The following is a 72,089-nucleotide window of genomic DNA, read 5'->3' as shown; positions in this document are numbered from 1 at the left end:
GGCTTCACGCCTCTCCACGTGGCCGCCACGCACGGACACGCCGAGCTGACCTCGCTGCTGCTGCGCCACGGTGCCCGCGTCAACGGGCACAGCAACCAGCAGGCCACGCCCCTTCACCTGGCCTGCCAGAACGGCCACCCGCAGGTGGGACGCGTGCACGTGACCAACGGCGGACGCCGACTTGACCGATGCTGGTGCGTTTAGGTGGCGGTCTCCCTGCTGGAGTGCAACGCCAAGCTCAACAAAAAGGACTGCCACGGCAACACGGCTCTGATCCTGGCGTGTCTCCACGGCAACCTGGACACCGCCAACGTCCTCCTACAGGTGAGCACACGCACGCACGCAGCGCTACAGGGGGCGTGGTCTCCCAACTGTGTGACCCTCAGAGCCAGGCGCTGGTGAACGCCACCAACCATCAGGGGAACACGGCGCTGCACGAGGCGGTGCGGGGCGGACACCCGCCGCTGGTGGAGCTGCTGCTGAGGGGCGGAGCCTGCCCGGAACTCAGGAACAAGAGGCAGAGGACGCCGCTGGACAGCGCCTACGAGCTCGGCGGCAAGGTGACGTTGCACACTCCAAACAGGATGTCACTTCCAGACTTGACGGTGATGTTTAGCAGAAAGTGTTTTCCTGGACAAGGACCCCCAAGCCCATTGGGCGTGGACCCCCGACTTATTTACCTAGCATGAAAGGACTTTGAATTCAAGTCTCAAAGGTACCTTGGTGTTGTGTTAGGAAAGGATAGGATAGGTCTTTATTGTCATTGCTCAAGTACAACGAAGCTTTGTTTTCAGCCCAAACCTGTTCAAGATTAGACAAACAAACAAGTGTACAGGGTTACAGAACAAGAACGCTGATGGGTCGCCATAAGGCGCCCCGTAAAAGATGGGAAAAAGGTAAACGCTGGGGAAGGATGAGTAAAAAAAATACAATCTAGACTGGGCTCCTAAGGGGGCCCAGTCTGGAGTGGGAAAAAACCTCCATAGCAAAGCACAACATACATCTCGAGATATCTAGCAACAGAGGGAATGGAGTTCGGGGTCATGATGGTAGGTCGCAGTTCTCAGGCGCTGACCATCCATTCATCACTCCTGTGGGATTGGCGTCGAGGGCATTGGGTTGGGGTGGTGGGGTGTGTATGTGTGGCGTACATTTTTGTGGATGTGTGTGTGTGTAAGCCCGTAGTGTGTCTCTGTACCGTGGCCTTGATGTATTAGAGTCGCTAGCCCAAAGTCAACAACAACAGGTCTCCCGTCCAAAGACAAAACCCAGTAACTCAATTTTGGTCAAAACTGAGCTGATAATAATTTTGGAGTTCCTAGGTGATATGCTTTACATTAGTGTATGCGATATTGTAATTTGTTCCGTAAGTAAGCTGTTACGCGCATGGCAGGACCTAGCAACTACCACATAACCGCGTAGATACAACCGAAGTGAAGTGAAGTGAATGATATTTATATAGCGCTTTTCTCTAGTGAGTCAAAGCGCTTTACATAGTGAAACCCAATATCTAAGTTACATTCAAACCAGTGTGGGTGGCACTGGGAGCAGGTGGGTAAAGTGTCTTGCCCAAGGACACAACGGCAGTAACTAGGATGGCGGAAGCGGGGATCGAACCTGCAACCCTCAAGTTGCTGGCACGGCCACTCTACCAACCGAGCTATACCGCCCCACCGAAAAACCTAGTATCTCAGGGGACCAATCGGAGCTTCTTTGTCAGTCGCCTTATTGTCTTTAATGAGACATTTGCACGAATGGGGGCCGACGGTCAACCTGATTATGTGATATTATGGCACGAGGGGATAGTTGGAAGATTGGCCCAGGACGTTGCAAGCACCTTCATTAAATGTATTGTTCTTGATTCTTCCCCTTGCATACTCTTTTGGGCAGATAACTGTGGAGGTCAAAATAAAAACTGGACGCTGTACACGGCTCTTGCCCAATGTGCAAACGCAGAATGGGGCCCACCCGAGATTGTGATCAAATATCCGGAGAAAGGGCACACGTTGATGAGAGCAGATTCAATCCATGGCTCAATCGGCAAGAAAATGAAAGCTCAAGAAAACATCTATACGTTTGATGACTTTGTAGATCGTTGTAAGACAGCATCAAGATAGATTGGTTTTCCTTTGTTTTCTCCAAATCAGCTAGAAGTGAGTTACTTGGTTTTGACTTTGGACGGGAGAGACAAGAAGGGCGTTTGTTGTGTCTTCGCCGCACCGTCCTTCGGGAGAGTCTCGAAGCCAGGGAAACAATCCAAGTTAGAACGGTTACGCTAAGATAGTCAAAGAATACAGTATAGCGCCACAGGTAGCTAGCTGGGAACTTGAGCGCTAATTACGAGCTAATTACTAGAAAACTTCTGCCTAAATTTTGATGTGCCCTGAACCTCTGGCCTGGTGTCGATCGAAGCCGGCATACTTCTAAGATGGCGGAAAGTATCCAAGTCCATGATTTTTTGGTTTAAACCAGGGGTCACCAACGCGGTGCCCACGGGCACCAGGTCGCCCGTAAGGACCAGATGAGTCGCCCGCTGGCCTGTTCTAAAAATAGCTCAAATAGCAGCACTTACCAGTGAGCTGCCTCTATTTTTTTAATTTTATTTATTTACTAGCAAGCTGGTCTCGTTTTGCTCGACATTTTTAATTCTAAGAGAGACAAAACTCAAATAGAATTTGAAAATCCAAGAAAATATTTTAAAGATTTGGTCTTCACTTGTTTAAATAAATTCATTAATTTTTTCACTTTGCTTCTTATAACTTTCAGAAAGACAATTTTAGAGAAAAAATACAACCTAAAAAATTATTTTAGGATTTTTAAACAGATATACCTTTTTACCTTTTAAATTCCTTCCTCTTCTTTCCTGACAATTTAAATCAATGTTAAAGTAAATGTATTGTTTTTATTGTTAAGAATAATAAATACATTTTAATTTAATTCTTCATTTTATCTTCTGTTTTTTCGACAAAGAATATTTGTGAAATATTTCTTCAAACTTATTTTGATTAAAATTAAAGAAAAATATTCCAGCAAATCTAGAAAATTTGTAGAATCAAATTTAAATCTTATTTCAAAGTATTTTGAATTTATTTTAAAATTTTTGTTCTGGAAAATAAAGAAGAAATAATGATTTGTCTTTGTTAGAAATATAGCTTGGTCCAATTGGTTATATGTTCTAACAAAGTGCAGATTGGATTTTAACTTATTTAAAACATGTCATCAAAATTCTAAAATTTATTTTAATCAGGAAAAATTACTAATGATGTTCCATAACTTATTTTTTTTATTTTTTCAATAAGATTCGAATGAGATAGTTTTTCTCTTCATTTTTTTCGGTTGAATTTTGAATTTTAAAGTGTCGAAATTGAAGATAAACTATGTTTCAAAAATGTAATTTATATTTTTTTCGTGTTTTCTTCTCTCTTAAACCATTCAATTAAGTGTTTTTTTCATCATTTATTCTCTACAAAAAACCTTCCATAAAAGGAAAAAAAATGTACGACGGAATGACAGACAGAAATACCCATTTTTTTAAATGTATATAGATTTATTTATTAAAGGTAAATTTAGCAAATTGGCTATTTCTGGCAATTTTTTTTAAGTGTGCATCAAACTGGTAGCCCTTCGCATGAATCAGTACCCAAGAAGTAGCTCTTTGTTTCAAAAAGGTTGGTGACCCCTGGTTTAAACACATAAAATTAGCTAAAAAGCTAGCATAAAACATTAGCATGCTAACAATAGCATGTTACTATCAATTGCTACTGTCAAGACAAAATCTTCCTATGGATTTTAATACTCAAAGAAACTGACACCTTCATGTCACTTCGCATCCTACACAGTGAAGTCTTACAAGCCTTTTGCTTGGTAGGATCAGAGACAGCTTTTGTCCTCTCGCCGGGAACTCATGGCAACACAACGTTTTGTGATAACTTCGATACAATTATTCTGACAAGAGACATTAACGTCTTTCTTCATGAAAAAAAAAAAGTTAGCTAAGGTGTTAGCATGTTGATGTCCAGCTAAAGTGCTAAAGCCCTCAAACCATCCGTGATATTTTTCACGAGTGACTATGTGACTCAAATTGTCCTCCTTACCTCCCGAAGAACTCTGAGATCCTGCGAGCACTGCAAAAGGCGTCTGGACTTTCCCCCGACGACGAGCCCATCAAGCTGCTCTCCGTGCCCAAAGGCACTCTGGGTAATGGCGTGCACTTCGAAGGCTGAAACCTTTTTTTTGCAAATGAAACCTTGCGGTTGCCTCCCTGCAGCACACTCCTTCGTGCAGCGCCTCAGGACCAACGACCTCCTCTCTGGACGCAATCACGCCGCCAGCAGGTCGCCACCACGCCCACTTTGCTGGCCACGCCCACTTCGCCGCCGTGCGAGCTGACGCACCTTTTTCTTTCAGGATTGAGAAGGCGAAGAGAAACTCCTGCAGTCCTTCTCGCCCGGCCGCCCGGGTCAGGACAGTCGCCAAGGACCAGGCGGGCAGCCGAGGCCACGCCCCCCGCCTGGCTCGCTGGCACACGCTGGACTCCGAGGAGCGGGCGCCGCCGTCGAACGTGCACACGCTCGGCGCACGAGCGCGGACACGGAGCTTCGACGACGATAGCGCTATGATGTCATCATCGGACAACTCACCTCCGTTGACGCTCGCCTCCGTGACACGCCCCCAAATCTCTTTGAACGGAGCGTGTGATGAGTCACGTGAGCTCAGCTCTGCACCCTCAACCGCACTTGAACTCGACGACCGCATACACGCTCATGACGGTGCTACTGGTGCGCCTCATCAACAAGACACGCCCCTTTCCAGTGACAAACTCCATTTTCAAAACACACCCCTTTCCAGTGATATGCCCCATTGTAGTGACACGCCCCATCGTCAAGACACGCCCCTTTCTAGTGATACACAGATTTGTAGTGACATGCCTCATCGCCAAGACACACCCCTTTCCAGTGACACGCCCTATTGTCAAGACACGCCCCTTTCCAGTGACACACTCCATTGTCAAAACACACCCCTTTCCAGTGATATCCCCCATTGTAGTGACACGCCCCATTGTCAAGACACGCCCCTTTCTAGTGGTACACAGATTTGTAATGACACGCCTCATCGCCAAGACACACCCCTTTCCAGCGACACACCCTATTGTCAAGACACGCCCCTTTCCAGTGATATACACCTTTCCAGTGACACACCCCATTGTCAAAACATGCCTCATTGTAGTGACACGCCCCATTATCAAGACACGCCCCTTTCTAGTGATACACGAATTTGTAGTGTCACGCCCCATTGTCAAGAGACGGCCCTTTCCAGTGATACACACCTTTCCGGTGACACACCTCATTGTCAAGACACGCCCCTTTCCAGTGATACGCCTCATTGTAGTGACACGCCTCATCGCCAAGACACGCCCCTTTCCAGTGATACGCCTCATTGTAGTGACACGCCTCATCGCCAAGACACGCCCCTTTCCAGTGATACACACCTTGGTAGTGACATGTCCTTTTCCAGTGATACACATCTTCCCAGTGACACACCCCATTGTCAAGACACACCCCTTTCCAGTGATACACTCTTTTCCAGTGACACACCCCACTGTCAAGACACGCCCATTTCCAGTGATACACTCTTTTCCAGTGACACGCCCCACTGTCAAGACACGCCCATTTCCAGTGATACACTCTTTTCCAGTGACACGCCCCACTGTCAAGACACGCCCCTTTCCAGTGATACACACCTTTGTAGTGACAAGCCTCATCGCCAAAACACGCCCCTTTCCAGTGTTACACACCTTTGTAGTGACACGCCCCTTTCCACTGAGACACATCTTTCCTGTGAAACACCCCATTGTCAAGACACACCCCATTGTGAAGACACGCCCCTTTCCAGTGACATGCCCCCGTGTCATGACACGCCCCTTTTGAGTGATACACACCTTCGTAGTGACACGCCCATCTCCAGTGACATCCCCCTTTGCCCAGACACGCCCCCATCTAGCAATATGACCCGTAATCAAGACACGCCCATATCTAATGTTCAAGACACGCCCCTTTCTATTGACACGCTCCTTTACAAACACACGACCCACTCCACTGACACATCCATATCTAGTGGCCATGACACGACCATCTCCAGTGAAACGCCCCTTTGTCAAGACACGCCCCTTTCTAGTGACACACCCCTCTCTAGTGACACCCCTCATTGCCAAGACACACCCCTTTCTAGTGAAACACCGCATTGAGAAGATACACCCCTTTCCAGTGACAGCACGCTAACAGTAGCATGATGACATAGCATTATATTGCGCATTATATCTTCTTTGAAAATTTAATACGCTATTTTTAGATGCAACATTAAAAAAATTGCTGAACTGCTAGCATAAAACTTTAGCATGCTAATATAAGAAATATTAGCATGCTTCCAAGATGGCGCCAAGTATCGCCCCATTGGAAGGACACGCCCCTCTCCAGGAATACGCCCCTTTGTCAAGGCATGCCCCTTTCTAGTGACACACCCCATTGATAAAACACGCCCCATTGCCAAGACACACCCCTTTCCAGTGACACACCAATATGCCAAGACACGCCCCTTTCCAGTGATACGCTCCATTGCCAAGACACACCCTTTTCCAGTGTCACACCCATAGCCAAGACACGCCCCTTTCCAGTGATATGCCCCATTTTTAAGACACTCCCCTTTCCAATGATAAACCCGTTTGCCAAGACACGCCCCATTGAAAAGACACGCCCATATCTCGCGTAAAAGACACACCCTTTTCTAGTGACACACCCTTTAGCCAGGACATGCTCCTTTCCAGTGACACACCCTTTTGCCAAGACACGCCTCTTTCCAGTGATACGCCCCATTGCAAAGACACACCCCTATGCCCCTATGCCAATACACACGCCTTTCCAGTGACACACCCTTTTGCCAAGACACGCCTCTTTCCAGTGATACGCCCCATTGCCAAGACACACCCCTTTCCAGTGACACACCCTTTTGCCAAGACACGCCTCTTTCCAATGATACACCCCATTGCCAAGACACACCCCTTTCCAGTGACACACCCTTTTGCCAAGACACACCTCTTCTCAGTGATACGCCCCATTGCCAAGACCCACCCCTTTCTAGTGACACACCCCTATGACAAAACACTCGCCTTTCCAATGATAAACCCTTTTGCCAAGACACGCCCCATTGAAAAGACACCCCCATATCTCGTGTAAAAGACACACCCTTATCTAGTGACACACCCTTTTGCCAGGACATGCTCCTCTCCGGTGACACACCCTTTTGCCAAGACACGCCTCCTTCCAGTGATACGCCCTATTGCCAAGACACACCCCTTTCCAGTGACACACCCTTTTGCCAAGACAGGCCTCTTTCCAGTGATATGCCCCATTGCCAAGACACACCCCTTTCCAGTGACACACCCTTTTGCCAAGACAGGCCTCTTTCCAGTGATATGCCCCATTGCCAAGACCCACCCCTTTCTTGTGACACACCCCTATGACAAGACACTCCCCTTTCCAATCATATGCCCCATTGTTAAGACACTCCCCTTTCCAATGATAAACCCTTTTGCCAAGACACGCCCCATTGAAAAGACACGCCCATACCTCGTGTAAAAGACACACCCTTTCCTAGTGACACACCCTTTTGCCTGGACATGCCCCTCTCCGGTGACACACTCTTTTGCCAAGACACGCCTCTTTCCAGTGATACGCCCCATTGCCAAGACACACCCCTTTCCAGTGACACACCCCTATGCCTAGACACACCCCTTTCCAATGATATGCCCCATTGTAAAGACACTCCCCTTTCCAATGATAAACCCTTTTGCTAAGACACACCCCATTGAAAAGACACGCCCATATGTTCTGTAAAAGACACACCCTTTTTTTGTGACACACCCTTTTGCCAAGACACGCCCCTTTCCAGTGACACACCCCATTGCAAAGACACGCCCCTCTCCAGTGATACGCCCATATCTCCCTTTCAAGACACACCCCTTTTCCTTGACACACCCCTTCCAGTAATATACCCCATTGAGAAGACACGCCCTTTTGTAAAGACATGCCCATATTTGGTGTCCAAGACTCGCCCCTTTTTAGTGATACACCCCTCTCCAGTGACACACTCCATTGCCAAGACACGCCTCTTTCCCACGACACACCCTTTTCTACGCCTGTGAGTGTGAATAAAACGGCACCTTTTGGAGGTCATGTGACCAGCGACTGAAGCAAGTTTGGGATATTTATGTATTTATAGGAGTATTGCAGTATTGGGATAAATGTGCTACTGCAATACTTATCATTGGGAAGATGGATTTTATTTGTACATTAAATGTACAAGAATGCTCAAATACTGTGTTATTATGCTTTGTTACACCCGAGGGAGGTCGGGGGGATTGGGAAAAATGTCACATTTTTGGGGGACCATAAAATGTCATAATGACTTTCAGGCACCCATTTGGCCGAAAAACTGATTGTTCAAAACTAACAATTAAAATAATTACAATTACTAGAAATATTCTGGGGCCATTTTGATGGACCTGCTATCTGTGCCCTGGACCTCTGTCACTTCCAAGATGGTGGCAAGTATCCAAAGCCATGGTTTTTAACTTCAAACATACAACATTAGCCAAAAGGCTAGCAGAAAACATTAGCATGCTGATATAAGAGAGTTGTAAGATGGCGCCAAGTGTCAAAAGCTATGGTTTTTAGGTATAAACATACAAAATTACCTAAAAAAAAATAGCATAAAATATTAGCATGCTAATGTAAGAGTCGTTGACAGACTTCCAAGATGGCACTAAGCATCAAAATCCATGACTTTTAGGTTTTAATATATTGTGGAGGGGGGCGTAGTCTGCGGGCCTGCTGCGGAGCGGGACAACAAAGTATGAATACTCTACCCTGAGCGACTGCTCGAGTCATTGTTTCCTGTCGGTCCTTTCAAGCGACGGACACGTTGATCCAGACAAGAAGCAACAATGGTAGAAATCCCAGCGTTTGATATATTTTGTATTTGTGGTCTTGTTTTTGTTTTTTTGTCAGAGTAACTGCTGCTGATCAAACCAAGTTCATTACCTGTAGCGCTCAATTTGACCGGTAGAGGGCGACAATGCTACTTTTTAGTTTTCAATCACCCATCCATCCATCCATTTACTACCGCTTGTCCCTTTCGGGGGGGGGGGGGGGGGGTCACTGGAGCCTATCTCAGCTGCATTCAGGCGAAAGGCGGGGTACACCTTGGACAAGTCGCCACCTCATCGCAGGGCCAACTCAGATAGTCAGACAACATTCAATCAATCAAAGTTTATTTATATAGCCCTTAATCACAAGTGTCTCAAAGGGCTGCACAAGCCACAATGACATCCTCGGCTCGGATCCCTCATCAGGGCAAGAAAAACCCTAACGGGATACAATGAGAAACCTTGTTGCGGACCGCAAATGTGGGGACTCTCCCCCCACCCTGGGCGACCGGTGCAATGGAGTGGATCTAGTTCATAGTGTGAGAGTCCAGTCCGTAGTGGGGCCAGCAGGGGATCATCTTCAATGGAGACAAGTCAGCAGCGCAAAGGCGTCCCCGACTGATGCACAGATGAGTGGTCCACCCCGGGTCCCGACTTTGAACACCTGTGTTCACCTAATAAAGGGGATGGGGCAGAGCAGAAAAGAGACGGCAGATCAACTGGTCTGAAAAAGGGGTGTGGACGACTCAAGCCGTCGTCTTGCGGGTTCCATGGACCACCAAGGAAGGACATGATTTTGAGCAGGTTTGACTTTCTTTATTTTTCAAAACCAGCCGTCGGTTCGCTCTTCCGTGGCGTCTCCCGTCTACTCCTTCAGCCCATGCCTCCGTCCGACTCTTGTGCTCTGTCTCAGTCGTTGTATGATGTTCTCTATCCGCACCATCACCAGCCCCGTTCTCTCCTCCTTCTCCCCTTTTATACAGCGAGAGGAGATATGTTAATCGTGTCGAGGTGCGCAATCCACACACCTGATCTCGTTTGTGGCGTCGCTCCCGGCACGCCCCGCCTCGCCGCTCGCTCTCATTCTCCGCCTTCTCGCCGCCATCTTGGGCCGGGCTCCAGCGTGCCCTGCCTGTCTGTCGGACTGTCGGGGTGTATTTAAAGACTAGCGTATACAAATGTTTTAAGATGGGACTTAACTGCTTAGATGCCAATTTAAACTGATCGTGTGCAATGTTTGCCGTGTGAATGTTGTGTAATTTCAGCATTTATAGTTTATTGTGTGAATACATCAACACTAAACCCTCCATTTTGTTTATTTATGTAAAATACACAATGGATGTTATTCTTTTGTGGTTTTTATATTTTCAGTCTTACAAACCGTTGTCTATCTGTGTTGGCCCTGCGATGAGGTGGCGACTTGTCCAGAGTGTACACCGCCTTCCACCCGAATGCAGCTGAGATAGGCTCCAGCGACCCCAAAAGGGACAAGTGGTAGAAAATGGATGGATGGACAAACCTAAATACATTAACGCTGTACCCCCGTAAGGGAAACTGGGTAAAAACATAGCACACTGCTAAAGCTGGACCTATTTTTACTATAACAATCTACAAGGTTTTTTACTATAACAATCTACAAGGTTAACAAAGTCTGCCTTTCTTCTTTCTATTGTAAGTATTAACGATGCAGCAGACCTGGTGTGTTCCTATCAGTGTTTGCTCCAGCTGTGTGGCTACCAAAGAGTTCCCAGTCTCCCAGTTAATCATTGGACCAGTGGAGATCAGACATGAAGCAGCAAACCTTCTGCGCGGTCCTGGTTCTGGCGTTCTGGACCCCTTGTCACGGCGGGCCCCTGACGGCCCCCCACGCCAACATCACGGACCAGGAGCTGTTCTGGGGCGCCGACCAGTACGACTTCTCCGTGGTTCTGTCCGCCGCCGGCATGGAATGTTTCTGGCACTTTGCTCACACGGGAGAGAAGTTCTACCTCAGCTTCATGGTGAGCCTGTTTCAATACTTCCTGGGGAAGAAATAATCTGTTGCTATTATGTAAGATCATAACGTCCACTCAGGTGCAGTGGGTGACGGGTGTCGGCCATGACAGACACCTGTCCGTCACCGTCAACGCCCCGAGTGGCCTGCTGCTCTCCGGCGTGGACGACGCCACTGGTCAGGTGGAATTTGACGCCAAGGAGACTGGTAGGTGGCTTTTTGTGCCCCGCAACAAGATTTTGGTATTGCATAGGGGCCAACATTGTCAGGTTCAAACACTGATGACATCTATTAAACAAGACAAGAAGCAAGGAATTAAACAGAGACAGAATTCAATTTGGCTCAATTGAGGAGAAACGTCTGGGCTGTACTCTTGTACAGTCTCCCACCACGCTCTGACAAAAGATTGTACGCCTCTTCCTTTATTTGGACCTTCCCTGATTACATGACAACAGCTGTTTCTAAAGGTAGGGGGTAAGTAAACAAAGACATGAGAATTAGCACCTCCAAGTCCGAGTCCATGGTTCTCGCTCGGAAAAGGGTGGAGTGCCATCTCCGGGTTGGGGAGGAGACCCTGCCCCAAGTGGAGGAGTTCAAGTACCTAAGAGTCTTGTTCACGAGTGAGGGAAGAGTGGATCGTAAGATCGACAGGCGGATCGATGCGGCGTCTTCAGTAATGCGGACGTTGTACCGATCCGTTGTGGTGAAGAAGGAGCTTAGCCGGAAGTCAAAGCTCTCAATTTACGGGTCGATCTACGTTCCCATCCTCACCTATGGTCATGAGTTTTGGGTCATGACTGAAAGGATAAGATCACGGGTACAAGCGGCCGAAATGAGTTTCCTTCACCCTTAGAGATATGGTGAGAAGCTCTGCCATCCGGGAGGAACTCAAAGTAAAGCCGCTGCTCCTCCACATCGAGAGAAGCCAGATGAGGTGGTTTGGGCATGTGGTCAGGATACTACCGGAACGCCTCCCTCGGGAGGTGTTTAGGGCACGTCCAACCGGTAGGAGGCCACGGGGAAGACCCAGGACTTGTTGGGAAGACTATGTCTCCCGGCTGGCCTGGGAACGCCTCGGGATCCCCCGGGAAGAGCTGGACGAAGTGGCTGGGGAGAGGGAAGTCTGGGCTTCCCTGCTTAGGCTGCTGCACCCGCGACCCAACCTCGGATAAGCGGAAGAAGATGGATGGACGGAGGGATGGGGGTCGTAAACAGCCGCTGCCTTCAGTCACAAAACAGTTCAAAGAAAAGGTGCCTGGAGGGGGGTCAGGCCCTGCTTCCTCTCCGCTTTGTAGATCTCAGGTCAAGACAGAATCTTCCTGTGGATTACAATAGATCAAAGAAACCCACACCTTCATGTCGCTTCCCTTCCCACTCAGTGGAGTTTTGCAAGCCCTTTGCTTGGTAAGATCAAAGACAGCTTTTGTCCTCTCGCCGGTAACTCATGGCAACACAAAGTTTTGTGGTAACTTCGATACAATTATTCTGAAAAACTTCACTGATTTGGGGTTTTGTATATTTTCTTTCTAAAATAGTTTAAAAAAAAATGAGGAATCCATTTGGGATCGGGGTGAATCACACTTGCCAGTCGGATGTGACTCGTTGGTTTTCTGCACCCCAGGTTTCTACCAGATGTGTTTCAGCAACTTCCACAACCGCCTGGGAACGATGCAGGTGTTCCTCAACTTCGGCGTTTACTACGACGAGCACCGCCCGGATGGCGGCGGCGGCGACAACGTGAAGAAAGACGCCGCGTCCAAGCAGCTGAACGACACGCTGAGCATCATCCAGGTTCTCGCGCCACACCCGGACACCGGCAGAAAAGGGGCGCGGCCTCTAACTGGCTCTCGTTTCAGGACTCCGCCCACAAGGTGGAGAACCACGTCTTCCACATGTTCCGTTACTACAACTTCGGCCGCATGAGGAAGAGCGCCGACTACTACCTGCTGATGTCCAACGCCCGCTACGTCACCTGCTGGTCGGCGGCACTCAGCCTCCTGGTGGTGGCCTCGGGTTACCTGCAGTTGGTCTTCCTCAAGAGTCTCTTTGGCCGTGAGGCCGACCCCCAGGACCGCGCGCCTCGCTGTTGACAACTGTATCAAGGTCTTATATAAGTCCGTATCGACACATTTTTTTTCCGACCTATGGAAAACCAAAAAATAGGAGAAAAATGTATCAAATGTAACCAACCTGGCTTCGCAACTTCCGGTTTCTCCGAAGGTTTTCTCTAACGCGTTTTTTTTTTATTGATATCAATTACAAGATGGGGCTTCACGGTGGCAGAGGGGTTAGTGCGTCTGCCTCATAATAAGAAGTTCCTGCAGTCCTGGGTTCAAATCCAGGCTAGGGATCTATCTGTGTGGAGTTTGCATGTTCTCCCCGTGAATGCGTGGGTTCCCTCCGGGTACTCCGGCTTCCTCCCACCTCCAAAGACATGCACCTGGGGATAGGTTGATTGGCAACTCTAAATTGGCCCTAATGTGTGAATGTTGTCTGTCTATCTGTGTTGGCCCTGCGATGAGGTGGCGACTTGTCCAGGGTGTACCCCGCCTTCCGCCCGATTGTAGCTGAGATAGGCGCCAGCGCCCCCCGCAACCCCAAAAGGGAATAAGCGGTAGAAAATGGATGGATGGATGGAATTACGAGATGTGTTGATATCGTTTTATCGCCCGGCCCTATCGTAATCAGAAATCATCACAATTAAACCGAGCGGAAGCAGCCGTGCATCAACAAGAGCAGCGTAGCGCCCTGCTATCCATGCGCCACTAAAATACAAACCCCGTTTCCAGATGAGTTGGGAAATAGTGTTAGATGTCAATATAAACAGAATACAATGATTTGCAAATCATTTTAAATCCATATTCAGTTGAATATGCTACAAAAACAACATATTTGATGTTCAAACTGATAAAAAAAAAATAAAAAAATTATTTAAATAATCATTAACTTTAGATTCGGATGCCAGCAACACGTGACAAAGAGTTTGGGAAAGGTGGCAATAAATACTGATAAAGTTGACAAATTCTCATCAAGCGCTTATTTGGAACATCCCACAGGTGTGTAGGCTAATTGGGAACAGGTGGGTGCCATGATTGGCTATAAAAGCAGCTTCCATGAAATGCTAAGTCATTCACAAACAAAGATGGAGCGAGGGTCACCAATTTCTAAGGAAATTGTCGAACAACATTTCTCAAAGAGCTATTGCAAGGAATTTAGGGATTTTACCATCTACGGTCCGTAAAATCATCAAAAGGTTCAGAGAATCTGGAGAAAATCACTGCACGTAAGCGATGATATTACGGACTGCTAATCCTTCAGTCGGTATTGCATCAAAAACAGACATCGGTGTGTAAAGGATATCACCACATTGGCTCAGGAACACTTCATAAAACCACTGTCAGTAACTACAGTTGGTTGCTACATCTGTAAGTGCAAGTTAAAACTCTGCTATGCAAAGCAAAACCCATTTATCAACAACACCAAGGAACACCGCTGGCTTTGCTGGGCCCCAGTTCATCTAAGATGGCAAAGCAGAAAGGTGTCCTGTGGTCTGATGAGTCCACATTTCAAATTATATTTGGAAACTGTGGACGTGGTGTCTTCCGGAACAAAGAGGAAAATAACCATCCGGATTGTTATAGGTGCAAAGTTCAAAAGCCAGCATCTGTGATAATATGGGGGTGTATTAGTAAGGCCTGGGTAACTTACACATCTGTGAAGGCACCATTAATGCTGAAAGGTCCATACAGGTTTTGGAGCAACATATGTTGTCATCCAAGCATTGTTATCTTGGATGCTCCTGCTTATTTCAGCAAGACAATGCCAAGCCACGTGTTTCAACAGCGTGGTTTTGTAGTGAAAGAGTGCGGGTACTTTCCTGGCCCGCCTGAAGTCCACACCTGTCTCCCATCGAAAATGTGTGGTGCATTATGAAGCGTAAAATACGACAGCGGAGACCCCGGACTGTTGAACCACTGAAGCTCTACATAAAACAAGAATGGGAAAGAATTCCACTTTCAAAGCTTCAACAATTAGTTTCCTCACTTCCCAAACGTTTATTGAGTGTTGTTGAAAGAAAATGTGATGTAACACAGTGGTGAACATGCCCTTTCCCAACTACTTTGGTACGTGTCACAGCCATGAAATTCAAAGTTGATTATTATTTGCAAAAAAAAAATAAAGTTTATGAGTTTGAACATCAAATATCTTGTCTTTGTAGTGCATTCAACTGAATATGGGTTGAAAATGATTTGCAAATCATTGTATTCTGTTTATATTTACATCTAACACAATTTCCCAACTCATATGGAAACGGGGTTTGTAGTCCGTCTGCGTCAGCACTTATAATAACAATATCACTTATATTTGCTTCATTTTCAGGTCACCACATGTAAATGGACGTTTAAAAAAAAAAAGTGATACATAATGTGATACATTTTTTTCGTTTTGTTTTTCCCCAAAAAACAGATGTTTTTTTTTATAAATAAACACAATCTTCGCATATATAATCCTTTCTTTCCTGAGTCTCTTCTGTCATGCATATCAATATGGATTCAAATGAATGCTATTTAATCCAGATTTAATCCGAATTAATCCCCCATAGTGATTAATCCGGATCAAATGTTCAAGCATTTGACAGGAACTCATTTTATTGTGTGATTGCCACATTGGCAAAAAAGATTGTTCGGAAAATATCCCGGATTACCCAGAATTCCCGGTTTTCCCTTTCAACCCCTTTCACTCACCTTGGACCATCAAACTGCCCTATTTACAAGTTGTTTTTTTTAAATTCCAAGAATTACCAGAATTTTCACCTCTAACTGGAAAGTTCCAACTATTCCACCATGAAAATATTCCTCTTAATTAGGACAACAAAGGCGCTGTCACGCCAAATTTCTTCCCCCTACAAAAACCTTCCCCCGGAAGCCCTTCCAATGCCTGAAGGACCCCAATGAAAGCGGAACAACACCAAGTTATATGACTCTTAAGGGTTACAGCTGCAAAATTAGCGAAGCAAAAATAGATTGAAGGGTTAGCATGCTGGAATGCTAACATTTTTTCCTCACCGTTATTTTTCACCAATGATAATCAAGCTTATTATTATGCTTTTAAAACAGGCAGCTGTGTGGGCTGCTTTAAGGTCCTTCCACCCTCATTGGGGTCCTTCAAGCATTAACGCCAAATGTCTTCCAGGGGGAAGGTTTTTGTAGGGGGAAGAAATTTGGCGTGACAGCGCCAAGTGTCAAAATCTATATTTTTTAGGTAAAAACATACAAAATTACCTCAAAAAAACTAGCATAAAATATTAGCATGCTAATGTAAGAGACATTGGCAGACTTCCAAGATGGCGCTAAGCATCAAAATCTGTCACGCTCGGAACGCATGGTGATGCGCGATTTTGTTCTCCCAGGGATGCAAAGGACACTCCGGACAAAAACGTAAAGGTAGGATGATTTAATAAATAATACACAGTACTACACAGACTGAAATAAACAAAAGAACAGCGTGCCGAAAGAACGGGAAGCTAAGGCTAACACTTAGCACAGAGACTGGAACCGGAAACATAAACGCCACTGTTGCTTACCGCAAACAAGAAACCCAGGCAGGCTTAAATAATGACAGTGATTACCAAAACACCGGTGTGCGTCCGGAACAAGCGGCAGGTGAAAATAATAAGTCACCATGGAAACCAACTGAGAAGTGCACACACAGGAACTGAAGAAGTCCAAAACTAACAGAACATAATTAAACTGAACATGATCCGGACCACGGATCATGACAAAAATCCATGATTTTTAAATTTAAACATCCATTTAGCTAAAAAGCCTGCATGAAAGGAGAACTGGCACACTTGTAAGATGGCGCCAAGTGACAAGATCTGTTTTTTAGGTATAAACTTACATAATTACCTACAAAGCTAGCATAAAACATTAGCATGCTAATGTAAGGGACGTTGACAGACTTCCAAGATGGCGCTAAGCATCAAAATCCATGACTTTTAGATTTTAACATATTGTGGAGGGGGGCGTGGTCTGGGGGCCCCTTAGTTTGGACGACAAAGGTTAGTATTTAATTTTCCGTACAAATTCCTGGTTTTCCCGAAATTCCAGGAATTTCCGAAATACCCATTCTCAATTCAAACTGTTACTACGTCAACGTTGTGCAACCGATTCTATGAATTCCAACTCCGACCAATTCGTATCATCTACGACCATTGTGCTAGTATCGATATTTTCAAAAATTCCCAGTTTTATCGAAATTCATAAATTTCTAGGAAATGATCTTACAATGACCAGAATTTTGCTGCACTTTATACCTGATTCTGTCCTTTCAACCACCCACACACACACTACTCTTTCGAAATCTTGAAGGCAAAACATGTTTCCCTTTTTTTCAAAATTCACTGTTTTCCCATAATTTACAGGAATTTCTCCCCATTGACAATGAATGGGAAAAATACAATCGACTACATCCAATTTGAACTGTTTCAGCATCAAAACACTCCCTTAACCCTGGACATTCAAGCCAGCATTTTTCCCGGTATATATCTATATATATCTATATATATATATATATATATATATATATATATATATATATATATATATATATATATATATATATATACTACTTCATCTCTACAGAACTGTTTCATGAGGGGTTCCCTTAATCATCAGGAACATCTCTAGATTAATCCGAATTAATCAGGATATTATATATATAATCTCCTGATTATATATATAATCAGGAGATATATATATATCAATCAATCAATCAATGTTTACTTATATAGCCCTAAATCACTAGTGTCTCAAAGGGTGTGTGTGTGTATATATATATATGTGTGTGTGTGTGTGTGTGTGTGTGTGTGTGTGTGTGTGTGTGTGTGTGTGTGTGTGTGTGTGTGTGTGTGTGTGTGTGTGTGTGTGTGTGTGTGTGTGTGTGTGTGTGTGTGTGTGTGTGTGTGTGTGTGTGTGTGTGTGGGGACGGCGTGGCGCAGTGGAGAGAGTGGCCGTGTGCAACCCGAGCGTCCCTGGTTCAATTCCCACCTAGTACCAACCTCGTCACGTCCGTTGTGTCCTGAGCAAGAAACTTCACCCTTGCTCCTGATGGGTGCTGGTTAACTCCTTGCATGGCAGCTCCCTCCATCAGTGTGTGAATGTGTGTGTGAATGGGTAAATGTGGAAGTAGTGTCAAAGTGCTTTGAGTACCTTGAAGGTAGAAAAGCGCTCTACAAGTACAACCCATTTGTTTATTTATTTATATATGTGTGTATATATATATACATGTCTATATATATATACATATATATGTGAAGAATGTTGTCTGTCTATCTGTGTTGGCCCTGCGATGAGGTGGCGACTTGTCCAGGGTGTACCCTGCCTTCCGCCCGATTGTAGCTGAGATAGGCGCCAGCGCCCCCCGCAACCCCGAAAGGGAATAAGCGGTAGAAAATGGATGGATGGATGGATGTGTACATATGTATATACATATACCTGTATGTGTGTATACATATGTATATATATAAACATATATATATATATATTTATTTATATATATACATGTGTGTATATATGTTTGTATATATATATATATATATATATATATTTATATGTATATATGTGCATATATATGTATATAAACTTACACACATATCTATATATATCTATATATATATGTATATATATGTGTGTATATATATATACATGTCTATATATATATACATATATATGTCTACATATGTATATACATATACCTGTATGTGTGTATATATATGTATATATATAAACATATATATATATATATTTATTTATATATATACATTGTGTATATATGTTTGTATATATATATATATATATATATATATATATATATATATATATTTATATGTATATATGTGCATATATATGTATATAAACTTACACACATATATATATATATATATATATATATATATGTATATATATATATATATATATATATATATATACTGCATGAATAAAGTTTGATTGATTAAAAAATAAAAGGAAACAAAACAAACAAAAACAAACAAACAAACAAACACTTAAACAGAAAGTGAAACAACTTGCATTCCAGAAACCAGAAGCGGAATGTCCCAAATCACCGTGACAGCTGTGTCAACAAGTCATTATGTTCATGCCTGTCAGGGTTTTTCCTTCGTTGTTTGACTTCTTCGACTGGTGCCAAGTGAAACACAATAAAAAAATAATAAATAGACAACGCCCGGTTTATCGCATGTAAATATTATGTAATACTCCTCACCTATTTGAGAGTCTGCAACAGTAGACTCATCATCACCTCGACACGGAGGACATGTACTGCACCTTCATGTGATTAATGTCATATTTCTAGAAATAGGCGTAATATGCAGTCGTGGTCAAAAGTTTACATACACTTGTAAAGAACATAATGTCATGGCTGTCTTGAGTTTCTAATCATTTCTACAACCCTTTTTTTGTGGTAGAGTGATTGGAGCACATACTTGTTGGTCACAAAAAACATTCATGAAGTTTGGTTCTTTTACGAATGTATTATTGGTCTATTGAAAATGGGAGTAAATATGCTGAGTCAGCAATGTTAATATTTGGTTACATGTCCCTTGGCAAGTTTCACTGCAATAAGGCACTTTTGGTAGCCATCCACAAGCTTCTGGTTGAATTTTTGACCACTGCTCTTGACAAAATTGGTACAGTTCAGCTAAATTTGTCGGTTTTCTGACATGAACTTGTTTCTTCAGCATTGTCCACACGTTTAAGTCAGGACTTTGGGAAGGTCATTCTAAAACCTTAATTCTAGCCTGATTTAGCCATTTCTTTTGACGTGCGTTCGGGGTCATTGCCCTGTTGGAGCACCCAACTGCGCCCAAGACCCAACCTTGTCAGAAAAATTGTGTGTAAATTATCAAATAAAACTTTGTATTACATTGTGTTCCTGACGAGAAGACAAAAGGCTGAAACTTTCCAAGAAGAATGCTGGACTTCCAGGCGGACAGATGCCAGATCTGCCCAACTTCCACAGGAACTCTTTTTAAGTATTTGTACGAGCCCTCTTTGATCTATTGTATGGGACTTTCTTTGAAGTGTTCGGGAACCGAAGGCAATGCTGGTCACGACCCATTTCAATGAGGAAGCAACTGTGGGAAGGAGGGGGGGTGAAAATCAAATAAAGAATCATGAGAACGATCTTGGGGCAGAGCATGGTGCAGGATTTGTACAGACAGTACAATGACCATGCCTCTCCTCGGATCCGAGTCTAAATTGAATTCTGTCTCTATTTGATTCCTTGTCTTTTGTCTCGTTTAATAGATGTCATCAGTGTTTGAACCTGACAATCCTCCTTTTTCATTGTCCCATTTACTCTCTGTAAAGCACCAGTTCCATTGGCAGCAAAACAGACCTAGAGCATAATACTACGACCACCATGCTTGACGGTAGGTGTGGTGTTCCTGGTATTAAAGGCCTCACTTTTTCTCCTCCAAACATATTGCTGGGTATTGTGGCTCAATTTTTGCTTCTCCCGGGCCGAAGGGTGGTGTGGATGTGTGTGAAGGATCAAGGATGACGCCAGTGAGGATCGTCGGAACAAAGACTACTTTACCGGACAAGCGAGCATCACAACAGGCCCTGCGACCGCACAACTCGGGGGCTACAAGAACCTTCCCATGGTTTGCGGTGTCAGGTCACCACCTAGCAAGAGGGGTGGCCGTCCAATCCAGATCTGCAACACCCAGGCTGCATCGTGGGAAACAAACCATGTTTTTTTTTTTTCAGGAGCTGCATGTCCCGCGCTGCATCTCAGTTGTCTCTTCCTTCTGGCGGGCAACATTGTGCGAATCCAGGCCCAACTTATCCCTGGGTGCACCAAGAGGATTTGCTGTGACACCACACCCATGGACCGTTCCAGTTGTCCACAGGAAACGCAACAGCCTGACCGGAGCTTAGCGAAAGGGTCCTCAAGGCTTCGTTTGTCGTTTTTGTCGGTGGGGTTGATGTCGGACCACCACTTCAGCCCACGGTCGTTCAAACCCATTTATTTTTGGTCGTCCACACCAACTGGGAGCTTCAGCGGACGAGCCCGACACACCCCTTACGAGTTACACACTGTGGAGGAGGGTGTGGTCGGCGCGCCCCCTGCAGGATGGCACTGTTGATGACCCGTCTTCGAAGCCAATCTGGCAGGTGAGTAGATTGCCCAGCTGGGACTGGTTATCTAATCATCTGTCTCCTTTATCAGCAGCGTCCGAGGCCACGACAGACAGAACCCCACACGAGCAAGAAGGAGGCTGCCGGCGACACAGCCCTGAACAATAATACCTAAAAATAAAGACTTGCTTAACCCTGTACTTAGGGCTCACGAAGATTCTGTCGGTCTTAGGAGAAGCCACCCCGCAAGGAGACGTTCACACACACCTGTGACTAAGACATGACCCTTTAAGCAGACTTTGCTCACAGAAACCGGAAGTTGTGATGAAGTATCCACTTCCGCCGCACAAGAATGACGGAGCTCGCCCAAAGTTGACAAAAAAGTCACATTGCGTTTAGACCGAAGTCACATCTGAAAAGTTCCCATTCCAATCGGATTCAGGACTACCTGAATGTCATGTCTGCTGAGTAAAAACTCAGCAAACATGACAACATAATCGGTTGACAGAGCTGTCAATCATTCTTCTTCCAGTTTTGTAATTCTATACTGTTTCAACATTTGTTGGTATATTTTCAGAAATTGTAAATTGTTTGGACTTTTTTTTTGTTTGTTTGTTTCTGAAATTGTCGTTGTTTCACATTTTGTTAATATGATTTCTGACATAGTAAAGTTGCTTTTTAGAATGTAAATCTTTTAGAATGTAAATCGTCTGAGTTGTATTAATGTTTTTTTTTTTAATTGTTCATTCTTTTGCTTTTGCTTATTTGGTTTCTGAAATCGTACATTTCTTCAGGTTTTTTTGATGTATTTTCTGAAATGTAGATGATTCCGCTTTTTGTTAATGTGTTTCTTTTTTATATTGTGGATTTGTTTTTGTTTCTGTATTATTCACTCCCCGTAATTCGTCTTTTTATAACTGGGTTTTCGTAATTGTAAGTTGTTTTGTCTTTTGTTCATTTGTTTTCTGTAATTGTAAGTTGTTTTGTCTTTTAATTATTTTTCTGTAATTGTAAGTTGTTTTGTCTTTTGTTAATTTCTTTTTTGTAATTGTAAGTTGTTTTGTTTTTTGTTAATTTGTTTTCTGTAATTGCAAGTTGTTTTATATTTTGTTCATTTGCTTTCCGTAATTGTAAGTTGTTTTGTCTTTTCTTCATTTTTTTTCTGTAATTGTAAGTTGTTTTGTCTTTTGTTCATTTTTTTTCTGTAATTGTAAGTTGTTTTGTCTTTTAATTATTTTTCTGTAATTGTAAGTTGTTTTGTCTTTTGTTAATTCGTTTTCTTTAATTGTAAGTTGTTTTGTCTTTTATTAATTTATTTTTTGTAATTGTAAGTTGTTTGGTTTTTTTGTTAATTTGTTTTCTGTAATTGCAAGTTGTTTTATATTTTGTTCATTTGCTTTCCGTAATTGTAAGTTGTTTTGTCTTTTGTTCATTTTTTTCTGTAATTGTAAGTTGTTTTGTCTTTTGTTAATTCGTTTTCTGTAATTGTAAGTTGTTTTGTTTTTTGTTCATTTGTTTTCTGCTATTGTAAGTTGTTTTGTCTTGTGTTCATTTTTTTCTGTAATTGTAAGTTGTTGTTTTTTTTGTTCATTTGTTTTCCGTTATTGTAAGTTGTTTTGTCTTGTGTTCATTTTTTCTGTAATTGTAAGTTGTTTTGTCTTTAGTTAATTTGTTTTCTATAATTGTAAGTTGGTTTGTTTTTTTTTAATTTGTTTTCTGCAATTGTAGGTTGTTTTATCTTTTGTTAATTTGTTTCCGTAATTGTAAGTTGTTTTGTCTTTTGTTCATTTTTTCTGTAATTGTGAGTTGTTTTGTCTTTGTTAATTCTTTATAGTAATTGTAAGTTGCTTTGTCTTTTGTTCATTTGTTTTCTGTAACTGTAAGTAGTTTGTATTTCGTTAATTCATTTTCTGGGCTTCACGGTGGCAGAGGGGTTAGGGCGTCTGCCTCACAATACGAAGTTCCTGCAGTCCTGGAAATTGCATGTTCTCCCCGTGAATGCGTGGGTTCCCTCCGGGTACTCCGGCTTCCTCCCACCTCCAAAGACATGCACCTGGGGATAGGTTGATTGGCAACACTAAATTGGCCCTAGTGTGTGAATGTGAGTGTGAATGTTGTCTGTCTATCTGTGTTGGCCCTGCGATGAGGTGGCGACTTGTCCAGGGTGTACCCTGCCTTCCGCCCGATTGTAGCTGAGATAGGCGCCAGCGCCCCCCGCGACCCCAAAAGGGAATAAGCGGTAGTAAATGGATGGACGGATGGATAATTCATTTTCTGTAATTGTAAGTTGTTTTAATGTAATGTTAATTTGTTTTCTATAATTTGTATTTTATTTACTCGTCCCCATGCCACCCACGTCACTCGTCCCCATGTCGCCCACTTCACCAGTTACCATGACACTCACGACACAAGTCACCATGGTTACCTGTGTACCGTCGATGGTCTTCAACCCTCAGACCGTGGTCACCCATCAGTCTGTCCCCTCATACTCTGTCCCTTTCTTCATCATTTTTCTATAATAAGACAGTTCTTTCCCAGGGTTCCACTTCTACTATTTTGTTACTTGTTCCGCCAATGATGAAGCTAATTATTATAATTATTGTCGACACTTGCTGACTTCCTTGTAGGCTGGTGTAGCTCCGACATCAATGCTTGTCCTTGAATGGCACCAGTTAGCACGTTAGCACGCTCACAGACCTGTTGTTCAGGAAGAACTGGTACAGAGTAATGACACCATGGTGCACTTGGTGGCTATGCCAAACTAGCATTGCACTTGTTATTGCATAATAAATAAGACACTCTGGAGAAAAGTCCCTTGGTAAGATCAAACAAAAATTGAGCTGTTTGACCACAAAACCCAGCAATTTGTTTGGAAGAGAAAAGTGGTGAGGCCTTTAATCCCAGGAACACCGTACCTACCGTCAAGCATGGTGGTGGTAGTATTATGCTCTGGGCATATCAGTAGGTGGCAGCAGGTAGCTAATTGGTCTGTAGACGTCGGGAGCGTGGTTTGTCGTGATCACAATATGCGGGAGGTAGTGTGCAGGTAAAAAGGTATCTAATGCTTAAACCAAAAATAAACAAAAGGCGAGGGCCGCTAAGAAAAGGCATTGAAGCTTAGGGATGGCTATGCTAAATGAAGCTAAAACTGAACTGGCTGCAAAGTTAATAAAAACAGAATGCTGGACGACAGCAAAGACTTGCAGCGTGTGGAGCAGCAGACGGCGTCCACAAAGTACATCCGTACATGACATCACAATCAACAACAAAGTAGGAGTGCAAGACAAGAACTAAAACACTATACACAGGAAAACACCAAAAAACCTCAAAACAAGTCACGGCGTGATGTGACATGTCGTGACAGTACACCTACTTTGAGACAAGACCTACAGTGATGCATGGCTATGGTTTGAATTCATTTCCAACAATTGCGAGAACAACTTTTTATTGTCAAATTCGGCTGCTGAGTTTAATTTTTTTATGTTTTCTGCTGGTGGTGTGCCTCGAGATTTTTTCAATGAAACGAAATGTGCCTTGCCTCCGAAAAGGTTGAAAAACACTGGTCTAGGTGATGTTGCAATTGCCAAAAAGTATTCAAATCAGATAAAACATCTGGGCAGCACTTATCATAAACAGACCAATTTCGAATGTTCCAATAAAAAATAGATTTATTTTTATTAACAATATTTAACAACACACACAAAAGTACCAAAAAAATAGTACCGAATAGTAAGGATGGGTACTGTTTGCGTTCAAAAGTGGAAGGTACTCATCTCTACTCTGCTGTCATCTGGTGGTTAAAATTGGTAATGCATTCTTTACCCATTCTTCACTCGCGCTTTAAATGAAGGATGACGAGACAGATTTGTCTGCGATGAGGTTGCGACTTGTCCAGGGTGTACACCGCCTTCCGCCCAATTGTAGCTGAGATAGGCACCAGCGCCCCCCGCGACCCCAAAGGGAATAAGCGGTAGAAATGGATGGATGGATGGATGGATGGAGACAGATTTGTATCCCAGAAATATTTTGTATATACTGCCATATACGTGTGTGTGTGTGTGTGTGTGTGTGTGTGTGTTCTCTTGTATTTCTACCCTTCTCGAGAAATCAACAAGGAAAAGTACCTTCCATATGAGGACCGGTGAACAAGTTAGGACCGAAATCATGGTACCAATGCGGAAAATCCATCCATCCATCCATTTTCTACCTCTTGTCCCTTACGGGGTTGCGGGGGGTGCTGGAGCCCATCTAAGCTGCACACAGGCGGCAGGCGGGTACACCCTGGACAAATCGCCACCTTATCCCAGGGCCAACACAGATAGACAGACAACATTTACACTCACATTCACACACTAGGGCCAATTTAGTGTTGCCAATCAACCTATCCCCAGGTGCATGTCTTTGGAGGTGAGAGGAAGGCGGAGTACCCGGAGGGAACCCACGCATTCACGGGGGAGAACATGCAAACTCCACACGGAATACCATTGCATCTAATAGAGAATGTGTCATTTGCACCCCCTGGTGGTGAAAACTATCAAAATTCAGGTGGTGCCAAAAAGGAGGGATTTTTCAAAATGACTGTGTGTCTGTTTTAAAAGTGCTCCCCCTCTGGTCAACATATGAAATAACAAGCGTGTGTAAACATTTGAAGTGCTCCCCCCTCTGGCCGACATATGTACTAACAAGTGTTTGTAAACAAATGAAATGCGCCCGTTGTGTACGGGGGGAGTTGACGGCACAGACAAAAAGGGGGCGTAGTTAAGCTCTATGTTTGTATTTGTTCTATGTATATATATATATATATATAATGCTTAATATATATATATAATCAACTAGAGAATGGAGTGTGAGTAAATCCGAAAGTGTGTGTGTGTGACTATGTGTATGAATTATCTGTTGAGTGTTACCGTAAATGTTGAGCTAGAGGCAAGTCCAAAAGGTGCAGTGTGTGTGTGTGTGTGTTTTCTAGTTACACACCAATGACTAAGACACGCCCTTTAGTAGTTACACGCTTAAGACTAAGACACGCCCCTTACAAGCTACACACTTGTTACTAAAACATGCCCTTTACTAGTTACACACCTATGACTAAGACACACCCCTCAATAGTTACACACCAATGACTAGGACACTTCCCTTACTAGTTACACACCAATTACTAAGACACGCCCCTTACTAGTTACACACCTATGACTAAAACACACTCTTTACTAGTTTCACAGCTGTGACTAAGACACGCCCCTGACTAGTTACCCAACTGTGACTAAAAAATCCTCCTTACTAGTGTCACACCTAAGGCTAAAACACAGCCCTTACTAGTTAGCAACTACTAAGAGGCGTGTTTTAATCCAAAACACGTGTGTTTTGACTAAAACACACCCCAAGGTTTTAGGGGTGTGTTTTAGTCACACCCCTTACTAGTTTTACACTTTTACGACTATAACACACCCCTTACTAGCTACACACCTATGACAAAAACACACCCCTTACTAGCTACACACCTATGACTAAAACACGCCCCTTACTAGTTACACACCTATGACTAAAACACGGCCCTTACTAGTTACACACCTATGACTAAAACACGGCCCTTACTAGTTACACACCTATGACTAAAACACCCCCCTTACTAGTTACACACCTATGACTAAAACACACCCCTTACTAGTTACACACCTATGACTAAAACACACCCCTTACTAGTTACACACCAATGACTAAAATACGCCCCTTACTAGTTACACACCTATGACTAAAACACACCCCTTACTAGTTACACACCTATGACTAAAACACGGCCCTTACTAGTTACACACCTATGACTAAAACACGCCCCTTACTAGTTACACACCTATGACTAAAACACACCCCTTACTAGTTACACACCTATGACTAAAACACACCCCTTACTAGTTACACACCTATGACTAAAACACGCCCCTTCCTAGTTACACACCTATGACTACAACACGCCCCTTACTAGTTACACACCTATGACTAAAACACACCCCTTACTAGTTACACACCTATGACTAAAACACGCCCCTTACTAGTTACACACCTATGACTAAAACACACCCCTTACTAGTTACACACCTATGACTAAAACACACCCCTTACCAGTTAAACACCTATGACTAAAACACGCCCCTTACTAGTTACATACCTATGACTAAAACACGCCCCTTACTAGTTACACACCTATGACTAAAACACACCCCTTACTAGTTACACACCTATGACTAAAACACACCCCTTACTAGTTACACACCAATGACTAAAACACACCCCTTACTAGTTACACACCTATGACTAAAATACGACCCTTACTAGTTAAACACCTGTGACTAAACACGCCCCTTACTAGTTACACACCAATGACTAAACACGCCTTTTACTAGTTACACACCTATGACTACAACACGCCCCTTACTAGTTACACACCAATGACTAAACACGCCCCTTACTAGTTACACACCTATGACTAAAACACGCCCCTTACTAGTTACACACCTATGACTAAAACACGCCCCTTACCAGTTACACACCTATGACAAAAACACAACCTTTAATAGTTACACACCAATGACTAAACACGCCCCTTACTAGTTACACACCTATGACTAAGACACGCCCCTTAGTAGTTACACACCTATGACTAAAACACGCCCCTTACTAGTTACACACCTATGACTAAGACACGCCCCTTACTAGTTACACACCTATGACTAAAACAGGCCCCTTACTAGTTACACACCTATGACTAAACCACGTCCCTTACTAGTTACACACCTATGATGAAAACACGCCCCTTACTAGTTACACACCTGTGACTAAAACACGCTCCTTACTAGTTACACACCTGTGAGGGATCAAAGGATTCTGAAGCATGGATGCTTAATGAAAGACAAGAATCGATACAGTCTTTCTTTAAACTTTGAGGTGCGTCAAGTACTCTTCAACCTTCCGTTTCCAAGTGCAGTCAAACCTAATATAAAGCCGACAAGTGACATCAGGACATCCCAGAAACCGCAGCCAAAACGGAGTAAAACAACTGCATCAACTTCCCCGCATGCCACAGCCGATGCAAACATGTCAGACAACTTTGCCTCCAGCAGGAAATGTTTGGAGGTGCGGCGAATGTGTTCTCTGACATTTGGAGCTGCTCAGCGTCTTCAGGCAGCCGCAAGACGAAAAGCCAAACTTCTGCAAACTTTCAACTTCTGCCATTCAGATTTTCCATTGCTCCCCGTTGAAAATTCCACGGGTGGCGCAGCGGAACCGAGGTGGAACCGCAGGGAAGGTGAGTGAATCGAATCCACTTTGTTTGTATTTGCAGAGTGCTGCACAACTTCATAAACACAAGACGTTGCACATCAAATAAGAGTAAAGCATTTAAAATAAGTTTAATGCGGTGGCCTGGAAACGTTTTTACATTTCATGACAACAGAGACATTTAAAAAAAAAAAAATAGATAAAAGGTTAAAGACACAACTTTTTACTCTAGATTTTTACCAATTTTGTTAAACTCCTATTATGTTCTTAATATTTTATCAGTTTTTTAATATTTTATTTATTGCTATTAATACTATTATCATTCCATCAATGTTAGGTTATTATTAATTTATTGTTGGGTATCATCTATATTTATATATTTTTTACATGTACTACAAAATATGATTCATACCATTTTTAAATGGCGTTAATTTAAGTTATTCTCCAATGTCGCGTTTTTCCTCAGCCCTCTGTGTGTGTGTGTGTGTGTGTGTGTGTGTGTGTGTGTGTGTGTGTGTGTGTGTGTGTGTGTGTGTGTGTGTGTGTGTGTGTGTGTGTGTGTGTGTGTTTTCTACTTCCCTTTTGGTGTAAAGCACTTTGTGTAGCCACTTTCAATTTCAGAAAAAAAAAAAAAAAGTGAAACAACATGCTTCACAGGAATGTTGCAAAACCCAGTGACACCAGCGGCAAACAATATTATTTTTAGTTCCTCGTTCGGCTTCACTTAAATGCTTCAATAAATGCCAAATGATTCCATTAACACATGGGTGTCAAACTCTGGCCCGTGGGCCAAATCTGGCCCGCCGTGTAATTTAATTTGGCCCTTGAGGCAATATCAATTTAGCATTAGAACTGGCCCGCCGGTGTTATACAGCGTTGGTGCCGCTGTAACACCGCATTCACCGCTAATACTCATACTTGACAACCCTCCTAATTTTCCCGGTAGACTCCCGTAGTTCAGCGCCCCTCCTGAAAATCTCCCGGGGCAACCATTCTCCCGAATTTCTACCGATTTCCACCTGGACAACTATATTGGGGGCGTGCCTTTAAGGCACTGCCTTTAGCGTTCTCTACAACCTGTCGTCACGTCCGCTTTTCCTACATACTAACAGCGTGTCACATAGTATTTGTGGCTTTTACACACACACACGTGAATGCAAGGCATACTTGGTCAACAGCCATACAGGTCGCACTGAGGGTGGCTGTATATACAACTTTAGCACTGTTACAAAGATGCACCACACTGTGAACCCACACCAAACAAGAATGACAAACACATTTCGGGTGAACATCCGCACCGTGACACAACAGAACAAATACCCAGAACCCCTTGCAGCACTAACTCTTCCGGGAAACTTCCAGCAAACTGACCAATAATTAACGTTTTATTCATGCATTTTCTCTTGCTACTTCAAAGCTTGAATGTTTGGTTCATTCATTATTGTTATTTTATTTTCAAATTTATTTTTAGCCTGTGGAAAAAATTCGATATTTACCTCAGAAGATTGCAAATAGAAAAAAAGGCATAACATTTTTATTTAAATTTTATTTGATATGCCATTGATATTTTTTTTAATTATTATTATTATTATTTGAAACTGGATTTTGCATGTCACTAAAGTTATATAAGCCTTGCTTGTTCAATATTTATTGCAAAACTTGTTTGGGTCCCTATTAAAAGGTTAATTTGTTCAACTTTGGCCCGCGGCTTTGTTCCGTTTAAAATTTTGGCCCACTCTGTATTTGAGTTTGACACCCCTGCATTAATACAACAAATAAACATACTGCAAGACTGCAAAAACCGACATCAATCTCTAAAGGATATCACCATATGGGCTCAGGAACACTTCAGAAAACCACTGTCACTAAATACAGTTGGTCGCTACGTCTATAAGTGCAAGTTAAATCTCTACTATGCAAAGCGAATGCCATTTATCAACAACATCCAGAAACGCTGCCGGCTTCTCTGGGCCCGAGATCATCTAAGATGGACTGATGCAAAGTGGAAAAGTGTTCTGTGGTCTGACGAGTCTACATTTCAAATAATTTTTGGAAATATTCGACATTGTCTTATCCGGACCAAAGGAGAAGCAAACCATCCAGACTGTTATCGACGCAAAGTTCAACAGCCAGCATCTGTGATGGTATGGTGGTGCATTAGTGCCCAAGGCATGGGTAACTTACACATCTGTAAAGGCACCATTAATGCTGAAAGTACATACAGGTTTTGGACGCCCCTGCTTATTTCAGCAAGGCAATACCAAGCCACATTCAGCACGTGTTACAACAGTCCAGACTTGTCTCGCATCGAAAATGTGTGGCGCATTATGGAGCGTAAAATACGACAGCGGAGACCCCGGACTGTTGAACGACTGAAGCTCTACATAAAACAATAATGGGAAAGAATTCCACTTTCAAAGCTTCAACAATTAGTTTCCTCAGTTCCCAAACGTTTATTGAGTGTTGTTAAAAGAAAAGGAGATGTAACACAGTGGTGAACATGCCCTTTCCCAACTACTTTGGCACATGTCGCAGCCATAAAATTCTAAGTTGATTTTTATTTGCAAAAAAAATTACGTTTCTGAGTTTCAACATCACATATCTTGTCTTTGTAGTGCATTCAACTGAATATGGGTTGAAAAGGATTTGCAAATCATTGTATTCCGTTTATATTTACATCTAACACAATTTCCCAACTCATATGGAAACAGGGTTTTTATGTATAAATATGTACACACAAGTGTATGGTGCATATATATATATATATATATATATATATATATATATATATATATATATATATATATATATATATACACAGTGGGGCAAAAAAGCATTTAGTCTGCTACCGATTGTGCAAGTTCTCCCACTTAAAATGATGACAGAGGTCTGTAATTTTCATCATAGGTACACTTCAACTGTGAGAGACAGAATGTGAAAAAAAAATGCAGAAATTCACATTGTAGGAATTGTAAAGAATTTATTTGTAAATTATGGTGGAAAATAAGTATTTGGTCAACCATTCAAAGCTCTCACTGATGGAAGGAGGTTTTGGCTCAAAATATCACGATACATGGCCCCATTCATTCTTTCCTTAACACGGATCAATCGTCCTGTCCCCTTAGAAGAAAAACAGCCCCAAAGCATGATGTTTCCACCCCCATGCTTCACAGTACGGTGTGGTGTTCTTGGGATGCAACTCAGTATTCTTCTTCCTCCAAACATGACGAGTTAAGTTTGTACCAAAATGGATACATGGATGATACAGCAGAGGATTTGGAGAATGTCATGTGGTCAGATGAAACCAAAATAGAACTTTTTGGTAGAAACTCAACTCGTCGTGTTTGGAGGAAGAAGAATACTGAGTTGCATCCCAAGAACACCACACCTACTGTGAAGCATGGGGGTGGAAACATCATGCTTTGGGGCTGTTTTTCTGCTAAGGGGACGGGACGATTGATCCGTGTTAAGGAAAGAATGAATGGGGCCATGTATCGTGAGATTTTGAGCCAAAACCTCCTTCCATCAGTGAGAGCTTTGAATGGTTGACCAAATACTTATTTTCCACCATAATTTACAAATAAATTCTTTAGAATTCCTACCATGTGAATTCCTGGATTTTTTTTTCCCACATTCTGTCTCTCACAGTTGATGTGTACCTATGATGAAAATTACAGACCTCTGTCATCATTTTAAGTGGGAGAACTTTCACAATCGGTGGCTGACTAAATACTTTTTTGCCCCACTGTATAAATGTACACACAAGTGTATGGTGCATATATACTGTTTGTATAAATACATACACACATGTATATAGTGTATATACCATACGTACTCCTGAGAAACAGCACCTGGAGGTTGGACTTTTGAGAGATAAATGACCTTTATTTTTGTCACTTCTTGCAGACTTTGGGCAACAATAGACATGATGATGGACACATTCGGCGCCATCGGTGTGAGTACTCAACTTGATCGTGCGTGTCCGAACCATTGGACTTTTCCCTGAGTCAACTTAGCGCCGCCTCCAGGACTGGAGTGCACTTCCTGTCTCTTCCACATATGCCACCATCCTTTGCTTGACTGTCAGTCCGATCCATCTAACCTTGTCGTCCTTTTGTGTCCCAGACTGGTTTAGACCTTTTGGATAAGACCATCGGCTTGTGCTTCACCGTCTATGAGACGGTGAAGAAGGCCAAGCACAACAAGCAGCGCTGCCACGAGCTGGTCCATCGGGTGCGTCTCTTGGAGGCAATGGTGTTGAGCCTCAAACGTCGGCCTCAATGCATCAGCGCCAACGTCAGATCCAGTCTGCTGGTGCTCATCGGGAGCCTGACGAAGGCCGAGGAGTTGGTGAGAAAAGTCTCCAACGCCAACCAGGCCGTCGGGTTCTTCAACGCCGGCGACAACGAATCCAAGTTCAAAGAGCTCACCCAAAAACTTGGGGAGGATGTGCAGCTACTGTCCATCGCGCTACAGATCCATGATGGCAACGTCCTGGATAGCGTCTACAGCCAGGTGGCTCCCTCCAGTGAGCCCTGCAAGTCCGACTTGGAACCGAACACGGATGCATGGACTGACCAAAGCCAAAAATTTTCCGTTCCGACTTCACCCGCCACCATGGTGCCCAAATCGCCCGTCACCATGGTGCCCAGGTCACCCCTCACTATGGTCCCCACATCACCCTACACCATGGTGCCCACGTCCACCGTCACTATGGGGCCCAGGTCACCCCTCACCATGGTCCCCACATCACCCTACACCATGGTGCGCACGTCCAGCGTCACTATGGGGCCCAGGTCACCCCTCACCATGGTCCCCACATCACCCTACACCATGGTGCGCACGTCCACCGTCACTATGGGGCCCAGGTCACCCCTCACCATGGTCCCCACGTCGCCCGTCACCATGGTGCCCACGTCGCCCGTCCCCATGGTGCCCAGGTCACCCTTCACCGTGGCACCCATGCCAGGATTCGCCGTGATGAACCGTGCACGGCCGGTGGGCTTCCAACCTCAGACCGTGGTCACCCGTCAGTCTGTCACCTCGTACTCTGTCCCGCTCTCACAACTTCACAACTTTGTGAAGCAGCCGCAAAAAGACAAAGGGAAAAAGAAAAAGTTCAACAAGAGCCATTCGGTTGATTTCTAGAAGTAAACCATGTCGTGTGGACCTGCGCTGTATTGAGTTTTCTTCGTCACTTTCTACACAGGATGTTCTGTACTCGGATTCGACTTCTACTTAGTTTTTACTTCTTCCACCAATGAATGCATAATTGGCCGACTGCACATTTCCTATCTTCACAATAAAAGCCCTGCTTCATGCTGCCTGCGCTAACAAAATAAGAGTCTCGGAAAGCTGGCGTGCACATCACTTGTGCACGCCAGCTTTCTGAGGGATCGCTTGTGCACACCAGTTTTCCGAGACTCTGTATTTAGTTAGCGCAGGCAGCATGAAGCAGGGCTTTTATTGTGAAGATAGGAAATGTGCAGTCGGCCTTTAGAGTTTTGACGGAAGGGACGGCGCGAGAGTCTGTTGAAATAAAAAGTGTTTCTCGCCTTCCTCTCAGTCATATTTTCATAATAATGATCTTGCAGCAGCCAGCGTCATCTCACAAGACCCTCCGGTACCGTGAATGTCATTTAAGTGACGTCTTGGTGAAGATTGATGATCACTAATTTTTAGGTCTATATTTTTTAAAAGCCTGGCTCGAGATCGACTGACACACCCCCCGCGGTCGACTGGTAGCTCGCGCTCGACGTAATGGGCACCCCTGATTTAGAGTGAAAAGCAAATTTTATTTTCACCCGCATAAAAAATAATTCTAACTTGGATTGTTTCCCTGGCTTCGAGACTCTCCCAAAGTACAGCTCAGAGAGCGAAACATTGTGTCGGTGCAAGTACCGCTCTTAGAAAGTCACGTGACCGATCATGAGCTGTTTTGGTCATGTGACCGATACCCGAACTGTGTGGCACCTGCGCGCCAACCTGTGTTTATAAGGAAGCGCATCTGTCAAGGAGATGCTGCTGCCAACAGAATCGCCGCACTTCTGCCGTTGGTCATTCGTCATTTATCGTCGTCGGAGATCATTTCCACCGTGTGGGAATATTTTGATCATTTATCGGAAAAAAAGGTATTTGTGTTAATCTCTTTGTTGTTTCATCCCGTTCTCTCAAAGTTTCTAGCATTGTCCCACCCACACAAACATCCTATTGGTTACATTAAACAGCGGTGACAAAAAAATCTCCTCGGTAGCTCATTTGGTAGAGTAGAGCAGTGGTTTTCGAATGGGGGTACGCGTAGCCCTGGGGGTACTTCAAAGTATGCCAAGGGGTACGTGAGATTTTTTAAACATATTCTAAAAATAGCAACAATTCAAAAAATCCTTTATAAAAATATTAATTGAATAATACCTCAACAAAATATGAATGTAAGTTCATAAACTGTGTAAAGAAATGCAACAATTCAGTGGTGACAGCTAGATATTTTGTGGACATGTTCCATAAATATTGTTTATGTTTGAAATATTCTTTTTTTGTGAAGAAATGTTTAGAATTAAGTTCATGAATCCAGATGGATCTCTATTACAATCCCCAAAGAATACACTTTAAGTTGATGATTACTTCTATGTGTAGAAATCTTTATTTATAATTGAATCACTTGTTTATTTTTCAACAGGTTTTTAGTTATTTTCACATCTTTTTTTCCAAAATAGTTCAAGAAAGACCACTACAAAAGAGCAAAATTTTGCACTGTTATACAATTTGATAAATCAGAAACTGATGACATAGTGCTGTATTTTACTTCTTTATCTCTTCTTTTCAACCAAAAATGCTTTGCTATGATTAGGGGGTACTTGAATTTAAAAAAATTTCACAGGGGGTACATCACTAAAAAAAGGTTGAGAACCACTGGAGTAGAGGACTCTAGTTGTTCATGCTGAGTTCTTTAGGGCGCTTGTTCAAATCCAGCTCGAACCCAATACCTTTTTACCATGAATTGATTAATGTGGACCCCGATTTAAACAAGTTGAAAAACTTATTGGGGTGTTACCATTTAGTGGTGAATTGTACGGGATATTTACTGTAATGTGCAATCTACTAGTATCAATCAACAGTACGTATTCAGAGCGCATGTTAAAAAAAAAAAAAAAAAAAAATTCCAATCCACAAGTATCCTCATTCACAACACGTTCTATTGGATTTCCACGTAATGATGCATGAGCATACCATTTAGTGGTCAATTGTACGGAATATTTACTGAACTGTGCAATCTACTAATAAAAGTTTCAATCAATCAATCAATCAATCATGTTCACATTATTTATTGACTGTATCTAAAAAAGATAAAAATATATCTTTATTTAAATGAAGATATGAAATAATCATAAATGAAATACAATGATTTGGTTTATATTATTATAGATACTAGGTCATAAAATCAGTGTCAGTTGAGTCGGTCCATAGGTTGCCTGTAGGGATTTTTAATGTCCAGCAGATGTCAGTATTTAGTGACTAGAGATGCACGGATAGGCAATTATATCATCCGCATCCACATCACCAAATTCGTCATCCACCCGCCGTGCACCCGAACCAACATTATACCAGGACCGTACCCGCCCGCCAACCACCCGCTATAATACAATAGAGGATGTCCGCCTTTACCACTCACAGAGCTATTTAAACCTGTTTCACAGAGTGATGATGACAATTGGAGCCACTAACATCCTTGAGACTATCCAATGGCAATCATTCTGATTACAAGAATATGGGCGTGCTGTGAAGCCATTGCCTTAGACACCTTCGACAACATGTACCAACCGATTATTGGTCTGGCAACATGTTGTGTGCAGTTTCCGCAATTACACATTTAAGATCGGGTGATACAGAGTACACTGATGGTTGTGATACAAACAACTTTAACACTTACTAATATGCGCGACGCTGTGAAGCCACACCCAACAAGATTGACAAGCACATTTCGGGAGAACATCCTCACAGTAACACAACATAAACGCAACACAACGAATACCCATAATCCTTTGTATCCTTTACACACCCTGAATATATTTTACACCCCCGCGCCCCACACCACACCCATCTTACAGACGCACGGGGTGTATAAAATAGTCAGAAAGTGTCATGAATACAAAGGAGTATGGGTATTTGTTGTGTTGCGTTTATGTTGTGTTACTGTGTTACAAGCATATTGTACATGTTATAGTAGGCGACAAAGCCAATGGTTTCATAGTACGCCCAAAAACTTATTATTTGGGTGACCACCGGCAGTCATTCAGGAGAATTATAGCGTCTCTTATTGTCTTCTTCGCTTTATGACACGGGTCTTAAATGGCCCTTTGAATGGGAAAGGATACCGATCACAGAACCATCCATCCATCCATCCATCCATCATCTTCCGCTTATCCGAGGTCGGGTCGCGGGGGCAGCAGCCTAAGCAGGGAAGCCCAGACTTCCCTATCTCCAGCCACTTCGTCTAGCTCTTCCCGGGGGATCCCGAGGCGTTCCCAGGCCAGCCGGGAGACATAGTCTTTCCAACGGTTCCTGGGTCTTCCCTGTGGCCTCCTACCAGCTGGACGTGCCCTAAACACATCCCTAGGGAGGCGTTCGGATGGCATCCTGACCAGATGCCCGAACCACCCCATCTGGCTCCTCTCGATGTGGAGGAGCAGCGGCTTTACGTTGAGCTCCTCCCGGATGGCAGAGCTTCTCACCCTATCTCTAAGGGAGAGCCCCGCCACCCGGCGGAGGAAACTCATTTCGGCCGCTTGTACCCGTGATCTTATCCTTTCGGTCATGACCCACAGCTCATGACCATAGGTGAGGATGGGAACGTAGATCGACCGGTAAATTGAGAGCTTTGCCTTCCGGCTCAGCTCCTTCTTCACCACAACGGATCGATACAACGTCCGCATTACTGAAGACGCCGCACCGATCCGCCTGTCGATCTCACGATCCACTCTTCCCCCACTCGTGAACAAGACTCCTAGGTACTTGAACTCCTCCACTTGGGGCAGGGTCTCCTCCCCAACCCGGAGATGGCACTCCACCCTTTTCCGGGCGAGAACCATGGACTCGGACTTGGAGGTGCTGATTCTCATTCCAGTCGCTTCACACTCGGCTGCGAACCGATCCAGTGAGAGCTGAAGATCCCGGCCAGATGAAGCCATCAGGACTACATCATCTGCAAAAAGCAGAGACCTAATCCCGTGGCCACCAAACCGGAACCCCTCAACGCCTTGACTGCGCCTAGAAATTCTGTCACAGAACCATGCATATCAAATATTTCCGGATGGTTCAACCGCCACCCGCACGAATCTAATTAAAATCTATTTTTTCGTCATGTCAACCGCCCGACCCGCGGTTAATCCGCGGATGAGACCGCAAACCGCGCATCTCTATTAGTGACACAGTATTGACACAGTATCAATACAGTTTTGCAATGTGTCGAAACGATACATGAAGCCTCATCAACTCATCACTAGTTGCTCGATATCTCGAGATGCATGTTGTAATATGTATATGTGCTTTGCTACGGAGGTTTTTTTCCCACTCCAGAATGGGCCCCCTTAGGAGCCCCAGTCTGGATTGTATTTTTTTACTCCTCCTTCCCCAGCGTTTACCTTTTTCCCATCTTTTACGAGGCGCCTTATGGCGACCCATCAGCGTTCTTGTTCTGTAACCCTGTACAATGTTTGTTTGTCTAATCTTGAACAGGTTTGTGCTGAAAACAAAGTTTTGTTGTACTTGTACAATGACAATAAAGACCTATCCTATCCACTCCGGTACAGTAGGTGGCGGTGTGCATCTTCGCCAACATGGCGGCAGTACAACCATATAAGAAGAAGTGTCGAGTGTGGGAGATTCAAGGTTCGCTCCGCTTAGCCCTGGAAGCTAACAACACAAATGATCCGCAGGATAGATTTCTTCCAGTCATGACTTCCTCGACTGCGCGGCCCCGGTAGATGTTGAAACTTGGACGCCCTGAGCGGTAAGTAAGTACCCGTCAACACGCCAGCAAGCAGCGCGAATGTTGTTGTTAGCAGCTAGCCAGTGGCTAACAGTTACAAGTTAGCTACAAATAACGAGTCGGCAAAAGTATAAACTTGCAATCTGGTCTTGCTCACTTTTGAATATTTTTGACGATTATTGTTGACACATCTAATGGTGGCAACCTGAGAGTTTACTAACCAGCCGAAACAAAACAACATAAGTAAATGAATGGCCCTGTTAAAAAAATAAAATAAAAAAACATTCACCAAAAGACACATGAAAAATTGATGCGAGAGATGTGAAGAAACATTTCAAATGCAAAATATAATTACAAAAAAAAATACCTTATTAGAAGTGTAAACCTCCAATAATAAATGGTAGTTGACAAAAAGGAACTAAAACAAATAGAAAAATATATAATTAAAATCTATTTTTTCGTCATGTCACCCGCCCGACCCGCTGTTTATACGCGGACTCAGCGGATGAGACCGCAAACGGCGCATCTCTATCGTGGGATGTCTTATTCAAACTAATCTACAAAACTACTATCGATTTGCAAAATCGTTTCTTTCAAATTAAAATTATTTATAACTTCTTACCAATGGGGAAAAGGTTATGACTATGTGTAACAGAGGTAATTTATGATCTCAATTGCTTACTGTCTTATTACTCTTCTTATTTTAATGTCATTTTATTTTAATGTCCATCCATCCATCCATTTCCTACCGCTTATTCCCTTTTTGGGGTCGCGGGGGGCGCTGGCGCCAATCTCAGCTATAATCGGGCGGAAGGCGGCGTACACCCTGGACAAGTCACCACCTCATTTTAATGTCATTTTATCTAATTTATTACATTTACACATTATGTAATTTGAGTCTGTATTTTGCAATTTGTATTATTCTAAGTTCAGTACTGTGATTTCCTATGTTTTTTTATGGTCATTGAACGTCACATGTCACAGCAGACGTCGAGGTCTGCTGACTTCCACATGACGAATAAACTATGGCTGAGCCAGAAGAATGACTGGGTGTCGTCTTTTGGGGAAAAACACAACGCAAAGGAGTACTACATCGCTACATATGAATTATGACAGAGTCAGATGATTGTCGATTTTGTTGTCAGGAATCTGAATCCACCCTGCATTTGTTTTGGTATTGTCATATTGTGTCCTCCTTTTTGGGTGGAAGTTGGAAAAATATGTGTAGAGGCAGGGATTTGTCTCTCACTTGTCACCTGGGATAGTGGGTGTGGTTACATGTGTGTGGGCGAAGTGCGTGTGTGCGTGTGTGTGGGAGGAGTGTGAGTGGGACTGAATGATTCCATCCATCCATCCATTTTCTACCGCTTATTCCCTTTCGGGGTCGCGGGGGGCGCTGGCGCCTATCTCAGCTACAATCGGGCGGAAGGCGGGGTACACCCTGGACAAGTCGCCACCTCATCGCAGGGCCAACACAGATAGACAGACAACATTCACACTCACATTCACACACTAGGGCCAATTTAGTGTTGCCAATCTACCTATCCCCAGGTGCATGTCTTTGGAGGTGGGAGGAAGCCGGAGTACCCGGAGGGAACCCACGCATTCACGGGGAGAACATGCAAACTCCACACAGAAAGATCCCGAGCCTGGATTTGAACCCAGGACTGCAGGAACTTCGTATTGTGAGGCAGACGCACTAACCCCTCTGCCACCGTGAAGCCGGACTGAATGATTGCTGAATGAATATCACCTGCACTTTTCTGGGGGAATTGTTTGGCTTGTTTGGAGAGAGTGTGAACCTGGGTGCCGTTACTTCTGTTGACCACAAAAGGAACAGCAAAAGGACTACAAAATGACTGCAAAGGAACCACAAACCATCTGAATGTAATGTACTGTATTTTTACTCAAAGGGACAATAAATCACCCTCAAAACAGCAATAATTACTTCATGATGCATCCTTGGACCAAGCGTGTCAGACAGAGCCCTGCTTTCCACTCTCAGTGACTAATTGGTTTTTGATAGTCACATAACATTGTCAACAGAATAGGCTACAGTTCCGACACCGAATGAAACGAAGGAGCGCAGCGCAACCCATGGTATGTGAAATTCAGTTTATTCATACTATGAAGTAAACTTGCCTGGACACAGTTGATGCTGGTTACTGCTGCATATTGGATAGCTGCCGCTGTCATTTTGATGTCATCATTGCTTGGGATTGAATTAACCTGTGGAAAAGTGGATCGCTTATTTGTGCACATTAAAGGAGTGATGTTGGACGTGGAAGTTCGATGCATTTATTGCTGATGGTCAAGCCTGAAATAAAGTGTGGATTCAGAAGCAACAGTGGATTCGTGGATGGAGTCATATTTGTGCTAAAATAAAGCAGCAAAGTTGGATGTGAATTCATGATGCAAATGTGGATTTTGACATATACTCTCTGAACTTTTTTGGTGCACATTTTGCTGCATGTCAAGATGAGTGGATCAAAAGCTGGTTCACAAGTGAATGGATCAAAAGCTGGTTCAAATGCAAATGAAATGTATTTAAATGAAACTGTTAAGAGAAAAATCATTCTCACTGGAAAGGCCTTGGTGTGCAAAATGGAGATGCTTCAGAAAGAACGCCAAGCAAGAGTGACTAAAATGAAATGTATCATCATTGTTTTAAAGAAGCTCGTGGTGAATGATGAAAATGTTTCACAAGTGAAAACTCAACTGGACATTTTGATGCAATTATATAAGGAAACAACTTCCCTGCATGAGTCATAGTACCGGAGATGGAAAAAGATAAATAAAAAGTGTGGTTTGCAAGCATCAATAAATACAACAAAGGATTTATTGAGGATATGACACAATGGCTCTCTGAAACTAAGAGACCGGTCTCAGTATATACACCAAATGATAATATGGAGGAGAAGGCCACATATGAAGTAGTCCGTGATGACATTCAACCAGAGGACAGCATCTCAAATATTGGAAGCAAAAATCATGGCTCAAAAACTCGGACTTCAAGAACTTCAAACTCCTCTACTTCCTCTTCACGTGTCAAAGCAGAGGCTGAAATGGCTGCTCTTCTCGCTCGTCAAAAATTGCTCAAACAAAAGCAAGAGCTGGATCAGCAAGAGGAGGAAATAAGGAAAAGGAAAGAGAGATTTGAGCTTGAAGTGGAGATACCAGCAGCTCATGCTCGGATGAAGGTCCTAAGAGTCTCAGGAAACAGTGTGAAAGGCACCAAATATGAAAAGTCAGATGGTATGGAATCTTATATGGCCAAAGGAGCACATACTGAGACTGATTCATTTGTGCCTGGTAGCTATGGAGTGTATGACAGTCAAACATCTAAGTTTTATTTAACAAAGCCAAATGAAAGGAAAGCAACTGTTGATGCTGGATCTCAAATAGTCCATCAAAGGCTGCCTGGACTCCCAAGGGCTACTAATGTGAACAGTAATGCTTCAGCTGCTCAATATACAACAAATTCAAATGTTCAGATGCCAGCCATTAATGACAATAACAATTTGCTATCCATAATGGCAAGACAAAATGAAATGTATGCTCTACTGGTGCGACAACAGAAAATCTCTCATTTGCCAAGCAGAGAAACCCTGGTGTTTGATGGAGATCCTCTTCAATATCATGCCTTTATGAGATCTTTTGAGCACAATGTTGAAGAAAGTGCAGGTGACGCTGGGGACTGCTTGTATTTCCTGGCACAATACACAAGGGGACAACCACATGAGCTTGTTCAAAGCTGTCAGCAAATGCCTCCAGACAGAGCATATCAAAGGGCTAAGGCTTTATTGGAAGAGCATTTTGGGATTGAGCTAAAGATTGCTTCTGCTTATTTTGACAAAGCACTATCATGGCCTTTGGTTAAAGCAGAAGATGCCAAATCTCTTCAACCATATGGTCTCTTCTTAAGAGGATGTTGTAATGCAATGGATGACATACACTACATGTCTGAGCTTGACATGCCTGCGAACATGCTGATGGTGATCAAGAAGTTGCCGTATAAGCTGAGAGGCCAATGGAGGACGACAGCTTGTGATATTCAAGAGTCACGTTCTCAAAGAACTACTTTCCCTGACATTGTCAGTTTTATTGAACGTCAGGTAAAAATTTTAGCAGACCCTGTATTTGGAAATATACAAGATACTCTAAAGACAATGCAAATCAAAGATGGCTATCAACGTCACACACAAAATCAAGGAAGTTTTGCTACTACAGTAACATCGGTCAATTGAAAGGCCCATGTGAAGACGGACGGAGCCCCACTGGGTGAACATGCGTTGGAGGTGTGCTCTCTATTGGTAAAGAGGGCACATAATGACAAGATCTCTTTTTTGAAAGAACATGGAGTTTGCTTTGGGTGTCTGTGCATAGGGCACATAAGTAAGGACTGCAGGAGGTGACTGTCATGTAAGACATGTGGAGCTAAACACCCTAGCATGCTTCATATTCATCTAAAGAACACGGAGCAAGAGAAGGATCTAGCAGTTGCAGCAGGTACAAACACACCGGTGGGCAGCTCTGTGGTAACAGTGCGAAGTAGTGGTCTTACTGGGGCCGGTGACCATGGCTGTAAGTTATCCATCGTGCCAGTAAAGGTCAAGTCCAAATAGGGTCACCAAGTCGTGGAAACATATGCCTTTCTGGACCAAGGCAGCTCTGGTTACTTTTGTACATGAAGTTTGATGAGCAAGTTGAATGTTTCACGAAGAGGAACTAAAATTCTCTTACGCACTTTGGGCCAAGAAAAGATTGTAGGATGTTGCATTGTGTCAGATCTGGAGGTAGCTGGTCTGGAAAGTGATCTCTACTGGGACTTGCCAGATATATTTACACCGAAGAAAATGCCTGTATGCAGGAACAACATTCCACGGGAGCAGGATTTGGTCAGATGGCCATATTTGCGTGGAGTACACCTACCTGAAATTGATGCAGACATTGAACTGTTGATCGGCTTTAATGCACCAAGAGTTCTTGAGCCAACAAAGGTGATTCCAAGTGAAGAAGGAGGGCCGTATGCCGTTCAGACCATGTTGGGATGGACTGTCAACGGGCCAATGTTTGGTGAAGCAGACTTGGAACAACCCACCATCAATGCTAACCGCATTTCTGTGGTGAAATTGGATGAACTGTGGAAGCAGCAGCCATGAAGAGCAAGTGGGTCCATCAAGAGAAGATGGTCAGTTTATGGAAATGGTGAAAAGCTCTTGAGCTGGTGGATGGTCACTACACCATTAGTTTGCCATTAAAAAAGGAAAATGTGTGCATGCCTGATAACCGCAAGTTAGCAGAGCCGCGCGCCTTGAATTTGAAAAGAAGGTTCCAAAGGGATGCCTTAACCCATGCGGAATACACCATGTTCATGCACAACATCATTATCTGCGGTTATGCTGAAAGAATGCCTATGGAAGATCTGTTATGTTACAGTGGCAAAACCTGATAGATTCCACATCATGGTGTGTACCATCCGCATAAAAAATCAGAGTGGTGTTTTCCAAAAAGATAACTTGTATGCTGTGCGTAGATGGAAATAACTTCAGTATATGTCCAAACTGTTCAGAAAAGATGGACACAAGAATACCTACCGCAGCTTCAGGAACGCCAAAAATGCAATAAGACCAAGCACAATTTTGTTCCAGGAGATCACTTGGCACCTCGCAACTCTTGGATTATGGGGAGAGTTGTCCAGGTCGTTCAAGATAAAAGAGGACTTGTTCGACAAGCCAAGATCAAGACAAGGACAAGCTATCTGGACAGGCCTGTCACTAAGATGTGTCTGCTTCAGGAAGCCGAGGACATCTGATGGGATTATTTGACAGGACTTGACTTTGAATATGACTTGTGAAACAGACAACACTCTGTCTAGGCTCTGAAAGTTCTGGAACCTCCGGCCTAGTGACACTTACATATACGTGAAGAACCTGCTTGTTCAAGGACACTGAAAAGGAACTATTGTTATAACTGCAAAAAAAGGAAAATCTAATGCTCTTGTTTGATTTGATGTATTTTACATTGAATATTTCCGTGCTGCTACATTTGTTCAGTAATTATTATGTCATAATAACTAGGGGCCGGAATGTAGAGGAAGGGATTTGTCTCTCATTTGTCAACTGGGATAGTGGGTGTGGCTAGATGTGTGTGGGAGGAGTGTTAGTGGAGCTGAATGATTGCTGAATGAATATCCCCTGCACTTGTCTGGGGGAATTGTTTGGCTTGTTTGGAGAGAGTGTGAACCTGGGTGCTGTTTCTGCCTGTACTGGCTCACCTGCACTTAAGATGTGACTTTAAGGTTTTACTAATTACGTATAAAATACTACACGGTCTAGCTCCAGCCTATCTTGCCGATTGTATTGTACCATATGTCCCGGCAAGAAATCTGCGTTCAAAAGACTCCGGTTTATTAGTGATTCCTAGAGGCCAAAAAAAGTCTGCGGGCTATAGAGCGTTTTCCGTTCGGGCTCCAGTACTCTGGAATGCCCTCCCGGTAACAGTTCGAGATGCTACCTGAGTAGAAGCATTTAAGTCTCACCTTAAAACTCATCTGTATACTCTAGCCTTTAAATAGACCTCCTTTTTAGACCATTTGATCTGCCGCTTCTTTTCTTTCTCCTATGTCCCCCCCTCCCTTGTGGAGGGGGTCCGGTCCGATTACCATGGATGAAGTACTGGCTGTCCAGAGTCGAGACCCAGGATGGACCGCTCGCCTGTATAGGTTGGGGACATCTCTACGCTGCTGATCCGCCTCCGCTTGAGATGGTTTCCTGTGGACAGGGCTCTCGCTGCTGTCTTGGATCCGCTTGAACTGAACTCTCGCGGCTGTGTTGGAGCCACTATGGATTGAACTTTCACAGTATCATGTTAGACCCGCTCGACATCCATTGCTTTCGGTCCCCTAGAGGGGGGGGGGGGGGGGGGGGGTTTGCCCACATCTGAGGTCCTCTCCAAGGTTTCTCATGGTCAGCATTGTCACTGGCGTCCCACTGGATGTGAATTCTCCCTGCCCACTGGGTGTGAGTTTTCCTTTCCCTTTTGTGGGTTCTTCCGAGGATAGATAGATAGATAGTACTTTATTGATTCCTTCAGAGAGTTCCTTCAGGAAAATTACAATTCCAGCAGCAGTGTACAGAGTTGAGATCAATTTAAAGAAAAAAGTAAATAATGGGGGTTTAAAAGGAAAAAAAATAGAGAAATATTACAAAAAGAATAAAAACAATGGGAATAAAAATATAACAGTAAAATAAGAATATAACAAGACAAAGTAGGCAGTAGTGACCATGTTATGAAAACGTATTGGACTGTTAATGTTTTGAATCCCCTGTCATCCTTGTACCCCCTGCCCCCCGTCCCAGAGAGGAGTTGTACAGTCTAATGGCGTGTGGGACAAAGGAGTTCTTGAGTCTATTAGTCCTGCACTTGGGATGATGCAGTCTAGCACTGAACAGGCTCCTCTGGCTACTGATAACGCTATGCAGAGGGTGACTGGCATCATCCAGGATGCTCACTAGTTTGTCCACAGTCCTCTTCTCTGCCACCATCACCAGTGAGTCCAGTTTCATTCCGATTGTAGAACCGGCCCGCCTGATCAGTTTCTCAAGTCTGGAGCTGTCCTTCTTAGATGTACTGCCCCCCCAGCACACTACCATGTAGAACAGAACACTGGCAACCACAGACTGGTAGTACATCCACAGGAGTTTTTTGCAGATGTTGAAGGAGTGCAGTCTCCTGAGGAAGTACAGCCTGCTCTGTCCTTTCTTGTACTGGTGGTCCGTGTTAACAGTCCAGTCCAGCTTATTGTCCACCCAAACCCCGAGGTACTTGAATGAGTCCACGGTCTGTACCTCAACTCCCTCGATCACAATAGGTTGTGACCGTGGACTCGACCTCCCAAAGTCAATGACCAGCTCCTTGGTCTTTGACGGATTGAGCTGCAAGACGTTCGTGTGGCACCAGACAACAAAATCCCTCACCAGGTTCCGAAACTGGTGAGGGACTACAACGGATGTTGTAGTCGTAATGATTTGTGCAGTCCTTTGAGACATTTGTGATTTGGGGCTATATAAATAAACATTGATTGATTGATTGATTCTTCTGTTGACCGCAAAAGGATCGCAAAAACAACAGCAAAAGGACTGCAAAGGAACCACAAACCATGTGAATGTAATGTACTGTATTTTTACTCAAATGGAAAATAAATCACCCTCAAAACAGCAATAATTACTTCATGTTGCATCCTTGGACCTAGCAGTCAGACAGAGCCCTGCTTTACACTCCCAGTGACTAATTGGTTTTTGATAGTCACATGACAATATGTTTAAAGGCCGACTGAAACCCACTACTACCGACCACGCAGTCTGATAGTTTATCTATCAATAATGAAATATAAACATTGCAACACATGCCAATACAGCCTTTTTAGTTTACTAAATTGCAATTTTAAATCTCCCGCGAGTTTCTTGTTGAAAACGTCGCGGAATGATGACGCGTACGCGTGACGTCACGGTCTGTCAGGAAATATTAGCAGCTGCCTCACTCGCGGCTAAAAGTTGTCTGCTTTAACCGCTTCATTACACAGTATTTTGGACATCTGTTTTGCTGAATCTTTTGCAATTTGTTCATTTAATAATGGAGACTATAAAGAACAATGCTGTTGCTGGAAAGCGGTGGATTGCAGCTGTCTTTAGCACCGAGACACAGCCGGTGTTTCTTTGTTTGTTGTGAAGCTTTTACACAGAGCGGTCACGCGAACATGTTTCTCTACGTCAACCAGCATGTTTTTGGATGGGGAAATTGTTATATATATCTTACCGGAGAAATTATTGGATTATTCGTCGTGCTGCAGCAGCAGTTTAAAAGGCAGCTGTGAGCTTGGCTCCTCGGCTTCTCCCTGAGACACTTTGGGTTCACCACAGCCATCCGACCTCGAGGTATGTCTTAACAAGCTTTAAAATCTCACTAAAACACAATTAAAACAATAAGCATATAAGGGATCTTCCAGAATTATCCTAGTAAATGTGTCTAATTACATCTGAAACGCTCACACTGCCGCCGCCCGGAGCCATCGCTTTTTTTTTTCCTAGTCCTTCACTATCAATATCCTAATTCACAAATCTTTCATCCTCGCTCAAATTAATGGGGAAATTGTCGCTTTCTCGGTCCGAATTGCTCTTACTGCTGGTGGCTCCCATTAAAAACAATGTGAATATGTGTGGAGCCCTGCAACTCGTGACGTCACGCGCACATACTTCGGGTACAAGGAAGGCTTTTTTATTAGCGACCAAAAGTTGCGAACTTTATCGTCGATGTTCTCTACTAAATCCTTTCAGCAAAAATATGGCAACATTGCAAAATGATCAAGTATGACACATAGAATGGACCTGCTATTCCCCTTTAAATAAGAACATCTCATTTCAGTAGGCCTTTAAGACTTTAGTTTAGGCGGTGGCTCTTTGTTGTTAAGGCGGCCGCTTTAACAACAAAGCGCTGGGGAAACCATGCTTTATATACACTGGAGCTAGACGATGAGCCTGCGACATACATGGCGAACAATAACTGATACAATTTACTTTGCCAGTCCAATTGCATTTGCTTATTTCCTTAGTTTTCCCTCGACAACCAGGTAATACAAGGCGCGCGCTACCTTTTTTTTTTTTATCACATCCACGGGAGCCCGCATTCTCGTTGACTCTCATTCGACCAATGGACGAAATTTTTCGGTCAGTAGAATCAAAGCTGACCTGAACATTTGAAAGTTCTCCTGTCGTCTGAGAAGTGTTGTATCCAAAATATCTGCAATCACTTTCTCTTAAGGTATTCATGTGTGATTTCCACAAACGTTTATACATGTAGAAGAATGTACAAACATGTCTGGACGACTCGGCTGCATATTTCCATTGGTCAGCTCCGAGTTACGAAAGCGCTTTATTATGAAGCTGGCCGTTGCGCGTTTTGACTTCACTTCCTGTGTGGGATTCTGTCTTTCTGGCGTCACTTCCTCTCCGAACTCAGTTTGTAAACGATCAATGAGAGAGACTTTAAGTTCCTACCTTATGTAAAAATTAGATTTCATCACACGTTTTAGGAAAGCTCGTTATCGGCAATCTACATTTATCGCCCACAATTTGAGAGGATTTGAAGGTTACTTGATTTCTGAGTGGTATGGTACAGTTGGTCATTGCACCCTCTATCATCATGCAAGGGAGTAAAGTTCTCTGTTTTGAAGACCGTGATTTTAGGCTAATATACATTGACTCCCTTGCCTTCCTTGCTATGCTTAAAGTGTTGGGACTCAACGATTGCTGGTCCAAGGGGTATTTTCCTCACAAATTTAGTTCGGAGGAACATTTAAATTATGTTGGAAAATACCCCCCAATCAGAAATTACGTAGTAGAATGCATGACGGCCAACGAGCGGGAAAAGCAACTGTTTTTATTTTGAATAAATACTTGTCATATAAACTCGAAACAGATATATTACGAGCAGTGGAAAAAAAAAAGATTACCCCTCATTCTCGGACAACTCAGAAGACTGTGCTCTAACAGAGTTTTTTTTTCCAGTTTAAATGTGTTTTCAGCATGTATGGTTCTTTGTTTTCCGTGATTGCCAGGGCTTCAGGGGTGTTAGACATTATTACCCTTCAAATATTGGTTTCACGCACAAGACTGCATCGGGGTGTGTGTGTGTGTGTGTGTGTGTGTGTGTGTGTGTGTGTGTGTGTGTGTGTGTGTGTGTGTTGGGTGGCTGATCTGAAAGACCTTTTGGTTCTTGGAGGGAATGACCTTTTGTCCTTTGTCAGCAGAATCGGACTCCAGCATTAAATATGTCTCTGTTTGTCTCTTCCAGACGATCGTAAACGTATAAAGTTTCAAACAACATTCAAACCGTGCACATACCTTGGATGCTCAAAGGACTGATGTCGGTCAAATGTCGGTCCTATGTCATTCTCAAGCACCAGTGTTTGTGTGGGGGTTTGGGTGTGTGTGTTGGGTGCTCAAAGGGTAGATGTCGGTCAAATGTCGTTCATATTCAACAATACCTCATTCATGTTCCAAATACCGATTTTCCCACAATGTCAGTCGTATCCAACAATACACATTTTAGCCTCTTCCGGGTTAACCGTCGCCCTCTTCCGGTCTTAACCACTCCCTCTTCGGGTCTTAAGTCCTTCCGAGTTAAGTCCCGCCCTCTTCTTTGTTAAGCTCCACCCTCTTCCTGGTTAAGCTCCGCCCCCTGACACACGGCCCTCTTAGCCACTCCCCCCTGACCCGTGAGGAGAGCTATTCAATGTTTACTTATATTAACCACCATCACGCCTCCATCTATTTACAGCCTGGGGGGGCAATAGACTACAGACTGTGGTGAAGTAGGCCAGCCTCGTTGCGTGAAAAAGCCTACAACGTTTGGTTGTGTTTTCCGCTCCGTATGCTGAGTCGCAATATACGATATATATCACAATATTTTTTCCGTAAAGCAAAAACAAAACACAAAACAGTCCTAGTTACCTGCGATACTAAGTATGTCATTATTTTGTCTTAGTAAGTCAATACTTGCTCAGTCAAAATAATTATTTAGTCTTAGTAAGTCAATATTTACTAAGTCAAAATAATGACTAAGTCCAATTAATGACTTACTGTAAATAAATGTTTGTAATAAGCGTTTGAAAAAGAGTTAAAAGTGGGCCCACATGCTGACATATGCTCAACTCATGCTTAATATACACAACAAAAATAATAGAAAAATATTATATATATATATATGTATTTTTTTTTAAGACTTTAGTTTAGGGGGTGGCCCTTTTGTTGTTAAGGCAGCCGCCTTAACAACAAAGGGCTGCAGGAAACCCTGCTTTATATACTCTGGACCTAGACGATTAGTCCGCGGCATACATGGCGAACAATAACTGATACAGTTTGCTTTTGCCAGTCCAATTGCATTCGTAGTTTTCCCTCAACGACCAGGTAATTAATACAAGGCACGTGCTACTAGGGCTGGGCGATATTGCCTTTTTTTAATACCGCGATATTTTTAGGCCATATCGCGATATACGGTATATTTCTGGGTATTTTGCCTTAGCCTTGAATGAACACTGGATACATATAATCACAGCACTATGGTGATTCTATGTGTCTACATTAAAACATTCTTGTTCATATTGCACTGATATATGCTACTTTTAAACTTTCATGCAGAGAAGGAAATCACAACTAAGTCAACTTACCAAAACTGTATTTATTAAAGATATTAGCAGGTGACTTTTCAAATGATGCTACATATTAGCAGCAATGCTACTTTTGGTAGCAACGCTTGTGCCCCACACATGACAAATTAAAGTTGTCTATTCGACATATTCCCGCTTGAAGCCGAACCACCGCCAGACGATGGACCCCCTGCTGTTTTTCTTGGGAATTAATTATTCTTTAATTTGTTACGAGATTCGCACTTTCTTTCTCTCGCAACAACCCGCTAGCATCACAGCTAACCTTAGCCACGCCGCTACATCTCTGCTGGGCGAGGGCGTATACGTATGACGTGACAGTATGTGACGTATGTAAGAATGTGCGCCTGCTTGTCTGTGAGAAGGAGACACAGGAAAAAGCGAGGAAAGCCTGTAGGGTAATGCCCGCAGCTAAAAACAACTGCGTAAGAACATCTACTCGAATATTAAGATATAGTCATTTTCTATATCGCACAGAGGCAAACCTGCGATATATCGATATATCGCCCAGCCCTACGCGCTACCTTTTTTATCATATCCACGGGATTCCGCATTCTCGTTGACTCTCCTTCGACCAATGGCCAACATTTTTCGGTAAGTAGAATCAAAGCTGACCTGGACATTTGAAAGTTATCTTGTGTATTTGTATTGAACCATTTCGGTACAGGAGTTTCGGTCCAGTTCGGTGGTGTACTGAACGAGTTTCCACACAAACATATTAAGTAGCCGCCAATGCTAAAGTCTTAACAAGTTGCTCCGCTCCGTTCTGCCTCTGTCTCTGTCTGTATACATCACACAGCATTGTCCCACCCACACAACCATCTGATTGGTTACACGCAAAGCGGTAACAGCCAATCAGCAGTGCGTATTCAGAGTGTGTGTGTGTGTGTGTGTGTGTGTGTGTGTGTGTGTGCGTGTGTTACGACAGCAAAGCCCTGTCTGTCTATTTTATCACTTTACCTTTTTCTGTGTTGATTGAGCTATGTTGAAGCAGCAAAAAAGGACATGATGTTAAATGAAGAGTTTCTGTCTGTAATAGTGTATATAATAATGTAAGTGCATCATTAAGTCTACATGAACTCCATGGTTTTCAGGTATGAATAGTCTCTCCTATTGCTATTGTTCTATTTTTTCAGCTAAAGTTACATTAATCATTGGTAATGTAGCAGCCGAGTTTTGAATGACAGGGTCCCTGCAATCACATGTTGATACAAATATAACATTTTCATAATAAAAATCAACTACAGGTAGGGCTGGGCGATATTTGCTTTTATTAATATCGCGATATTTTTATGCCATATTGCGATATACGATATATTTTACGATATTTTGCCTTGGCCTTAAATGAACACTTGATGCATATAATCACAGCAGTTTGATGATTTTTATGTGTCTACATTAAAACATTCTTCTTCATACAGCAATCATATATGCTACTTTTAAACTTTCATGCAGAGAGGGAAATCACAACTAAGTCAACTAACCAAAACTGTATTTATTAAATACTCTTCATTCTCTTACGGGTGATTTTTTAAATGAAAGAACAAATTAATATTGTTGCTACCTTTTTGTAGTAACACTTCTGCTGCATACTTGGCATTGATTGATTGATTCTTTTATTAGTAGATTGCACAGTACAGTACATATTCCGTACAATTGACCACTAAATGGTAACACCCGAATAAGTTTTTCAACTTGTTAATCAATTCATGGTACAAATATATACAATCAGCATAATACAGTCATCACACAGGTTAATCATCATAGTATATACATTAAACAGCATATTGCTGTTGTCCGCTGAATATCTTCCCACTTGGAGCCAAACCACCGCCAAATGATGGAACCCCTGCTCTTTATGTTGGGCATTTATTGTTCTTCCTCCATTTGTGATAAGTTTCGCACCATCTCTCTCTCTGATCGGCGAGAGCTATGACGCTAGACTCGCGAGAGTATGTGACGTATGTAAGAAGGCGGGCTTGTTTTCCATATCTGTCAGAATGAGAGACGAGGAGGAGAAACGCCTGTTGTGTGATGCACGCAGCTAAAAGCAACTCTACCTGCCTCAGGTAACGTTAGCTCTCGGCGAGAGCGTGTGACGCGTCTCACAGTATGTGACGTATGTAAGAAGTCGGGCTTGTTTTACGTCTCTGTGAGATGGACAGACGAGAAGGAGTGAGACGCCAGTATTGTAATGCACGCAGCTTAAAGCAACAGGGTGAGAACATATAATCGAATATTACGATATAGTCATTTTCTATATCGCACAGAGGCAAACCTGCGATATAACGTATATATCGATATATCGCCCAGCCCTAACTACAGGCTTCCCTAATGCTGTAATAAATTAAGCATGATGAGTTGACTTGAAACTGTTTAATGTTGCACTTTTTATATGTAGAAGAAAGAAAAGTTGTATCATTTTATTTAATCTGAGCAACAAGTTGAGGCAGTTTAATGTTGATTAACGTGGGCAGAATTATTATAGTGTTCCCAATGTGAAAAGGATATAGCAATCGTTTTCAAATTTGGTAAGTAAATAACCAAAACATTTATATTTAGCTGTTTACCTACTGTACCGAAAATGAACCGAACCGTGACCTCCAAACCGAGATACGTACCGAACCGACATTTTTGTGTACCGTTACACCCCTATTATTTATGTAGTTTGATCATTTTTCTCGACTTATGAATTAACATCATGGGGTTTGTTTCGTACATAGGTAGCATCATCTCCAAAGATAAAAAATAACTGCTTATGCGACATCCAGTGGACACATTTAAAACAGCTTTTTCTTTCATTCAGAAATTTACGGTACATTTTTAGACTTAGCAAACTCATCCCGTGGGCCGGATAAAATCTGTTCGCAGGCCTGATCCGGCTCTCGGGCCATACGTTTAACACCCCTGGTCTCGAACTTTACATGTTTGCTCCTGACTATAAGGAGGGTGAGGTACAAGTTTTAGATGCTCTGCTATACATTCATGTAGCGGTCTTGCTAAGTGCCAAACAGGAAATACAAACGACAAATGGTAAATGGTTGTATCTGTATAGCACTTTTTCTACCCCTTTTTAAGGAGCCCAAAGCGCTTTGACAGTATTTCCACATTCACCCATTCACACACATACTCACACACTGACGGCGGGAGCTGCCATGCAAGGCGCTCATCAGGAGCTAGGGTGAAGTGTCTTGCCCAAGGACACAACAGACATGACTAGGATGGTAGAAGTTGGGGATTGAACCAGTAACCCTCAGATTGCTGGCGTGGCCACTGTAACAACTTCGCCCCGCCTTCCCAAAATATTTAGAAAAATGACCACTTACTGTACAATGTCTGCTCTCACTGTGATGACAACTGATCGGATGTTCATATCTTCCTGTTGAGATGAAGAATTAAATTTAATCCACACGAAGGCTTAAAAAAAGTCATCCTGGATGAAAAGCAATGCTTCCCATCCAACCTGATGGCGCTTGAGCGGTGCTACAAAGAGGAATGGTTGAAACTGCCCACAGATAGGTGTGCCAAGCTTGTGGCATCTATTTCAAAAGGACTTAAAGCTGTAATTGCTGCCAAAGGTGCATCAACAAAGTATTGAGTAAAGGCTGTGAACACTTGTCTTTATGTGATTTAAAAAAAACAAAAAACTTTTCACATTGGCATGATGGAATAAATTTGCAAGATTAACAAACTCTTGACATTGTCTTTATGGGATACTGTGTGTAGAATTTTGAGGACAAAATATAATTTATAACTTTCAGGATGCTCAGTAGATGGTGTCTAGTTATTTCTGCAGGCAAAAAATATTTTAGCAGATTTTTGAGAATTATTTGACATTGTTAATGTGAGGTAATTTTGATTCCCGAGCCCAGCCACTGCTGCTGCTCACTGCTCCCCTCACCTCCTAGGGGGTGGAACAAGGGAATGGGTCAAATGCAGAGGGTAATTTCACCACACCTAGTGTGTGTGTGACTATCAGTGGTACTTTAAGTTAAACTTTTAGCTCCATGAATATACTTTGTATCATCTCCAAAAACACATGACACAAATATGATGTCCAGTTGTTTCTACTTTAAGTTTTTTTGGGGGGGAAAAAAATATAGTTACCTGACATTTTTTAATGTTTTTGTTAATGACATCAGATTTCGATTTATATTATGATTTATTTTTTGGGGGATGATTTCCATCCATCCATCCATCCATTTACTACCGCTTATACGCTTTTGGGGTTGCGGGGGACGCTGGCGCCTATCTCAGCTACATTTGGGCGGAAGGCAGGGTACACCCTGGACAAGTCGCCACCTCATCGCAGGGCCAACAGAGATAGACAGACAACATTCACACTCACATTCACACACTAGGGCCAATTTAGTGTTGCCAATTAACCTATCCCCAGGTGCATGTCTTTGGGAGTGGGAGGAAGCCGGAGTACCCGGAGGGAACCCACGCATTCACGGGGAGAACATGCAAACTCCACACAGAAAGATCCCGAGCCTGGATTTGAACCCAGGACTGCAGGAACTTCGTATTGTGAGGCAGACGCACTAACCCCTCTGCCACCGTGAAGCCGTGGGATGATTTGAACCTGCCAATCAAGCATCTGTACTAAAAACTAACAGATTTGTTCAAATGCACTTGACCATCTTTACTAAGTAAGAAAGAGCACAGTAGGGTTCTACGATATACTGGTGTTAGTATAGTACCGCACTAATTAATCATTTACGGTACTATGCCGTCTCTGAAACGTACCTGTTCCGCACCCCCCCTGCCCCTGCGTGGAAGTCACGTCCTGACATTGCTGGTTTTACGAGCAGAGGAGAATGTTCAGTAGCACACAATCACGGAGTACTTACAAGCAGACACAGTGTGTTGACAAAAAAGGGAGAATGGACGCCTTTTGGTTTGAAAATGAACGATAAAGGTGAGGTTATAACACTGAAACGCCCTCAGGAAGAGTTGCTTTAAGACATACCGGATTTTTCGGAGTATAAGTCTCTCCGGAGTATAAGTTGCACCTGCCGAAAATGCATAATAAAGAAGGAAAAAAACATATATAAGTCGCACTGGAGTATAAGTTGCATTTTTGGGGGAAATTTATTTGATAAAACCCAACACCAAGAATAGACATTTGAAAGGCAATTTAAAATAAAGAGTAGTGAACAACAGGCTGAATAAGTGTATGTTATATGACGCATAAATAACCAACTGAGAAGGTGCCTGGTATGTTAACGTAACATATTATGCTAAGAGTCATTCAAATAACTATAACATATAGAACATGCTATACGTTTACCAAACAATCTGTCACTCCTAATCGCTAAATCCCATGAAATCTTATTCGTCCAGTCTCTTACATGAATGAGCTAAATAATAATATTTGATATTTTACGGTAATGTGTTAATAATTTCACACATAAGTCGCTCCTGAGTATAAGTCTCACCCCCGGCCAAACTATGAAAAAAAACTGCGACTTATAGTCCGAAAAATACGGTAGCTAGTTAGCGGCTAACGTCCATCCGCCGTCTGCAGTGTTTTAGCGACTGCCAAATCTTTAATCATGGTCTCCATGGCGAAAAATAAAGTATGTTTCTTACAAGTCTCATCACTGCAGGACGAGGAATAGCTAAAAATGCTTCACAATGTGAACAAGTGCTATGGGTGGATCTACACCTGACATCCACTGTAGTGATATCAATTACAGACACATATCTAGTCGTTACTACTATGATTACGTCGATGTTTTTTGGCATCACAACATCTTTCGTTTTTTTTTTAAATGTAAATTATGTTTATAAACTCAGGAAATATGTCCCTGGACACATGAGGACTTTGAATATGACCAATGTATGATCCTGTAACTACTTGGTATCGGATTGATACGCAAATTTATGGTATCATCCAAAACTAATGTAAAGTATCAAACAACAGAAGAATTGAAGTGATTACTACATTTTAACAGAAGTGTAGACAGAACATGTTAAAAGAGAAAGTAAGCAGATGAACGAGTAGATTAATAACTAATTTTTTACCACCACTTGTCCTTAATAATGTTGACAAAATAATAGAATAATAAATGACACAATATGTTACTGCATACGTCAGCAGACTAATTAGGAGCCTTTGTTTACTTACTACTAAAATAAAAGTTGTTCACCAATAGTACGTTCACTATTTTATTTAAGGATTTAACTGCAATAAGAAACATATGTTGAGTGTACCCTAAGATTTTTTGTCAAAATAAAGCCAATAATGCAATTTTTCGTGGTCCCCTTTATTTAGAAAAGTATTGAAATAATTTTAGTACCTTTACCAAAATATTGGTATCGTTACAACACTTGAGCGCAGTAACATGATCAGTTACCAATGAAAGCCTTGAGTTGACATGCTTTCAGGCAATACGGGTAACTGGTATTTATATATTTGTTTGTGCAGATGGAGGCCATGGAGATTGACCCCCATCCAGAGACTCCAGCAGGAGGCGACAATAGCGTCTCTGCCGCAGAAGCCCCGGTTATCATCTCAGACTCTGGCAGCAGTACGGAAGTGGACGAGGAGGAGGAGGACGATGGCGACAGGGCAGCGGCATCTCGTCAGCAGCTCAGACTTCCTGCCACCTGGGCCTTCAGTCAGAGGAGGGCGGGCCGCGTTGCGGAGGAGCATGCGTCTGTGCGGAGGAGGTTCAGGTACGTCGACGTCTGTAATGCTCGACAACGCTTCTTTTGCTGTGCCTCATGCTGGGCCTGGCTGCTCCAGGCAGGGCCTCAGGGTGCACTACTCTAGCCAGAACGCAGCGTCCTCCAGAGGCTTCCCGTATTTCCTGCTGCGTGTGCCCGCTGCCACCGCCGCGGCAGCTGACCAACAGTCCAGCAGCACTGAGGTCAGCGATTCGGAGGAGGAAGGGGAAGCGGCGCCAGCTGCTACGGCGGAGGCAGTGGAGACGGTGGCACCTGCCCCGCTCACTATTCAGAGTGTCGAAAACTCTGATAATAACACACGAGTACAAGAAGCTGTTGGTGAGTGATGTCATCCCTGGCTTTCAACGTGGCGTCACATCATCTTCCATTCTTCCTGCTCTTGTCTTCAGCCGCTGATGGCGACACAATAGAAGGTCAGCCTGATGACGTCCAGGTAATGTAACTTGTTTTTCTTTGACGTCAAAATATCTTATCAAGAGGGCTGGGCGATACGCCTGGAAACTGTATCACGACATTAAGTGTTTCGTATCGGTCATTATCGATAATTATTGATATTTTTAATGACCTACGGAAAATAAAGATGAAACGTAAATATTTTTATTCCACATGTAGCCTTCCTCTGATAATACTCCCTCAGCTATCAAGGCAGAAAGGAAATGTCAACGCAAGCATGGAAACACTTAATGTAAAACGTAATTGTAAAATCACATGGAACACTTAACAATAAGCGCCTAAAATGAAAGTGCCAAATAAGGAATATGAAAGACGGATGTGTCCAAACTACGGCCCGCGGGCTATGTGCCGCCTGCCGGCGTCTTCAATGTGGCCCGTAAGACCTCATGGGTTTAATGAGGATTTGTCTAACCTGACTCTCGCCAGATCCCTGTAGTTCACTGGGCTTCGCACAAGGATCTGGGCTTGAGGGCATTGCAAACTCTTTCAAGGTAGCAAAAGAAAATAATGAACCATTCGGGATCGCCCGGTGGGATTTCATAGATGTGACGTAGCACCGAAGCGACTGTTTGATTCAAACAACAATGGCAGCACACAACGAGGAGTCGTGTGCGGACATTGATTCTGCTGTTGCAACTGTTTTGTCGAGTCTATTTAATATTAATTATTTAAAAGATGAACAGTGAATGGTTTTGAAGTAATTTGTCAACTTTTCACTCTGTCGTTATCCAATATATTCTGTTTTGGATTTCCTAGCGTCGCTCTCATCAGCGTCACGCGGTGATTTCGAGTGAGTGGTTGAAGTAGCACGTCATTCGAGATAACGGACAAGTGGTTTATCCATCTATTGAGAAGTCCCAGATCCTTGTGTAGAGCTCAGCAAACTACAAGGATCTGGCGAGAGTCAGGTTAGAATCTTGTCGACCATATGAGTAAATCAGGTCTATGACAACTTATTAGTATATACTTGTATGAACCAATGCAAACAACCTTCCCTAGTCATGGTGCAAAAAAAACAATCGAACCTCCACAAAATGCCAACAGACATGGTCACACATAACATAATTTGTGGATATCATTAAAAAAAGATCAGAATTACACCCATTTAAATCCATTACAAAGAATGATGGGGAAAAATGTAAAACACTCTCCACACGTATCCATGTTTGGTGCATTTTAGCAGCTTGTTATTTCTGATTGATTACAAAAATTAAAGGAGGTCGTCATGGAAGTAAACAAGATATGAGTCAAACTTTCACGTACTCTTAATATCCAATTATATTAATTATATATTCATTATTTATAGAGAGAGAGAGAGAGAGAGAGCGAGATTACTGCCATATATATATATATTGTGTATATATATACAAAACGGTTTGGACACCACTAAAGGAAGAAATGCCTGATAAAACAATGCAAAGTATGAAAATGTCAACATAGAGAATCCTGACAAGAACTATTTTCTGCAGGTATAGTGGCAGCGCACATTAGTCTGACTACTTGGGTGGTGTAAAAAAAATTGTTTTTTATTTTTTTCTTAAATCTGTCCTGTCTAGCCTCTCAGACAAATTTTATTGTTGATGTAGATGATCTATATCTGCTGTACATATTTACTCTAGAAAAGACAAGTGTTGGATACTTCTCTTGATGTCTTTTTTGTATTGGACTTTATTGAATGTTTGGGTGGAGTTTTATTTAACAAAAAACGGTTTCATTTTAGGTGATATAGACTTTTATCAGAACTATTTTATGGGGGAATGGAGTTAATCATAGAACTGGCATCCAATGTTATTAAAAAAAGTATTGATTTTGACTCGACAAATGATTCTGTATCGAATCGTTACCCCCAAGAATCGAATCTTGTGGTGCCCAAAGATTCACAGCCTTGCTGACTACTGTTTATTTACATACCATAATTGTTTCCAAACGGTGTCTGTAACACGGCAGTAAAACGGCTGATCAAACAAAAAAGAAGTCATCGTCATGGACCTACTGGCTGAGGAATCTAGCTCTCCAATCAGCTAAACAGACTCAATAACTCCACGGTGACATTTAGGTGAATATACTTAGGAGTTTGTGAAACTGAAACAATACAAAAAGAATGTCATTGTAAGTTCATAAAACTAACACAGATATTTGTAAACATGTTAGTATACTATTTAATGACACTAGCTTGGTTTCATTACAATAGCATGTACAAAAATGCATGAAAACACCACTATAGACTTCACACATGGGACGGTTTAGTAAGTATGAATTGTTTGAGTTGTATTGTAAGAACTTACAAAAGTTGCTTGGAGTGCTGAAGAATCCACACGAGTAGAAACGCTATGGACGGCTTGAAGACTGAACGACACTCCGGTTGGGGGGAAAAAAACACCCAGGGTAAATGGAAGGACACTACAGCACCTGCAGTGAGCGAACTCATCCCAGAGGATGGCGTCGTAGCACAAACAACAACGCACCATCCCATTGTGTTTGCTTGATATTTTTAACTTTTTAATATGGCCGTCAACAAAGAAAAATCTTGATATATAATGATACTGTTTTAACACCCAGCCCTACTTGTTATGTATGATAACTTTTAAATAACCTGGCAAAGTTACAACATTTATAATATTGTCTTTTGTCAGTAGTTCCTGCATAATCTTTCGCGTGCTGAGTCATGTGACTTTGTTTCTCAATGCACTAATTCATCATTTCAGCCGCCCGCCGCCCCGCCTCTCCAGGCGTCCCAGGGCGAGGACGGCGACAGCGACACCTGCAGCATCTGCTTCGAGGCCTGGACGACGGCGGGAGAGCATCGCATCTCCGCTCTGCGCTGCGGACACCTCTTCGGCTACACCTGCATCCACCGTTGGCTGACGGCTCAGCGCTCGGCCGGCAAATGTCCGCAGTGCAACAAGAAGGCCAAGCGCTCCGACATCTTGCTGCTCTACGCTCCCAAGCTGAGAGCCATGGACAACAGCGAGCACGAGAACCTGAAGAAGCAAGTACACCTGCTTTTCTCTGCTTTACAGGTGACCGCGTTTTGCTCATTGTGTGTTTGTGTGTGTGTGCGCAGGGTCCTGAAGGAAGAGCAATCTCTGAGGAGGAAGGCCGAACTCGAATCGGCTCAGTACAAACTCAAATTCGAGGTGGTTAGCAACAAGTATGGACAAGCACAACAGGAACTCCAGGTATCACTTTTTCATTTTCATCTTCTCATTCGGGCTCCATCTGAGGCCCCGGGTCCTACATTGTGTGGCATTTCATGCATGAATATGTGCTGATATAATAAGGAAGGGTTGCTGTCAGTAGTTGATACCGATACATTTCCACAATCTTCGATACTTATTTGACACCATGAAAAAATAATATTTTTTGTAGTACAAATCCAACTTTATTTGTAAAGCACTTTGAACATAATCAGTGGACCAAAGTGTTTCGTAGCATAATGACTACACTACGCAAAAACTAAGAAATAATCACCTAAAAAATACACACGGATAAAAACAATAAGTAAAATAAAGTACAAATAAAATGAAATCAATAGAAAATTCAAGTAAAATCTAATTAAAAACCTAGGGCTGTCAAACGATTAAAATAATTGTTCGCGATTAATCGCAGTTTTTTCATAGTTAACTTGGAATTAATTGCAGATCAATATCATTTTTTGTTATCTATAAGTGTACCCTAGACAATTTTTGTAAATGTTTTTATGAATGGACAATTAGTTTGCTTTAAATCATTGTTAAACATCATGCTTTTTTAAAGAGCTCAACAGAAAAATGGATACAAACACGTTTTTAATGAGAATACGATAAATAAATAAAATACGTGCAGTGTTTTTGTCTTGCCAGATTTCTGATTTTGTAGGAATACAGAATTTGTATTCCTGCTGTAGGTGCACTTGCATCCAGAAGAGGAGCTACACTTGCATGTTAAGATACTGTAGTAATACAGACTTTGTTTTCCTGCTGTAGGTGCACTTGCATCCAGAGGAGGAGCTACACTTTGCATTGTTAAGATACTGTAGAAATACAGAATTTGTATTCTTGCTGTAGGTGCACTTGCATCCAGAGGAGGGGCTACACTTGCATGTTAAGATACTGTAGCAATACAGAATTAATATTCTTGCTGTAGGTGCACTTGCATCCAGAGGAGGAGCTACACTTGTATGTTAAGATACTGTAGCAATACAGAATTTGTATTCTTGCTGTAGGTGCACTTGCATCCAGAGGAGGAACTACACTTGCATGTTAAGATACTGTAGCAATACAGAATTTGAATTCCTGCTGTAGATGCACTTGCATCCAGAGGAGGAGCTACACTTGCATGTTAAGATACTGTAGCAATTGCACGCATTAATAACACAAAATGTGGATGGTTACAATCATGGTTTGATTGTCAAAGATGTTTATATATTATGTGATAGTTCTACCTATGGTGGAAACTACCAGGCAGTTTTCACCTTCACAACAAATTAAATATATTGATTATTTTCAAAGAACTAGACATTGCAATTGCAGTACAAATTTCGATTGAATGAATGTTGAGGAGTCAAAGCACAACTGAAATGCTAAGAGTTACCACGCTGGCCAGATACTGTGAACTAACAAAAAATATGAGCTAAAAATCTAGTATGCTAAAAGTACTATGCTAACAATAGCATAAATACAGCTAACATTATTGAAATACCAATATATATATATATATGACACTAAGGTGGTTACCTGTTATATTAGCGAAAACAATTTAGCATGATACCTGTAACGAGCAACAAGTACCAAAATATATTGCTGTAAGGTGTGTACCTGAAAAATGTTTAGCATGTTAGCCTGCTAACGTTAGCGTGCATCACGCACCAAAATATGACTGAGGTATACACATACACAATGAGGTAAAAAAAATAAGTTGGCATGCTAACCGGTACCAGTAACAAAACATTTGATGCGGCGGTCTGTACCTGCAAAATTTGCCAAAAAGCTAACATGCCAGTATTAGAATGCTAACGAATGTCAACTCGTTAAGAAACACTCTGGAGACCCCTGATATACATGACTAATGCAATATTTTTTTCTGATTAATGACATGAGTTAACTTGTTAAATTTGACAGCCCAATTTGTTTTGTTTATTTGTATTTGTCCAATGTGCCATTAAAAAAAAAAAGTGTTGAAATACACCATACTGGTCTTGCCTTGTCTTGCAGGAGCTTAGAACTCAGATGACACAAACTGAGAGGGGCTCAGCCGCCGTCTCCTTCCCCTCCTCATCCTCATCGTCGCTCCACTGTGGCCCTGACCGACCCAAATTGGCGCCGTACGGCTTCTTCGATGCGGTGGTGGTGTCTCAAAATGGAGGTTGCCGAGTTTTGTCCTACTGCGAAGCCATGAGTTGCCTGCTGGCCTCACAGCCTTCGCCCCACGCCACACTCGTGCCCGGTGAGACCTTACTGTCCATCCGGCCTCATTGACCAATCAGTGTCAGACTAACGCTGCAACTCTTGTGCGCTCTTGGTCAGGCTGGGGCGTGAAGAAAGTGAGCCTGGCCAACCTCAAATCCAGCCAGTACATTCCCATCCACAGCAATCACATCCGAGGTCTGTGCTTCAACAGACAGAACGACAGCCTCCTCTTGTCGGCCGCTCTGGACGGCAACATGAAACTCACCAGGTAACTCCAATAACGTGTGAATGATGTGTGTGCGCAAGCCGCCGATATGCTCCAGTCAAGCCAAAATGCTAACGTCAGCATTGATGCAGCAAGTACCAAAATGTATGACTCGGTGAGGCTTACAAATGTACAATTAGCTTAACAATCAGGCATGCTAACAGTTAGCAAGTGTCATGTACCAAGTTATGACTCATAAGGTGTACGGTTGCAAAATTAGCAACAAAAAAAATTTTGCATGTTTGCACATGTCAAGTACCAAGTTATATAACTGTACTGTGGCAAAATTGGCAACAACAAAAAAGTTAGTATGTTAACATTTTAATTTTCCTGAAGGAACTCTCCTGAAGGAATCAATAAAGTACTATCTATCTATCTATCTATCTATCTATTTGCACATGTTAAGTACCAAGTCTTTTACTCCGTGGTAAACGGTTGCAAAATTAGCACCTAAAAAAGTTAGCATGTTAACACATGCCAAGTACCAAGTTATATAACTGTAATATTGAAAAAATGGCTTTCAAAAGTTAGCATGTGAACATTAGCATATGTCAAGCACCAAGTAATATGACTGTGTTGTAAACGGTTGCAAAAACAGCATCTAAAAACAATTGTCAAGCAACGAGTGATATTACTGAGGTGTATGGTAGCAGAATTATGAAAATAATAGCATGCTTATATCAACATGCTTATGGTTAACATATCGCAAGTATCCAGTTATATTGCATAAACAGTTGCAAAATTAGCACAAAAAAGTCTGCATTTTAATCTATGTCAAGCACCAAGTTATATAACTGTACTTTGGCAATATTAGCTTTAAAAAGTTAGCATGTAGACATTAGCATATGTCAAGCACCAAGTAATAGGACTCTGGTAAACGGTTGCAAAAATAGCACCTTAAAAGTTTGAATGTTAACATTTGTCAAGCGCCGAGTTATATTACTGAGGTGTATGGCAGCAGAGTTAGGAAAATAATAGTTAGCATGCTAATGTCAACATGCTTACAGTTAACATATGTCGAGTATCAAGTTATGTTACCCTGAGGTAAACTGTTGCAAAATTTGATGAAAAAGTTAAGATGCTTATGTTAGCATATGTCAAGTACCAAATTAAATGACTGAAGTGTACAGCGGTAAAATTAGCTCAAAAAGTGAGCATGTCAACATTAGCATATTTCAAGCACCAAGTCCTACGGCTCTTTGGTAAATTGTTGCAAAGTTAGGACCTAAAAAGTTAGCATGTTAATATTTGTCAAGTACCAAGACTGAGGGTTATGGGAGCGGAATTAGCAAAAATATAGATTGCATGCCAATGTCAACATGCTTACAGTTAACATATGTCAAGTAGCTTGTTATATAACTGAGGTGTACGTTTGCAAAATTAACAACCAAAAATGTTAGCATATGTCAAGCACCAAGTCATATGACTGTGTGGTAAACAGTTGCAAAATTAGCACCTAAAAAAGTTAGCATGTTCACACATACCAAGTTATATGACTGTACTGTGTCAAAATCTGCTAAAAATGTTAGCATATGTCAACCACCAAGTAATATGACCCTGTGGTAAACGGTAGCAAAAATAGCACCTAAAAGTTTGCATTTTAACCTATGTCAAGTGCCAAGTTATATGACTGAGGTGTACGGTGGCAAAATTGGGGGGAAAAAAGTTAATATGATCATGTCCGCATATGTCAAGCACCAAGTTATCTGACTCTGGGGAAACGTTTGCAAAGTACGCCAAAAAAAAACGTTTACCATTGTGTAGAAGACGCCCGTCAAACCTGACCTAACTATGGGTAAATAGCCCCATTGCCTTGTGGATCAGCTTATTTAGGCAAAGGCTAAGGGAGCACACCCTGACAGAAAAGCAATATGCTGGTGGTGCGCAATAGGCGGGCCTTGAAAGATTAAAGGCCTACTGAAACCCACTAGTACAGACCACAAAGTCTGATAGTTTATATATCAATGATGAAATATTAACATTGCAACACATGCCATTACGGCCGGGTTAGTTTACTAAATTGCAATTTTAAATTTCGCGCAAAGTATCCTGCTGAAACGTCACGCATTGTAGAGGACATTTTGTTCCAGCATCGTTCCTAGCTATAAGTCGTCTGTTTTCATCGCATAATTCCACAGTATTATTGACATCTGTGTTGCTGAATCTTTTGCAATTTGTTCAATGAATAATGGAGACGTCAAAGAAGAAAGCTGTAGGTGGGAAGTGGTGTATTGCGACCGCCTCCAGCAACACAAACACAGCCGCTGTTTCATTGTTTACATTCCCTAAAGATGACGGTGAAGCTTTACTAAGGAACAGAGCGGTCAAGCGAACATGGTTGGATTGGACCACACACACAAAGTACAGTGTATAATGCAGCGATCATTTCGAAAGATCCTGTTTCTAAGAGGGTCCCTTGCGAAGGGCAGAGATGGGCATCGCCACCACCCGTCGACTGGTGCTGAAGAAAGGTGCGGGGCCGACCTTCATAGCATAGCTCGGTTGGTAGAGTGGCCGTGCCAGCAACTTGAGTGTTGCAGGTTCGATTCCCGCTTCCACCATCCTAGTCACTGCCGTTGTGTTCTTGGGCAAGGCACTTTACCCACCTGCTCCCAGCGCCACCCACACTGGTTTAAATGTAACTTAGATATTGGGTTTCACTATGTAAAGCGCTTTGAGTCACTAGAGAAAAGCGCTATATAAATATAATTCACTTCACAATTCACTTCACTTCAGGTTGTACAGGTACAACAATATATAATCTCACTAAAACACTATAAGCAGATAAGGTTTTTTTTCCAGAATTATCCTTGTAAATGTGTCTAATAACATCTGAATTGCTCCCACTGTAGTTTTTTTTTTTTTCTAGTCTTTCACTCTCACTTTCCTCATCCACGAATCTTTCATCCTCGCTCAAATTAATGGGGAAATCGTTGTTTTCCCGGTCCGAATCGCTCTCGCTGCTGGTGGCCATGATTGTAAACAATGTTCAGATGTGAGGAGCTCCACAACCCGTGACGTCACGCGCACATCCTCTGCTACTTCCGGTACAGGCAAGGCTTTTTTTTATTAGCGACCAAAAGTTGCAAACCTTATCGTCGGTGTTCTCTACTAAATCCTTTCAGCAAAAATAAGGCAATATCTCGAAATGATCAGGTATGACACATAAAATGGACCTGCTATCCCCGTTTGAATAAGAAAATCTCATTTCAGTAGGCCTTTAAGGACCCGGCAACCTCCTGCAGTCATGAGTCGTCACGGGCTCACCCACACCACCGGGTTTACCTTATTGTAGTCAAGATAGTGCTACTGGAGGTGGAGAAAGCCCACCTCCGTTGGCACTTAAATATCTCCTTGCGCAGGTACCATGTCGTCACCGGCCTCTATGGACAACCATAAGCAAGTGTGCGTGTGCGTGTGCGTGTGTGTGTGTGTTGCAGCCTGCTGACCAACACTGTGGTTCAGACTTACAACACGGGCAAGCCCGTGTGGAGCTGCTGCTGGTGTTTGGACAGCACCAACTACGTCTACGCAGGCTTGAACAACGGCTCGGTGCTGGTCTACGACATCAGAGACACCAGCACGCACGTCCAGGAGCTGGAGCCGCTGCGCTCCAAGTCTGTGCCTTTTTTTTTTTTGTTTGTTTGTTTTTTTAAACCCCCAACAATGTCAAAACGGCAGGAACCTACATCCAACATCATTCCTTCCAGGGCCCCGGTGGCGTCTCTCTGCTACATCCCGAAGGCGGAGTCCAGCTCGTTCCCGTGCGGCGGGCTGATCGCCGGCTCCCCGGGCGGGGGCTGCTTCTGGGAGCAGGTCAACGAGAGCACGTACAGGCCGCACATGCTGCCGCTGGAGCCGGGGGGCTGCACCGACATCCAGGTGGAGACGGAGAGCCGGCACTGCTTGGTCACCTACCGACCCGGTGAGAACCTTTCGCCGCATACCCGCCCATCTTGCCTCTCTGTACGCCAGGTGTCACTAACGAGGTGCCCGCGGGCACCAGTTAGCCCGTAAGGACCAGATGAGTCGCCCGCTGGCCTGATCTAAAGATAGCTCAACTATTCAACACCTACCAGTGAGCTGCCTCTATTTTATTTAATTTTTTTATTTACTAGCAAGCTGGGTAGGCTTTGCTCGACATTTTTAATTCTAAGAGAGACAAAACTTAAATAGAATTTGAAAATCCAAGAAAATATTTTAAAGACTTTGTCTTCACTTGTTTAAACAAATTCATTTTTTTTTTTTACTTTGCTTCTATAACTTTCAGAAAGACAATTTTAGAGAAAAAATACAACCTTAAAAATTATTTTAGGATTCCTTCCTCTTCTTTCCTGATGATTTAAATCAATGTTCAAGTACTTTGTTTGTTTTATTTATTGTAAAGAATAGTAAATACATTTTAATTAAATTCTTAATTTTAGTTTCTGTTTTTTCGACAAAGAATATTTGTGAAATAATTCTTCAAACTTATGATTAAAATTAAAAAAAGAATATTCTGGCAAATCTAGAAAATCTTTAGGATCAAATTTAAATCTTATTTCACAGTGGATTTTAACCTATTTAAAACATGTCATCAAAATTCTAAAATTAATCTTAATCAGGAAAAATTACTAATGATGTTCCATAAATTCTTTTTTTTTATTTTTTCAAAAAAATTCGAATTAGCTGGTCTTTCTCTTCATTTTTTTCGGTTAAATTTTGAATTTTAAATAGTTACAATTGAAGATAAACTATGTTTCAAAATTAAATTTTAATTTTTTTCGTGTTTTCTCCTCTTTTAAACCGTTCAATTAAATGTTTTTTTCATCATTTATTCTCTACAAAAAACCTTCCGTAAAAGGAAAAAAAAATGTTCGACGCAATACCCATTTTTTTATTAACTGTATATAGATTTATTTATTAAAGGTAAATTGAGAAAATTGGCGATCTCTGGCAATTTATTTAAGTGTGTATCAAACTGGTAGCCCTTCGCATTAATCAGTACCCAAGAAGTAGCTCTTGGTTTCAAAAAGGTTGGTGACTCTAGCTGTACGCTGACGCTCTCTCCCCTGCAGGCCGCTTGAACCCCAATCTGCGCTGCGTCCTGATGTCCCTGACCCGGACGCCCTCGATGTACGCCAACCAGCCGCCCGGCTGCTGCTCCACGCCCGTGCAGACGTTCACCGCCGGCTCGTCCTGCAAGCTCCTCACCAAGAACGCCATCTTCACCAGCCCAGATGGAGACGGGGCTCTGGTGTGCGCCGGAGACGAGGCGTCCAACTCCACCATGGTACGATCGCAACTTTCTTCCTTCACAGTCGTCTTGTTCTGCTCAACTCCCTGTCGCTTTCACAATAAAACACTGACCGCGACTCCTCAGGTGTGGGAGGCGGGTAGCGGCGCTCTCCTCCAGAAGCTTCCCGCCGATCTGCCGGTGCTGGACATCGCGCCGTTCAAGGCGAGCGGCGACAACTACCTGGTGGCGCTCACGGAGAAGATGATGAAGCTGTACAAGTGGAAGTGAGCGAGCATTATGTTTACAGTAACAATCAAGATGTCAGTCCTTTTATTTTAAAATGGTGAGGTGTACTTTGAGCAACATGTTGTCTAAAAACAAATTGCCAAAAAACTGTTTTTGTGTGCCACGCGTGTCATGTGACCATCAGGCGAGACAAAGAAGTGGCAAATAGTCCTGATTTTTAATGTTGGCCTGTCTTTATCTACCAGGCAAACATTTTACTGTTACATATTTTAATGCGGAAAAACAGGTTTTCAGTGTCCTTCTCAGACGTCCGAGTGGCCCTGAACTCAGCACCAGCAGCACCCAGCTTGGTTGAACTGCTCAGCAATGTTAGGGTTTGTACAATAAAACATCACCAAATACTGTCTTCACTACTCTTTAATACTCTGAATAAGAGCTTCAAATATCCCAAAGGGCATTTATTGTACTGTATATATATGTGTAAATATATGTATATATATATATATATATATATGTTTGTATGTATCATTCCTAGTTTTCCTTTCAAGTCAATAAATACATTTTAGGTCTTGACTCTTTAATCAATGCACGTTGAGAGGTGAATCTTATTCTGAAAAAAACACAGACTTTGTCTTTTGAGTTTACATCACCAATAAAAATCCGTAAAAGATTTTATTGCATTGGATTGGAGAGTGCAGGAACTGAAAACCCAGAACAATAGACGAGGGTTTCTGCGTGTCGTTAAAAAGAATTCAGTGGATTTAGCGCATTGAAAAGCATTAAATTTGATGTGCGGAGTAAGTTCACAAAGGCTATTAGATCATTACAAGTCGGTAATTAAAGGCAGGCCCCAATTAATTGCCTAATTTCTTTGGCGTTACTAACAAGGCAACTTCTGCTGTTACCACGACGCCACCACACCTGGCAGCTGCTGCTACCACTACAAAAAAAAATACGTTCTCGGATTAAACAGTCTTGTGAGGCAATTCTAATTCACTAGAGTAAAAGTTTCAACTATTCAATCATTGTCAAATTCTTACATAAGACAATTGAAAGCTTTATATATATATATATATATATATATATATATATATATATATATATATATATATATATATATCCATCCCTCCATCCATTTTCTACCGCTTATTCCCTTTTGGGGTCACGGGGGGGCGCTGGCGCCTATCTCAGCTACAATCGGGCGGAAGGCGGGGTACACCCTGGACAAGTCGCCACCTCATCGCAGGGCCAACACAGATAGACAGACAACATTCACACTCACATTCAAACACTAGGGCCAATTTAGTGTTGCCATTCAACCTATCCCCAGGTGCATGTCTTTGGAAGTGGGAGGAAGCCGGAGTACCCGGAGGGAACCCACGCATTCACGGGGAGAACATGCAAACTCCACACAGAAAGATCCCGAGCCTGGATTTGAACCCAGGACTGCAGGAACTTCGTATTGTGAGGCAGACACACTAACCCCTCTTCCACCGTGATATATATATGTATATATATACATATATATATATATATATGTATGTATATATATATATATATATGTGTGTATATCTATATATATATGTATATGTGTGTGTATGTATGTATATATATATATATATATGCGACTTTTTTATATATACATACACACACATACATATATATATATATATATATATATATATATATATGTATGTGTGTGTATGTATATATACATATATATATATATATATATATATATATGTATGTGTGTGTATGTATATATACATATATATATGTGTGTGTATATGTAGGTGTGGGAAAAATCACAAGACTACTTCCTCTCTACAGAACTGTTTCATGAGGGGTTCCCTCAATCAAAAAAAAAATCTGATGATTGAGGGAACCCCTCATGAAACAGTTCTGTAGAGATGAAGCAGTCTTGTGATTTTTCCCACACCTACATATTGCGCTCTACCACGGTATCAAGCACTATTCTCTGGATAATCCAATCAAGACACGCACACACACAGATATATATATATATATATATACACAGTATAGCTCGGTTGGTAGAGTGGCCGTGCCACCAACTTGAGGGTTGCAGGTTCGATCCCCGCTCCCACCATCCTAATCACTGCTGTTGTGTCCTTGGGCAAGACACTGGTTTAAATGTAACTTAGATATTGGGTTTCACTATGTAAAGTGCTTTGAGTCACTAGAGAAAAGCGCTATATAAACATAATTCACTTCACCTTCTCCTCATTCAATGCGTTTTCTTTATTTTCATGAGTATTTACAAAACCAAATGCAGCTGAGATAGGCTCCAGCACCCACCCCTACCCGAAATGGACAAGGGGTAGAAAATGGATGGATGGACTATTTACATTTTATATTGTCACTGAAAGCATCCAAACTATGGAGTTATGTACCGTATTTTTCGGAGTATAAGTCGCTCCGGAGTATAAGTCGCACCTGCCGAAAATGCATAATAAAGAAGGGGAAAAACATATAAGTCGCACTGGAGTATAAGTCGCATTTTTGGGGGAAATTTATTTGATAAAACCCAACACCAAGAATAGACATTTGAAAGGCAATTTAAAATAAAGAATAGTGAACAACAGGCTGAGTTAGTGTATGTTAAATGACGCATAAATAACCAACTGAGAAGGTGCCTGGTATGTTAACGTAACATATTATGCTAAGAGTCATTCAAATAACTATAACATATAGAACATGCTATACGTTTACCAAACAATCTGTCACTCCTAATCGCTAAATCCCATGAAATCTTATTCGTCTAGTCTCTTACGTGAATGAGCTAAATAATATTATTTGATATTTCACGGTAATTTGTTAATAATTTCACACATAAGTCGCTCCTGAGTATAAGTCGCACCCCCGGCCAAACTATGAAAAAAACTGCGACTCATAGTCCGAAAAAAGGTGAAATAACTGAAAACGTGATATATATTCTAGTTTCTTCAAAATAGCCAACCCTTTGCTCTGATTACTGCTTTGCACACTCTTGGCATTCTCTTGATGAGGTTCAAGCACACCTGTGAAGTTAAAACCATTTCAGGTGACTACCTCTTGAAGCTCTTTGAGAAAATGCCAAGATTATGCAAAAAAAAGTAATCAGAGCAAAGGGTTGCTATTTTGAAGAATCAAGAATACAAAACATGTTTTCAGTTATTTCACCTTTTTTTGTAACTTGTGCCATATA

The 72,089-nt window shown here is 42.5% G+C and overlaps 4 protein-coding genes across 6 annotated transcripts in view; all 4 read left to right on the top strand.

The window, feature by feature from the left end:
- ankrd27 (ankyrin repeat domain 27 (VPS9 domain)) overlaps nucleotides 1-8,368 on the top strand; it is a 50,983-nt gene extending 42,615 nt beyond the window's left edge. The window contains exons 22-28 of one of the 2 annotated variants that reach the window (XM_061894426.1): nucleotides 1-144; nucleotides 205-324; nucleotides 387-560; nucleotides 4,104-4,197; nucleotides 4,268-4,334; nucleotides 4,408-5,432; nucleotides 5,487-8,368. The exon at nucleotides 1-144 is cut by the window's left edge and continues 51 nt beyond it. In XM_061894426.1, the coding sequence (XP_061750410.1) occupies nucleotides 1-144; nucleotides 205-324; nucleotides 387-560; nucleotides 4,104-4,197; nucleotides 4,268-4,334; nucleotides 4,408-5,432; nucleotides 5,487-6,244 (2,382 nt within the window). In that variant the 3' untranslated portion in view covers nucleotides 6,245-8,368. Of the gene's footprint in view, nucleotides 145-204; nucleotides 325-386; nucleotides 561-4,103; nucleotides 4,198-4,267; nucleotides 4,335-4,407 lie in introns of both variants that reach the window. The other variant, XM_061894425.1, reaches the window with a different exon arrangement.
- Nucleotides 8,369-10,687: 2,319 nt separating this feature from the next.
- tmed6 (transmembrane p24 trafficking protein 6) lies at nucleotides 10,688-15,475 on the top strand. The gene is made up of 4 exons (XM_061894427.1): nucleotides 10,688-10,980; nucleotides 11,054-11,180; nucleotides 12,595-12,764; nucleotides 12,830-15,475. Exons 1-4 carry the CDS (start codon nucleotides 10,768-10,770, stop codon nucleotides 13,061-13,063), a joined length of 744 nt encoding a protein of 247 aa, XP_061750411.1. The 5' UTR covers nucleotides 10,688-10,767; the 3' UTR covers nucleotides 13,064-15,475.
- Nucleotides 15,476-28,001: 12,526 nt separating this feature from the next.
- LOC133549220 (mucin-2-like) lies at nucleotides 28,002-33,812 on the top strand. The gene is made up of 3 exons (XM_061894423.1): nucleotides 28,002-28,439; nucleotides 32,318-32,366; nucleotides 32,537-33,812. The coding sequence occupies exons 2-3, from the start codon at nucleotides 32,337-32,339 to the stop codon at nucleotides 33,557-33,559; spliced, it is 1,053 nt and encodes a 350-aa protein (XP_061750407.1). The 5' UTR covers nucleotides 28,002-28,439; nucleotides 32,318-32,336; the 3' UTR covers nucleotides 33,560-33,812.
- Nucleotides 33,813-38,239: 4,427 nt separating this feature from the next.
- On the top strand, nucleotides 38,240-69,457 carry rfwd3 (ring finger and WD repeat domain 3). Of its 2 annotated transcripts, none has more exons than XM_061894421.1 (12): nucleotides 38,240-38,417; nucleotides 57,053-57,303; nucleotides 57,374-57,633; nucleotides 57,705-57,748; nucleotides 60,474-60,757; nucleotides 60,833-60,947; nucleotides 62,961-63,192; nucleotides 63,273-63,423; nucleotides 66,861-67,037; nucleotides 67,131-67,345; nucleotides 68,478-68,692; nucleotides 68,783-69,457. In XM_061894421.1, the coding sequence occupies exons 2-12, from the start codon at nucleotides 57,053-57,055 to the stop codon at nucleotides 68,924-68,926; spliced, it is 2,088 nt and encodes a 695-aa protein (XP_061750405.1). In that variant the 5' UTR covers nucleotides 38,240-38,417; the 3' UTR covers nucleotides 68,927-69,457. The 2 variants fall into 2 exon arrangements, with proteins under 2 accessions (XP_061750405.1, XP_061750406.1); XM_061894422.1 differs by having other exon boundaries at nucleotides 38,240-38,421.
- The last annotated feature ends 2,632 nt before the right edge of the window (nucleotides 69,458-72,089 follow it).

This window comes from Nerophis ophidion, linkage group LG03 (assembly GCF_033978795.1).
Source record: "Nerophis ophidion isolate RoL-2023_Sa linkage group LG03, RoL_Noph_v1.0, whole genome shotgun sequence".
In the NCBI taxonomy this organism is placed as follows: Eukaryota; Metazoa; Chordata; class Actinopteri; order Syngnathiformes; family Syngnathidae; genus Nerophis; species Nerophis ophidion.
Note: the sequence above shows the minus strand (reverse complement) of the source record. Positions and strands in the feature narration are given on the sequence as shown.

Coding starts and splice junctions, on each gene's coding strand:
- LOC133549220 (XM_061894423.1), top strand. CDS start 32,337: ATGATGATGGACACATTCGGCGCCATCGGT. Junction 32,367..32,536: donor ACACATTCGGCGCCATCGGT/GTGAGTACTCAA, acceptor TTTGTGTCCCAG/ACTGGTTTAGACCTTTTGGA.
- tmed6 (XM_061894427.1), top strand. CDS start 10,768: ATGAAGCAGCAAACCTTCTGCGCGGTCCTGGTTCTGGCGTTCTGGACC. Junction 10,981..11,053: donor AGTTCTACCTCAGCTTCATG/GTGAGCCTGTTT, acceptor ACGTCCACTCAG/GTGCAGTGGGTGACGGGTGT. Junction 11,181..12,594: donor ATTTGACGCCAAGGAGACTG/GTAGGTGGCTTT, acceptor TCTGCACCCCAG/GTTTCTACCAGATGTGTTTC.
- rfwd3 (XM_061894421.1), top strand. CDS start 57,053: ATGGAGGCCATGGAGATTGACCCCCATCCAGAGACTCCAGCAGGAGGC. Junction 57,304..57,373: donor TCTGTGCGGAGGAGGTTCAG/GTACGTCGACGT, acceptor TGGCTGCTCCAG/GCAGGGCCTCAGGGTGCACT. Junction 67,346..68,477: donor CTTGGTCACCTACCGACCCG/GTGAGAACCTTT, acceptor TCTCCCCTGCAG/GCCGCTTGAACCCCAATCTG.